This window comes from Aethalodelphis obliquidens, unplaced genomic scaffold (genome assembly GCF_003676395.1).
Source record: "Aethalodelphis obliquidens isolate GAN/ISIS:26980383/991018 unplaced genomic scaffold, ASM367639v1 scaffold74, whole genome shotgun sequence".
NCBI lineage: Eukaryota > Metazoa > Chordata > Mammalia > Artiodactyla > Delphinidae > Aethalodelphis > Aethalodelphis obliquidens.
The window spans coordinates 3009148-3081236 of NW_020838018.1; the positions used below are offsets into that span (position 1 = coordinate 3009148).

The following is a 72089-nucleotide window of genomic DNA, read 5'->3' on the forward strand; positions in this document are numbered from 1 at the left end:
AGTGAACTGAAGTGTGCAGTTAAAGAAAAGTCGAAGTGACTCTGAGAGGAATCTGCAGAGTTTTAATTTGTAATGATGAGCATGTACTACTTTTATAAACTTACTACATTTTTAATAAACAGGGAATCAATAAGAGTAAATTCTGCAAATGTAACCTATATGCTCATTTATTCATGTGTAGTTGTTTAACGATGAGTTTAACAAGCCCTATCGGGTACACATTTGGTGTCATGGTACCGGGTTCAATGTTAAGTTACATATTAAAGGGAGACAGGCCTTCTGCATCCAGGTGCCATCCATACATATTATTCTAGTCTATATTATGTAATTGTCTTTGGTTTGAATAGGTTGTATTTCCAAAGGTTTTACCTCATAGACACCAATAAAGTGAAATGGCTCTGGGTGCTGGATACTTGATTCCAGAATGTCAAAACTATTCACAAGTTCTCATTTGTTATCAAGGAATCTTTTCTCAGCAATACATCCATCCTTTTTCATTTCACTGTCTTTCTGGTTGACAGTCAAGATGGTTTTCTGCACTTTCCAAAATCAGTGGTTCAAGCATATAACTAAAGTGAGTTCCTACAGGATGATAGAAGTTGTTAAATATAAAAGATATTCAATGGTCAAATGCATCTGAGTACCACTTAAGTGAAATTCACCAGTGGCTCTACAGGAGGGCCTCTATGAGCAGGGTGCTGAGAAGCAGAAAGAACCTCTCCAGGAGCATGCATACCATATCTTCAGACTTCTCATCTACAGAAGCCCTTTCTCTTACAGAATTGATCTAATGCTCCATGGAACTAAAAAGGGGAAATGCAACTGTAGTCAACACAGTGATATATGCGAAAGATTGCCTCAATATATATTTTTCATATTCATAGAATTTTTTTGTTTTCCTAGTCTAAGTGGTAACTATCTCCTGTGACATGCTGCTCTCTTCAGGGTTTTGTAAAGGCATGGAAACAGCCCCATGAAACAACAAAGCCAAAGCACAGATGGGAAAGGATAGACGAAGCCCTTGAGATTGATGCCCCTGCTTGGTCCAGCACCCACATATTCCTGACAGATGCATATGTGTACATTTCAGAAGGAAGGTAGAACATCAGTAGTGCCCCATCACTCTCAGACCTTAAATGTCTACAAAGGCCCAGGACTGCTCTACACTAATCCATGATCTAAGGAGTTACTTGCTAATACTGAAACCAACAAATTTCTTGTTCTTGTGCTAAATACTTTTCAGACAAAGACACTTTCCCATTATTGTGCTAAATAATAGTGGGACCAGAGAAAGATAACATAACTATTTGTTCCAGGAAATACTTGCTTGAAAGATAAGACTGTGAACCAACTATTAAAATAGCTTATTATCAAAACTGACATATAACCAATACTTTCTTCTCAATCTTCCCTCTCTATGCACACCAACCCCAGGCATAAATTCTGCCCAACCCAACCAGTTCCCTCATGGAAAGACTGCTGCAAAATCAGCCATTTGCATCCTTAAAACCCTGTGAACCTCTTCCCCTGACTTTCCATTCTGAGACACTATGACTACCAAGGTGGTGTTCTCCCATACTCAGTAAATCTAGAAAAAATTAGCTTTAATTGATCAACACGAATTTGGGGACTAATTTTTTCTGGGCAATTGACAGCTAACATTTAAGGACCATGAACCTCTAAGAGATCCCTACCCTTAATGCAACATCACACAAATATGTGAGTACTCGCTTTGATTTAATGGGTTGATGTATTAAAATGGTCTTGAAATTGGCCATTAACATGATATAAGAAAGGCTTCATGTCCTATATTCCCTACGTTTGTCAAGGTCCTCCCAAGACATGGAGGTGTTAGCCTCCAACTGATCAATATTTAGAAAGGGTTGAGCCTTTCTAGTACACTGGGCTCTAGATGAACACTTAAAGACTGACCATGAACTGCCTACCCCAGCCCAACTACCCCTTTGCAGGTCCTTTGCACTGTCTTCCTCATATCAGCTACAGGATAAGTGACGATGTGCAGGAAACCCAGAAAACCACTCAGCTTCCTCAGTATTAGCAGAATGCTCTCCTTAGTAGAAGGCTCAATCAGGGAATTAGTTCTTATAACAGCATATTCACTAAGGATAAACAAAAAACTATTTCTAGTAGTCAATTAAAATATGAGTGTTTGCAAGTGTGTGTGGGTTTCTGTGAAACTACACACACAGGGGGCAGGTGTCAATAATCTCAGCTCATGAAAGTTTCCTGAAGTTACCAAATTAGAGAAATGATGGTTTAATAATCACTGAAATGATACAGTAATGGTGATTACAGCAAGAACATGTCTTTCTTGGACCAGTGTGTAATTTGCTTTATTGAAACTGTAAGTCAGTGGCTCTCTCTCACATAATTCAACAGAAATATATGCACTTGGAAAACCTTCTAATAATGAAGGAGAGACAGATTTAAGATGACATCATTTATTGATGGTCTTCTACAGGCCAAGAAACTTTCAAATATTATTTAAGTTCTCTAAACCAGTGTTTCTCAAATTTTAATGTTCCTGAAAGTCTTGTTAAAATGCTGATTCTGATTCAGTAGGACTGGGGTAAGTTCCAGGAGTTTTCTTGTGGGAATGGACCTATTTCATGTGTCTTAATTCTTACAGGAATTACATGAATCTATGCATGTCTTCAAATTCATAGAACTGTATATCAAAAAGTGAGTCTCTTTTACTGTATGATACTTTAAAAAATAAAATTTAAAGTCATATATGTATATATGCCTACTGATGTGAGACCCTGAGAAATTCATAACATCACTATGTAGAACTCCTTCTGAAATATTTATCCTCAATCTGGCCATGAGAAAACAATCCATTGTTCCAAATTGAGAGCCATTCTACAAACAATTGGCCCAGATTCTGCAAGATTATCAATATCATGAGAGGGAAAAACAAAAAGCCTGGAAACCTGTCAGATTTAAAAGAGTAAATACAGAGAGACAACAACTAGATGTGATGTGGAACCCTTGATTGGGTCTTGCATTAGGAGAAAAAAATCACAATAATAAGTGATATTATTGGTATAACTGGAGAAATTCAAGTATGAACTCTTTTAGATAAAAGTATTACATCAATATTAAAGAAGCTGACTGTGACAATTCTACTGTTTACATAAAAGAATGTTCTTGTTCTTCACTTCATGCTGAAATGTTCTGGGGAAATGTGACATGATGTCTACAACTCATGTTCAAATGAGTCAGCCAAACACATGCACATATAGAAGGAATTTAAACATGGCAGATGTTAATCCAGGTGAAGGACATATGGTTGTGCCTCATACTATTCTTGCAACTAATCAGAAGTTTAAAATTTTCAAAATAATTTTGGTGTATTAATTTCCTATGAGTGCTATAAGAAATTACCACAAACTTAGTGGTTTAAGGCAGCACACATTTATTATCAAGAGGTCAGAAGTTTGAGATGGTATTATGGGCTAAAATCAAGGCATTGGCAAGTCTGGTTCCTTCTGGAGGCTTTAGAGGAGAATCTGGTCCATGCCTTCCATAACCTCCTGCATTTCTTCACTCTTGGCTCTTTCCTCCATCTTCAAAGTGCATTACTGCAGCCTCTGCTAACATCACCCCATCTCCATTCTGCTTGTGGCCCTCCTGTCACTCTCTTATAAGGACCTTGTGATTTCACTGGGCTCAACTGAATAATCCAGGATCATCTCCTTGCTCAAGATCCTTAACTATCACATCTGCAAATTCCCTTTTACAGTGTTAAGTATCATAGTCACAGGTTCTGGGGATTAGGATGTGGACATTGAAGGGAACATTATTCAGCCCACCATAGTTGGAAAGTGAGTTTTCCAACCCTTGTGAAAATTTTTTTAAAGAAAATATTTTGAACAGAATAAAAATCACAGTACAACTTATCAAAATGTGTGGGATACAGCAAGAGCAGTACTTAGAAGAAAATGTATATCATTAAATACTTACATTAGAAAAGAAACAGATCAACAACAGATCACTTAACCTCTTGAACTTTCATAATTATTTGAATCATAGGTGTACTTATTTTAAAGTACACTTAGCACTGGCAGGAGCTGTTTTCACTCTGTATTGAACCTGAGTCTATTGGAGTTTGTGGAACCCCAAGAGATCCATGAACAGTGATTGGCTGGCATTAGATAACTACTAAATTTTCTATCTTAAGTTTGTAATGTTGTATACAGATGATGTGTGCGTTCTAAAAATTAGCCTTTTTACAGTTTAAAAGACTGTTGAATACAACACCAAATTAGTGGCAGTAATTGAGTTATTTAGTTACACATTGCTTTTGCTTTAACTTATTTTTAAATCATTATAAATTTGTAGGAAGTTGAAAAAACAATGTTCGGGATGCCCTGCACACATTTCATAAGCCTTCCCCATATCTCACAGCTATGGTACATATCAAAACCAGGATATTGACATTGGTACCATCCATAGAACTTATTCATATTTCATGAGTTACGCATGCACTCGTGTGTGTAGCTCTATGCAGTGTTATCACATGTGTAGATTCATGTGGCCACCACCACAATCAAGATACTCAACTGAACCATCAGCACAAGACTCCCTTATGCTACTCCTTTGTAGCCACCCCAACTCTCCCTTATTTCTAACATCTGACAAACACCAATCTGTTCTCCATCTCTATTAGATTATTTCATGAATGCTATAAAAAAGGAGTTACCCAGTATGTATCTTTTTGAGCTTGGCTCTCTTGGTTTTCTTCACTCAGTATAATTTCCTTGAGACCTACCCAAGCTGTTGAGTACATCAATAATCGTCTAATTTGATTGATGAGGAGTATGCCCTAGCATAGATGGACCACAGTTTGTTAAGCCACTCACCATTGAAGGACATTTGGGTAAATTCCTGTTTTGAGCTATTACAAATAAAGCTGCTACGAACCTTCCTGTACAAATTTCTGCATAAAAATAAATTTTCTTCTCTCTGGGAGAAATGCCCAAGAGTGCAATTGCTGGTTCACTGGGCAAATTCATTTCATATTTTTTCTATGTTAAAAAACATGCTCTTCATAAAGTGCTGGAACCAACTCTTCACAAAGTAACCTCTGTATAGTCATATAAACCCAAAGAGATGTGAACAAAGATGTTTTGGTTTAGCATGCATGTTGGCACCTGTGCTTGAAGAACAGGGGTTATCACCTGTGCCCACAGTCTCTCCTGAGAGGGTTCTTGCCTTACTTCTAACAAGATCTCTTATTGAAGGGGAGATTGGAAAGAATGCAAAGAGAGAAAAGACTTTCCTCCTTCTGAAATAAGGAGTATTGTGAATGCCCTTTCAGAAACAAGGCTTAAGAGCCCATTGGACCTGTGCAGCTTGGCATGAATAAAATCTCCTTGGATTTTGTGTGCCTGGCTAGCCTTTTCTCCTGCAGATGACCATATGCCTGCAGAGGCCCTGCTACTCAAGTGGATCCTGGCTCCAAGAACAGGACCAATCTGGGGGTGGGGAATGAGGAGGTGGGGAGAGGCCCTGCTCTTGGAACATGAAAAATAATGAACTTCTTTTCCTATTAAAAATGCTTACAACCCAAATTGGCAAAAGACCTAAATAGACATTTCTCCAAAGAAGACACACAGATGGCCAACAGGCTCATGAAAAGCTGCTCCACATTGCTAATTATTAGAGAAATGCAAATCAAAGCTGTAATGAGGTATCACCTCACACTGGTCAGAATGGCTATCATCAAAAATTCTACAAATAATAAATGCTGGAGAGGGTGTGGAGAAAAAGGAACCCTCCTACACTGTTAGTGGGAATGTAAACTGGTACAGTCACTGTAGAAAACAGTATGGAGATTCCTTAAAAAACTAAAAATAGAGTTACCATATGATCCTGCAATCCCACTCCAGGGCATATATCCAGAGAAAACTCTAATATGAAAAGATACATGCACCTCAGTGTTCATAGAAGCACTACTTATAATTGTTAACACATGGAAACAACATAAATGTCCATCACAGATGAATGGATAAAGAAGACACGGTACATGCAGAGTGAAAGAAGCCTTCTATAAAGAGTACATGCTTTGTGATTCCATGATATGAAATTCTAGGAGAGGCAGATCTAAGTGACAGCATAAAAATATAACACTGGTTACCTCTGATGGGCGTTGAGGGCAGGGAATGACTGGGAAGGGGCATAAGGGAGATTTCTGGTGATCCTGTTCTGTATCTGGATAGAAGTTTGGATTACACACTTGTATGTATATGTCAAAACTCAGCCAATATATCACTTAAGATTCATACTTTTTGTTATATGTAAATTTTACATTAAAAGAAAAAAGAACCTTAGAAAATTACTGAACTCTAGCTAATGACATGCATACTGAAATATTTAGGGAGAAATGTAACAAAGTCTTCAACTTACTTTGGTCTCCAAACAATAAATACAACAGATGATGAATGTATAAATAGGGTAGCTAGATGGGAAAGTATGTTATAAAACAAGTTCAATAAAATATAAATTGTAGAATCTAAAAAAAAAAGAAGACGTGGTATATATATATATATATATGTATGTATATATGTATATATACATACATGTATATATACATACAATGGAATACTACTCAGCCATAAAAAAGAGTGGAATAATGTCATTTGCAGCAGCATGGATGGACCTAGAGATTATCATACTAAGTAAGTCAGAGATAGACAAATATATGATATCATTTATATGTGGAATCTAAAAATATAATACAAATGAATTTATTTATAAAACAGAAACAGACTCACAGACATAGAAAACAAACTTATGGTTACCCAAGGGGAAAGTGGGGGGCGCATAAATTAGGAGTATGGGATTAACAGATACACACTGCTATATATGAAATAAACAACAAGGATTTAAAATATAAAAGAACAAAAATAAATTTTAAAAAATCTTATATGGTATCCACCTTTTTAAGCTGGTCCTCATCAGGGCTCATGAGGGAACTGTGTTTGCAAGTGATGTTGTCCAGACCTGCAGGGCTCTTTTCAGTCTCCTGTCCCTGTGTAGGCCTCAGGGCCACAGTCACCTTCCCCACACAACCTCCAACTGTCCTCTCCAATCACAGGAGCCCAGACCCACACCTCTTTTTTCCCTTTGTAATGCTTACATCATCTGCACTAACCCTTGGGTTTCTCCACCCAAACTGGGTATAGAATGGGACAGAAGCCATTGGCTGTCTGTTTCTTAGATATATCCATAGGATTTGGTAAAGATTCAAGGCTCACAAACAACCCCTCTTCATTTTCTTGAGGTTCCTATTTTTCCAGCATGTTGCTGTTCCTCTTTTTTTAATTTACTGCGAACTTTTCAGACATAGACGTTCATGCTGAGTGATGTAAAGGAAAAGTCTACTTCCTGTAAAGCCGAAAGGTGATTTTCACTTGCCACTGAAACTTCCTAACTACTAAAGCTTGAGTTTTATTTTCAGCTTTGCAGCCATGCACTACAGATTACAATCTAAATTTATGACCATTTGTTTTTATTGCACGTATCACATCATTACCAAACCAAGTTCACTTTGCCTGATGGGAAGCAAGCAAAACGCTGAGATGTCTAGGTTTGCAGCAAAGAGAAGGTTTACTTGCAAGGCATCCAAGCGAGGAGACAGGAGAACAAGTCTCCAAACTGCCTCCCCTGACACAAGGGGCTCAGGGTATTTATGGGATAATGAATAAAAAAGCAAGGTGGTCTGAGGCATGGGGAGCATGGGGAATGGTTATTGGAAAAAGGTGCAAATAACTATCGTTCTGCACAGGCGTAACTAAGCTACAGGCCTCTGCATATTCAAAAGGGTCACTGAGCTAGCAGACAGTCGCGCATGCCCAGTTGAAGGGTCAGTGTTCCTACCAGCCTCAACCAGCTCAGCTCAAACTAGACACAGCTGGAAACAACTAAGCAAACATCATATCGTTTAGATTACATGCAGCTCAGAGGACATGCAAGTCTTAAAATGACCTTGAAGAAAGGTGAATTGGATTTGACTAATTACCCATGGTTTCATCATTTCTCAAGGAACTAATCAATTTCTATCGCAGACAATGTCAATGACATTCCACAGGAACTATTGGGTTGGCCAAAAAGTTCGTTCAGGTTTTCTGTGACATTTTATGGAAAAACCCGAACGAACATTTTGGCCAACCCAATATAATGAATATAGAATTTTATCAGAAGTTGATGGTGATATCAGTTCATCCTGTTGTTTTCTAAGGTGGGCAGATTATTTTGGTACTTTGGTGCATCTATTTATTTGTCCTTTCAGTGTAGGTAGAACTTAAGTATATGAAGCATGTGAGCATGATTACCACGGTTCAATGTGCCTTGGGGGCTTATAGAGAAAAACACTATATACAAATGTAATGTGTCAACAGTACAATTCTCTCTTTTAAATAAAAATTTCCATTTCCCTGTAGTTTATAACTGATCAGTTTCCAGTTTCCATTTTTTGCTTCTTTTTGTCGTGGGGAGAAGAAGAGGCAGAAATACAAGTATTGTCAGATTTTGCCAAGGTTTCCATGGCTGCCAATGACATTCATGTTTTTCTCTTGATAGTGCATAATAAAGTATGTATTATGTAAATAATTTCAAATGCCATCTAAAATTATGTTTCCGTGCAGAATTAGACAACTTGGAGGCTAAGTATGTCTCTTTTCCTTCAAATGCTCTAGAATCCCTCTTTTGAAAAATGATCCCACCTTCCTCCAACTAATTGTCATGGAAACAACTTCCAATATCTAGAATTCACTCTCAACTGGTAGTAAGAGTCCTTGGATGCTGCTCCAGCATTGGCTGCTCACTAGAGGCTCATTAAAACCACCTACCTCACCTTTCCCACCTTAGCTGGTACTTTTATTTACAGGGAATTAAAGTACCTTTCCTCAATCCTCATAGGGGTATTCCTACCTCCAAAATCTTGCTCAGCAGGACAGCCTTCAGCAAGCTTCTCTGATGCGACTGTGACCTTTGTCTAAATGCACGAAATTGAACAAAATAACTAGTCAGTATAGACCAAAATGGTAGCTGAGATTGGCTAGGCAGACACTATCCTTCCCACATGGCACATGATCTCATTTCCAACCATCAGTATAGATGGTTGTAACCTCCTTCATAAGTGCATATTATCAATAAAAGCTGTAAATCTACCAACAGAAGGAGCAATGCTAGTCACTCAAGGTAGTTTCACTGCTTTTTAGAGGAAACCCTCAACCCAGCCAGAATGCTGGATTAGAGGGCAATCATTAGTGCTATTTGCCAGTCATTTCCTTCCTCATTTGCTTCTTCCCTCTCAGAATATGAAAAAGCCATATTTCTTAGTTCCCTTAAGGTTGGGTCAAAACAGATGACTAACTCTGGTCAATAAATTGTGAACAGAAATAATGTGTGTCACTTTTATTCCAGAGCTCCTGATTGCCTGTCTCAAACCCTCCAGAGCTCTCTTTCCTTGTGTCACAGAATTCACAGCATTTAACTTATGCTGCATTAACATCCTAGATCCTGTCAGAAGAAATGTCCAAGCTAAGGAAAAGAAGACATATAGGAGGATAAGAAATAAACCTTTGTTAAAATTAAAAAAAAAAAAAAAGAATGGGAAAAAAAAAGAAATAAACCTTTGTTGCTTTAAGGCACTGAGATTCTGGGACTATTTGTTATCACCATGCAACAGAGCCTATCCTAACTAATACAGTTGGGAAGTTCAGTTTTTCACAACTAATTTCAAACTTATTTCCAGAGTTATTTGTGGACACTAGGCAATGAGATGATTTAGTAAAACAAGCAGAGGAGGGACTAGAAGAGGAAATTCATCCAAGTCACATTCAACAGTGAGAGCAATTCTAAATTGTAAGTAAAGGAGGTGGACTAGTCAGGGCCTAGAACAGCAATGTCTTAGGGCCTGGGGCACTCATGGATCTGGTAACCCTCCACTAGGAGCACTTCCTGGGGGATAAGGGGGAATGTCCTATCAGGATCATAGAGGGAAGGATGCAATTTGACAGAAAAAAAAAAAAAAAGGAAAGAAAGAAAGAAAAAGAAAATGCAAGTCATTCTGAAATACCACCCACTGCATTTCCCCTGCCTTCCTCCACTGTTTTTAGTGGACACTCCCAACCAAGATAGAATGCTGGGATAGTGTGTGGTCATTAGTTTCTTAAGAAACTGCATCAAAAAATTCTGATGTTAAATTACATAGCAAAATCATAAAAATGTTCTTCTATCAAGAGACTGGTAAACTCATCTCTGCCTCACTTAGCTCCAGGTTTTCCAGTGTGCCAAACTCTCGCTAGTCCTTGCTGTTAATGAGAGAACTGACTTTTCCTTTCCCCAACCCATTTACTGCAAGGCTCTGAACAGCTTTCATACAAGGCCAAAAGCGTGGAGACACCTAATTAAGCTGTTTTATTCTCTTAAAAATATGAGACATTTACATGCTGAAAGAACCCAATTTTCCCCTTCACCCACTTCACCCCCATTCTTAGTAGATAATAGGACTTCCTTGAGATTCTAATCAAACCTTTATAAGCAGAAGTTTTGCTTTTTCTGGTTTTCGTATTCTTAGGAAGTTTTTTATTTCAGGAATTACCTAGAGGCAAAATTTGATGGGAACTGCAGAGAGGAAAATAGAAGGAGTTAATTGTTGCCACCGCAGGCAACAATAGGAGGATCACCTGAGATGACATCCTGCCTTGAAACCCCACTTTTATCTATGATACCCTCAATACCAAGGGAAACTAACTTTATTTATCATTGGTGGGAAAGAAATGGAAGCCAAATGGCATCTGGGGCACTATGAAATAATCATTTCTGCAATGACTTGAGAAACATGATGAGACCTGAGCCAGCACTTAGCACACTCTGCCGCAGGCATCCACACTGCAGAATCAGAGCCACGGGTGCCTCACGCATCTGAGAGCAGCCACTGAGGATAAAACCTGTTCTCCATTAAATCAATTATGCTAATTTGACTTTAAGTGATTGCAAAAATTGATAGTTTTGTTTGAAATTGCTTGGAAATTTTGTTTTTGTTTAAAGATGCATAAAAGCCAAAAGCTTAAGAAGTTCAACCAAGTTCTGTATTTTACATATTAAGTAACAATTAAAATACAAATAGTGTAGATCACTACCCAGAGGTTCACCAACCTCTTTCTTTTCAAAGTTATCCATTCATTATTCAAGTTAGAGAAGCGCTGTTTTGCAGTGAATAATTGAGACTTTGGGTAACTGCTGAGGATAAGAGCATAATGTGGTGAAGTTCAGAGACCCTTTTGTGTGTGTGCATTGTGTGTGTGTGTGTGTGTGTGTGTGTGTGTGTGTTGGGGGGAGTTGGGGGGGTGTCCTGAATTTTTTGGAAAAGACATTTTGACAAGGACAGCAACAAAGTCAAGCTAGGAATGAGGTTGTTTTTTATGATTCAGTCGCCTTTAGTTACCCCAACTGTTCAAGGTTTCTGACAGACAAATACAGTTGTGCAGGGTGACAGTGTAAATAACAAAGGGACCAGGCAGGTATGCCCTCTCTCCTTTTCTACCAAAATACCAACTTCATTGTAGGTAGCCTGGTCTACCAGTAGTACTCTCACTTCCTTTGTGGAGGGGTGGCCATGGAAGATAATGCTGGCAATGAAATACAAGCGCAGGTTGTGAGGTAGGGATTCCAAAAATCTCCTTTAAATGGGGCCTGCCTCTGCATGCTCGCTTCCCCTTTGCCTTTCCTCTTGCTTGCTGCATGGAATGTTGCACAGTTACAGGTGCTGAAGCAGCTATCTTTCAAGTAACAAAGATGGAGGTGCCTGGAGAAATTGGAGGACCCCTGCGATACATCCCTTCAAGCTTGCTGATTACCAAGAGGAAGATCTTGTTCAAGCTATTGTCACTGGAGTTTCCTGTATATACAACTGAGCACAGGCCTTCAGAAGAAGGACACTCCAGCCCATCACAGCCCTCTGCTGATACTGTGTGGGGAGGGTAGCAACCTATCACAGAGACCCTGACCTGCAGTAAGGTGGCCACTGGTGTCAGTTGGCCTGGCAGCTGGAGGAGGAGGTCCCAAGACAACATGAGAGGCCACTGGAGTTTACATCAGGAAAAGGAAGTGAAACCCTCCCCCGAGCAAAACTTCTTCTCAAAGAACTCAAAGGGAACAGGATCTTGAAGGGAAGGATAAAACTGGTTCTTCCAGATTACCTATATTTAGCACTTCCTGAAAGCATCTATTTTGAGTTGTGTGTGAATGAAAGCAACAGAGGATTTTAAAAGAGGAGAGAGAGATAGTGTGGAAGGAAGCAGTGTAAATTTAACCCAGAAGAAAAGTAATTCAGGGCGCCACATATTTTGTTTCGATTCTAGTTGATTCATGGAAAACATGGTCTTACAATTATAAAAAGAAAGAGGAAGACAAAGGAAAGTAGTATTCAAGATTGAATGTAGGATTCAAGATAAGGGGATTCAAGATAAGGAGTGAGACACTATCTCATGTGCCCTGCCTGGGAGCAGCTCTCCCTGATTGAGGCAATCATTGCTGTGACATTTTGAGTGTTTACTATGTGATGACATTGTGCCAAATCTTTTGCCTCTGGGGTTTTATTCAATCCTAAAAGATATCCTAAAAGATATTGCTCCCAGTTACAGCTGAGGAAATGAGGGTATCCTTTTGCCCCCAATCACAGGGCAGAGCAGAGCTTACCCAGCCCTCCAGAGCTAGGCTTTGGCATTGTTATTTTCTTTTTATCAAGGTTTATTTTAAAAATTTCAAAAACTGTTGTAAAGCTAACTCAGGTGAAAAAACAAGTACAACATGTCAATGAAAGATTAAAAAATAAGTATAATGAGTGTGTATTGTGATAAGTCTAGTAGACTGCATACTAAGGAATGAGCTAAAAAAAACAGGGACACATGCTAATGTATGTATGTTTAGATATTAGGAACATTATTAAAATGTGAATTATTCAATAATTAGCAGCAAAAAACTGTTTAATTTCTGAATTGGAGAAAGAGTCTTACCCCAAACCATATTTCCTCTCTCGTCTTCTCTCCCCAACCCCTGAAATTCAAAAAGTAGAAAGAGTTTCTGTCAATTATTTAAGAAAGGTTGATTTTTAAAATATTATTAGGGTTCTTATAATCATTAGGAAAACAAATGACCACACAGAGAAAAAATGGTTAGAGGGTGGTATCAGGCAGTTCTCCAAAGTAATATGAATGGTCAAAAAAATTTTGAAAATGTATCAGCATTTCTTGCAAATTAAAGTCAGACCTAATTTTTGCATATCAAATTGACTATTTTTATTATTATTATAATACATAGGATTGGTGAAACTGCTGGTAAAATGCATTTATACCTTGATGTTGGAGTATAAATATACATATTTTTGGAGGTCATAAAGTGCCAAGTCTCATAAAACAAAATTAAATGTACAAACCTTAACCCTATCATTTTCTTTCTTTTTTAAAAAAATAAATTATTGGAGTATAGTTGAATTACAATGTTGTGTTAGTTTCAGGTGTACAGCAAAGTGAATCTGTTATACATCTATCCACTTACATATATCCACTCTTTTTTAGTTTCTTTTCCCATATAGGCCATTAGAGAGTACTGAGTAGAGCTCCCTGTGCTATACAGTAGGTCCTTATTAGTTATCTATTTTATATATAGTAGTGTGTATGTGTCAATCCCAATCTCCCAATTTATTCCCCCCCATCCCCTGGTAACCATAAGTTTGTTTTCTATATCTGTGACTCTACTTCTGTTTTGTAACTAAGTTCATCTGTACCTTTTTTTTTTAGATTCCACATGCAAGCAATATTAAGTGATATTTGTCTTTATGTGACTTACTTCATTCAGTATGACAATCTCTAGGTCCATCCATGCTGCTGCAAATGGCATTATTTATGGCTGAGTAATATTCCATTGTATATATGTACCACACCTTCTTTATCCATTCCTCTGTTGATGGACATTTAGGTTGCTTCCATGTCCTGGCTATTGTAAATAGTGCTGCAATGAATATTGGGGTGCATGTATATTTTCAAATTATGTTTTTTTCTGGATATATGCCCAAGAGCGGGATTGCTGGATCATATGGTAGCTCTATTTTTAGGTTTGTAAGGAAGCTCCATACTGTTCTCCATAGTGGCTGTACCAAATTACATTCCCACCAACAGTGTAGGAGTGTTCCCTTTTCTCCACACCCTTTCTAGCATTTATTGTTTGTAGATTTTTTGATGATGCCCGTTTTGACCGGTGTGGGTGATGCCTCATTGCAGGTTTTTTTTTTGCAGTACGCTGGCCTCTCACTGTTGTGGTCTCTCCCGTTGCGGAGCACAGGCTCCGGACACGCAGGCTCAGCGGCCATGGCTCACGGGCCTAGCCGCTCCGCGGCATGTGGGATCTTCCCGGACCGGGAAACGAACCCCTGTCCCCTGCATTGGCAGGCGGACTCTCAACCACTGCGCCACCAGGGAAGCCCCTCATTGTAGTTTTGATTTGCATTTCTCTGATAATTAGTGATGTTGAGCTCCTTTTCATGTGTTTGTTGGCAATCTGTATGTCTTCTTTGGAGAAATGTCTGTTTAGGTCTTCTGCCCATTTTTTGATTGGGTTGCTTGTTCTTTGATATTAAGCTGCATTGTTATTTTCTATCTACACTAACTACAGCAGAAACAGCCCAACTCTAAAGACTCTGCAAAGTTTCTTGTTTTAAATGTGATTGCAAAAGTCTCAGTTAAGAGTCTTCAATTAATTGAGTGTTCCGGGAAATTTAATTTCCTGTCTTAATTGAGCACTAACCAGAAAAACTTTTCCAAATGTTTTTCCAAAGTATACAAGACACACTTTCCTGACTTAGTAAACCTGATTTAAATTTTCTTCTATAATTAAGTCTCTGACAGTGCCTTGGGCTGACTGTTCTCACCATCCAATAGCACACAGACAGCTTGGTGTTGTATAGACATTTTTAGGTTTTTCTCCAATCTTCTACTAATTAAGGCTGAAAAGGACATCTCTGAGCAGAAGATTATTTCTTCTATATTTCAAATTAGTTTCAGATGTGCCTAAAATGAAATATTAGGTCACTGGGTTATAACATATTTCAGAGTTTTTTTTAATGCTTCCAAAAATATTTCCAAAATGCTGAACCAGTTTTCACCATAGTGTTGCCAGCCCTCAGTATTATAATTTTAAAAAAATCTTAGAATGTAGCTGTTTGTGATAAATATAACAATAAACTGGTAACTGATGAGCTGGGACCCCAGTGAAGAAGATTCTAGTCAAAGTAGGATGAAGATGGGTAGCAAGCAGGAGGGTAAGAAAACACTCAGAGAACAAAGTCTCAGAGGGCAAAAGAAGTAAAACACTTTCATACATTGAAAGCAACAGTGTCCTGGTAAATGTTTAACAACCAGCTCTTCAGGAGAGGAAGGGGAGGGAAGGAGAAAGGAGGAGAGGTAAGGAAAGGAAAGCCCTAATCTGCAGAAATTGTTAGGATGTACATGTTTCTGTTGTGGCTGATCTCAACTCACTTAACTCAGAGTTAGGAAAAAATGGGCCCAGTTGACTGTTGTGATGCAGTAGGAGCTGGCACCAGCACACCCCTGACTACCGGGACCAAGGGGACTATTGGAAGGGGTAGTAAGGATGAGGATCCTTGGGTGTGGATGTATCACCACATCCTCCACACCGTGCCCTGTGAGACTTGCCATCCAACAGTTCTGGACACTTATAGGGACCTCTACACAGAGAGCTGGGGGCTGGATGCCCTGTGTGGTCAAAAAAACTCATATCCCTTGACCATGGCACAACTGAACCCCACATGAAATTTCCTATGCTTGAGAAGAGGTGTCCTCTAGGAACCATCATGTCCCCTAATCTTTTCATGAGGTCTTTTTCAATCTGACCAGATAAGGGATGCCTTGAACCATGCATCAGACTTCATAGCTTAGTCAGTATCTCTCTCTCTCTTTTTAAAAACATTTATTTATTTATTTATTTATTTGGCTGTCTTAGCTGTGGCACGTGGGATCTTCATTGCTGCGTGTGGGATCTTTAGTTGTAGCATGTGGAATCTAGTTCCCTGACGAGGGATCAAACCCAGGCTCCCTGCAGTCTTAACTGCTGGACCACTAAGGAAGTCCCCATAGTCAATATCTCTTATTGCTCACCTATTTCTACCAAATTAGAAAAACCTAACAACCTAACAACGATTTTGGTTAGGGAGCAAGTAACACTCAAAAGCCAGAAGTTAAAAGTTTCAATGGAGAGATCATAGCAAATGGATTCTTAATATAGTCACATTTGGCTTTAGAAAGAGCTTCTTCATTGTTTGTTTGTTTTCTAGCATTTGGATATGGTTTTAAAATATTCGTTGCTTTATTTCTCTAACAAAATTAGAAAAACATAAGATATTGGGAAAATGTTGATTTGAGCCATCTCATGAAATCTTGATATCCTATCCATGACAGAGATTGCCAGTGTATTTATCATGTCTTGTATTTTCTGTATTTCTGATGCTTTGACATCTGGGGCTTTATTGACCCTGGAAGGACTGTCCCTCCCAGGGTTAGCCAATTCCCAGAGACAATAAACAACTCACCTATAAGCACACCTTTTTTATGCAAGTCAACTGATGCAGAGCCCACATCCCAACCACCTACTTTCTGGGGCTTTCACACTCAGGTCCTTCCCTAATCACCCCAAATCCAGATAACAGACAACCAAAGACAGCCCTTTTGCCCCAGAGTCTGCTGAAATTTTTCAAACTAGCCAGTCCTAAACTTGTTCACCCTGTCTTGCTCAGCTCATTCCTTCCCACAGAAACCACTATAAAGGCTCTTGTCCACATTTTCCCTTCTCCCTCTGCCTCCTGGTACTTCCCTGTATGCTCCCCCACCCCACAGCATGGCATGCCATGCCCCTCTTCTTAAGATCTATGAGTATGACAAACTATCTTTTCAATGACAATTGTTTCCTAATCTGTTGGCCTAACCATACCTGAAAAATAAAACCTACATTTTAAAATAGCCAGTTGCCTCTCAATACCCATTTCCCCCCTCTTAATAGCAGATCCCCAACTTCTAGAAAAGCACACTGCCTCCCAGATAGAAAGACAGTCTTTCTGGAGTGTTCCTGGCCACTAGCAGTGGTTATATGAATAAGTTCTACTCAGCGAGGGGACAGAAGTGCTGTGGATTATGCATACTTACTTTTGTGTCCATCCTTTTACTATCAGCCTGCAGAGAGTTTGATGCCTGGAGCTCCAGGAGCCATAATGGGTCATTAGTATGTGTCCCACACCCCAGAGAAGGGGAAGCTGAATCATCTAATGAATCTAGATTCCTCATGATTTCATGAAGCCATTGGACTCCTTTCAGTGAGAAGGAAATATATATATATATTTTGTTTCAATAACTATCATTTGAAATTTTGCTGTTACATTCAGCCAAATAAGTACATATAATACATTCTCCTTAATGTAAAAATATCATAATATCTTGACCTGAAGTAAGAGTTCAAGCCTGTCAAGGTACTCAATGTGTCCCCAAAATATATCACTTGATCATGCTACTGACATTATCAGTATCAAAAAGAAAATAGTTTAACTCATCTTTAATGTCAAAAACTTGGTAAATGCCTTTTCTTTCAGCTGTCAACATACTCAGTGCTGAAAAGCAACATGTTATATGTCCTGGCCTCCCCACTTTTTCTAAACTTAGAAGACTGCCAAGGTGCTGGTGGCTGTGATTTGATCATATTCCCAATTTTCACTTCTTCTTTGAACCATAAATAAGGAATGGGAGGCAAATCATTAACCACGAATTGCTTTGGAGAATAAAGCAGTGCGTGATTTGGCACTCAGGTGAAACCTTTCCCTACCAGTTCTGACCACAGTGTACCTTCTGCAGAACATATTTCCTTCTACAAAATAATCACAAATTAAACAAATGACAACAACAGAACATCTTCTTTTATAGCATGAATTCTCTGTTGACCCCCGATGTGTCCCACTAGTACACTATGAACTGACTCAAGTATGGAACAGAATCAGCAAACACACTAACACATAGGTCACTGTCCTTCTACATGGTAGGCCATATATGGTAGGCCATTAGTATTACACAATATCTAACAATAAATAAAGGAATTTTAACAAAAAAACAGTTGTGCTTTCTCTCTGAGAACATCTGTAATAAATGTAGAGTCTGGTCTTAGAGGCCTCTCTGTGATAATATGACTTGTGTCTCTTTCTATGACAAAAATACAATTTGTGGCTTATTCATTTTCTTTATCAACAATTCATTAATTTCACATTTAAAAATATTATTTTGTATTTGTTCTGTAAAAAAAATAGATCATGATTGCCTTACTCATCATGGTAAAATTTTGATGAATTGATTAACTTTCTGAAAGGACAACGCATTGACCTGATGAGTCCAGACACATAATATCAAATTGTCAGATATTGTCCTCTTATTTCTTAAACACTTTTGTTTAAAGGGTGAGGCAGGAGATTCCTGTCTTAGAAAATGATCATGCCCACAGAATGACAGATTCACTATATTCACAGAGAGACTCCCAGTGCTTATGACATTATATGTTTAGTGTTTTGCTATTCTTTCATCTTGCCATTATGCTTCATTGAATCATGAGTTAGACATTAAAGAATGCAATTTAACAAACCAATAAAGTCCATGCAACAAGTATGAAAACACACTAGCAAAGGTGAAGTGCCTAATACCTGCCCAGAGAACATGGCAAATCCCATTGCCTCTGGAACAGCTGCTGAGAACACAACTATTAGGATCTCAATGGGATTCTGTGAAAGTCAATTTGTTTTATAGTTCACATTTGTAAATTGTATAGAATTAAACAAAAACTGTTTCACTGTCTTTCCCTTGAAAACTATGAAAATCCCTACAGGCTACTCAATTGACCACATTTTGAATCATACTGGCTTATGGGGCAAAAGCAAGACATCCTGGAATGCCTGAAGAGGCCTCCGATGCACCAACTTTTTTGCATAATTTATGTAAAAGAATTCATTTTTAGTTGACATTAGTCAACCTAAATTTGAGAATTTTTTTTAATAACCTGTCAAAGGAGAATAAATTAAAAAAACACAAAACTTGAGGGCTTCCCTGGTGGCGCAGTGGTTGAGAGTCCGCCTGCCGATGCAGGGGACACGGATTCGTGCCCCGATCCGGGAAGATCCCACATGCCGCGGAGTGGCTGGGCCTGTGAGCCATGGCCGCTGAGCCTGCGCGTCCGGAGCCTGTGCTCCGCAGCGGGAGAGGCCACAACAGTGAGAGGCCTGCGTACCGCAAAAAAAAAAAAAAAAAAAAAAACCTTTACAAGTGTGACTCTGGCATGTTCTAAGAATTTCATCCTTTATAGTACCATATTTATTTGTATTGTATAGGTTTTATTTATTCACTTGCTATTTTAAGAGGAAAAGTTTGATGAGAAGGAAATGCTAATCTTTGAGATCATAAACCAGGAATAATGTATTAGTCAAGACAGAGTGGGTTACACTTCTATAACAAACAACCCCCAGAATCCAATAACACAAAATAACAAAGGCCTATTTCTCCCTTGGGGTATGTATACACTGCAGGTTAGCAGAGGGCTTTGCTCCCATCTCACCCTTGTCCGCGCTCTGAGATGCAGGTCAATGGACCAACCCCTGTCTGGAACATCGCCACTCCTGTGCGAGAAGTGAAGCAGAGCTCAGAAGGGCCCCTTATTGAGGATTAAATGCTCCAGCCTAGAAATGACAGATATTTCTTCCATGCACACGCCTTGGCCAGAAATAGTCAGATCCAACCTGATGATAAGAGCACCAGGAAGTGCAATCCTACCCTTATCCATAGTGGGAGGATGGAAATGTTTGTAGAACTGCACAGAATCCCACCATGAGTGATCAGGTGGGGTTGGCTGCTCCTTCTAACAAGTGTTTACAGGGCATTCCTGGTCCAAAGTACGGTTCAGGTTGCCAAGAGAGTTCAGCAATGATTTCAGGTTAAATAGTATGGAACAAATCCGGACAGACTCAAAAATCAATTCAGAGTAACAAAACATGTCATAAGAACCAGAAAAGACAGGAAAAAATGAATCAAGAGGAATTCTGAATAGGGAGAGAATTCTTTTTTGATTTAAATGACTGGGGAAGTCTTCACAGAGGAGATTTTGGATAGAAGCCTTAATATAGGAAAAGATTTTAATATGCAAGGATGGGACCAGGAGACAGAAAGAAGGGATTTCTGAGCAGAACAAACAGCATGGTGAAAGTAATGAATTTTGACACACCCACTTTATAATTGTATGTTGTCAGTTTTACAGTGACAATGATATCTTAAAGTTCATTTCCTCACCCTCCATGGAGTGCCTGATACTTACCTTATGGTTGTCTTATTGGGGTATTGGGGATACTTATATCAATAGTATCTAACTCTGAAGGCTGTTTTATTATTATGGTTGACTGGGGGCTATTGAGCACTTGGAGAGGTACTTCCTGAAACTATGTGTCTTTGTTATTAGACGAACCACAAAGAACGTAATCTTGAATTTTGACAGGAGGGAAATAACCATTTCACATCTACTTCATATCCCTTGTTGCCCCTAATTAAGAAACTGCAGAAATTTCATTGTGAATTCATTATGAGTGGCTCTATCTCCACTTAGGAAAAAGTAATGGAATGGGAAAGCAAATGAGAGAAATACAGAAATGTGAAAATAGGAAAGCATGCGAGGTCATATCCCGTCTGCAGCAGGACAGCTGTGGGGCAGAGCCATTGCCTCAGGTCAAAGGAATGAGGTAGCCACTGAGTGTTGAATGTAAGAAGCACTGAGCACTGATCACATTCATGTTATTGGAATCAGGGCAATAGCAAATCAGCAGAGCTAAGGCATGATTGATAAGAGGGCCATGGGACTTTGGTATTTGCAGGCACTGAAGAAACATGAGGAGTTGTCAAGAATGGAGTGCATGGCATACTGGGATTGGGCTAGGTAAGAATGGGACATTGGTATTTACAGGCACTGAAGAAACATGAGGAGTTGTCAAGAATGGAGTGCATGGCATACTGGGATTGGGCTAGGTAAGGTAGGACACTCCAGACTGCTGCTGGAGTTCAGTCCCAAGGCCAGTGAGATCACCTCACAGTTAGAGCTGACCAAACTGCTATAGGTGGTGCGGTGGGTGGGCACTCTCTACCTGGATTATAATTTCCTCTCAATGCCAATCTTGGGAGATGCTACACATAGAAGAGGTTATGACCCTCACACCAATTTCACCAGTTTGATTCCTGGAAAATACTCATTGAAGGGGAACTTCTTAATTTAATAAGCATCTCCCCCACCCCAGGAAATTTATGAAGCTGACAGACCTTCTCAATTAAACCTGGCTAACAGTAGTGGTTCTTAATCTTTATCCCACATTCCAAAGCCAAAGCCACATTCCCGACCTACTAAATCATGATTTCTGAGGTAGGGCATGGATATTGATGGGGCTCAGGGCAGGCCGTGGCAAAATATGTCAAAGTGGCATATTGATTATTTTGAATTAAGGTTCCTTAGCAAATAGCCAGTGCAAGAAGGACACTCTGACCCTCATTTGTCCCCCTGAAAGCAGGAAATAAATCTCCAATGTGAAAGGTATGCTTCCCTGCACCAGGAAGTACAGAGAGACCTTTATCACCAGAAATAGGGAATTCAGGGCCCAGTGTGTAAACAAGCTCTGCTTAGATTCTTCACTAATTAGTACCCAAATCTAAGTTTCTTTGTCATGTCAGTTCTCAAAAAATGTAGTTTCTTTGTTTAAAAGGTATAAAAGCTGTCCGCTTTGGTCACTTCTCTGGGCCTCATATCCCTATGGAACCCCTATAAGTACATAATTAAATTTGCTTTTTCTCCTGTTAGTCTGCCTCGTGTCAACTTAATTATCAGACAAGCCAGAAGAACCTAGAAATGTCGAGGAAAGGTTCTCCTTCCCAACAATTGGTTTAGTTCGTAGGATCTTCACTGGCTGGAAACTGCTTTCTTTCAGGACTGGTGCAGATAAAGAGATTCTGGGAACCCTGACAAAACGCCACAGAATGTAAGAATTCTTATCTCATGAGTCTCCTGAATCTCTGTTTGCAAGGTCTGGTGGAAGTAAAAGTGGTGAGAGTCCTTTTTCTCTTTTTCTAAATGTATTTATTTATTTATTTACTTGTAATCTTTATTGGAGTATAGTTGCTTTACAATGTTGTGTTAGCTTCTACTGCACAGCAAAATGAATCAGATATATATATATATATATATATATATATATAGCCCCTCCCTTTGGGATTTTCCTCCTATTTAAGACACCACAGTGTATTAAGTAGTTCCCTGTGCTATACAGCATGTACCTCTCAGTTGTCTATTTTATACACAGTATCAATAGTGTATATGCGTCAATCTCAATCTCCCAATTTCTCCCACCCCACCCTTTTCTTTTTCTAAATTTAGATTAGCAGAAAGTATTTGTGGTGTTTGTTCCTTGGATTTAACAACTCTGGTGAAAATTTGGTAATGGGTACGCGTATTCATCCCTTTTTTTTCCCTAGAGATGGTCACTGCTTTCCCTTTTCTCTGTCGTGTTGTTCATCGTAAGGAGGAAAAAAAAATAGGGCAGAACGCTGGCATGGGCCCCATAAGGCTACTGTTCAAGCCGACCTCTGGTACGTTCAGGGATCTCATCAGACCCACATCTGTTTAGATAAATTTTGCTGGGGGTCTCCTAGGTAAAAACTAGATGAGGTTTTTCCTTTTATTTTATCTTATGTTCTGAGACCTTGGCTTTGTAACCAGTGAGAATATATTTTCTGGCCTCTGCCATTTGGGAGGTGCAGCTTACTGGGGTGCATCTAGTGGCCAGATGAATGAATAGACTGGAGTTCCAAGACACAAAGTCAAAAGCAGCACTCTCTTTATCTGGCTGTGCCAGATTTCAGGGCAGTTTGTCACAAAGGGTCACAGTCCATCAGGGGCCTTTGTTGTCTCAACTATCGTTGTTTTGTTAGTGCTGGAAAATACCATTCCATTAGCACCTGCTTGGTGTCATAGATTATTAGATTTGTAACTGGACACATCTCATGGTTTCCCTGTGAGACCTGAGACACCATTTTCACTGCACCATCCTTCCTTACCACCTGTGCAATTAAGGTTTTTGCTTTCTCAGGTTATCTTTGAGAATGAACTTGCTGAATCTTGTGAGGGCTGAACTCTTTTGTGAGATGCCTCCTGCATCCTTGGTTAAGCCATAAAAAGGCTTATTATTGGTTTGGGTCACTATTAAGATCCAGCGTGCCAATAGCCAGATGATAACCCTTTAAATTGAAAATCTAAATTGATATTTTTTACAATTGTCTTATTGGTGTCTGTGGACAGACCAAATTAAAAAGTGGATACAAAGAAATATAACAGCTAACCTTACAGACTCCCTAACAAGATGAAAGAACAGAAATTAAACTTAGAACAAATTGAAGTTCCCATCCGATATAAATTTCCCTTCTTAAAATATAGCCCCATCTCCTCAGCAAATTCCCTTAACTCCCAAAACTCCTTCACTTTTCACGGAAAAGCCTTAAACACCCAGCTGCTTATTTTAACTTCCCTTTCTCTACAAATTTTACAGAGAGAGCTCCAGCCTAATTTCTAGAACCAAAGTCTACAGGTTACTCATATTAGTGCTCTAACCAGGAAATAAATTAAGCAGCAGCACCCAGGATGGACAATAAGGTTTTGCCCTCCTGTCCTCCATTTTGCTGAGCCCTATAATCAGGCTTTCCAGCTTCAGGTCTTCCTATGCAACGTCCTTTGCAGATATATCCTAGACCCCCATCCCAAATAATTAATGTCCTCTAGACAGCAGAACATAAAAAACATAAAAATATTTTGATTTCCATCTTAGCTGGAAGTTTTCTCCCTGATATAAAAAGGCAAATTCAAAATAGTGTGATTGAGTGAGCAAATCAACCTCGTTTAAACATAATGAAAAAGCCTACCTGATTCTTTGAAGACAGCTTACAGAAATGCAAAAAAGTGTAAAATCAACAATATTCAATTTACTACTTGAGTCTTTAGAAAAACAAAAACATAATTCTGAAATATCTCAGAATCCACTCAGACATTTTCCTATTTACCACCAGACATTTGCAGATATTACAAAAATCAGGATACTGGATGTACAATTGGTCTGTACTTAACAAAAAGAAGATAAATTTTAAATAGTAATTACCCTAGACTTCTATAATAGTCAAATACACCCCAAACTCCTAAGAGAAAACTTGCATTCTTTCTGTCTTCTGAAGTTGTAAATTTTAACATGTCTGTAAACATCCTGGAAGGTAATTAAAAATCTGCCCAGACTGAAGAAAAAAAGTGGGGTGGTGGGGGGAGTTGCCTTTTTAAAATACATACTGTTGGAAAGACTGTCTTGTCCAAAATCTAGTGCTTGGCCTTCTTAAGATTACTTGTCAAAAACAAATACAAAGCTTAAAAGTCTTCCCCATAAAGAGTACAAAGCTTTAGCCATCTGCACATGTAAACTTAACTTATTCCAACTGTTATTTATAAACTAGTGAGTTTTATATTGTTATATGTAATTCATGACTGAAATTTTAAAATGAAAGCTATAAGATCTCTGTGTTTGTATGTCTACATATGTGTATTATAGATATGGTATTTTTCTACCTTCAGGTACAATTGCCAAATTTAATTTGTAAAAGAGCTCTATTTAATTGGCTTAAAATTAAGCACTTATCAATTAAGTATATTTAAATCTCATAAATATAACAGAAACTAACCCATATGTTTTTCAAATTTATGTGATCTACAATAATTTTTGGTAAATAAAATCTAGTTTAAGTTTGTTGGTTTAATTAATACAGGTATGTCTTTAGAGTTATCAACATTAAGTATAACACTTTTTTTCTACCTAGGTTTACTGAAACTCAAATAAGTTTATCTTATCTCTGTTATAAAATTTGTCATCAAGAAAAATAAGGTGATGGTTAATAACTTGGTTGTATTGTTAAATATTCAATCTTCAGGAGTAATCTAAGTATGATTATTTTTTAAAAATGAATTAAATAGATGTAAATAAGATAAGAATGTTTAGGTGAACTTTTTAAGTTAATTGCTTTACGATATATCCATTTAGTTTCCCAAATCTCTTTAACTTCCACCCTTAGAATTTTGCTAATTGAAATGATGGGGATTTATTAAATGTCTGATAATTTCCAGATAAGATCAAATGCTGAGACATTAATTGCTGAACAAGTCTATCTAATTTTGACTTCTTATTACAGAGTCTAAAGATACTTTAGTCTATTCATAAACATGACATATGCCACATTGAAAATTTGTGCTATGAGGAAATGTATGTTTCTAGAAATTATGGAATGTATTCATAAATTTGCCAGTCTAAAGACTGCTGGTATAATAGTTCACAATTGCTTACTTCATAGTTTTCACTAGAAATTAAAGTTTCTAAGGGTTAAGAATTCTAATTAACATATATGATTAAAGCTATTGGAAATAATAAGGGAAACAACTTTATAGCAAGGAAAGTAGGATGTGTTTTTGGTTAGAAAAGGTATGAGATATGAAGATGCATTTTTGTTGAGGGAAAATAAAAATAATTTTTTCTTAAAATAAAGCTGAATGTTAAAAAAAAACAACAAGGGATGAACTAAAATGGACATAGAAAGTTGTAGAAGGTTTATGAAAAAGGAATCTAAGAAAGAAAGTTTATGTGTGATCAATGAATTTGTTATAAAGTTTTTAAAAATAAGCTTTAATATCAATAATGTACTTAGGTAAAACTAAGCCTTAATTTTCCTTCATCTGCTAAAAGAAAAAGGTTTATTGGACTATTTGTCTGCTCTTGTGAAAGGTTTTTTTTTTTTTATCTTTAATGTAATCTGCCTAGAAAAACAAAGATTCTATGTTTTGCCTTTATCGGCTTTTTGATCATTTTAAAAAAATTGTATCTTTTCTATATTAAAATGCTAAAGCTTTGTACAACTATTTAACCTTCTGTATTTGCCTGTGAAGTCTTTGTTGTCATGGTTAAATGAATAAGTATTGTTTCACAATAAATTACGATCCTATTTGGCCAAGTGTTCTAAAATCTCTTGATATTTTTGGCAAACTTCCCCCAAAATCAAATTCTAAATGAAGTCTTTTTGACCAAAAACTAACTTTGAGAATTTCTAGAGGGCACCTGGAGCATCCCAAAGGATATATTCTCTCTACTTACAAAAGGAGAGAGATTAAACTAATTAGGTATATTTGATATGTTAAATTACATGGGAAACATTATCAAATAAGTGATAATAAACCTTCTGAGGTTATATTGTATGGGTAAATGTTATTAATGTAAGTGTTCTAGAAAATATATAAAATTCCTAAAAATCTGATATGTCCTAGTATAATGTTATTGTTTGTAATTCTAATTACTATTTTAAAATGTGTGTCACAAAAATAACCAAATTTCCTTGTCAATTACATTAATGAATTCTCATTTGATAATCATGGTCATTTTTAAGTCTTTTTGCTTTTTCAGGTATGTTTCATCTTCAGAGAAATTCATGGAAAGGACTCTTAACATATTCTAAAATACTGTCTCTGTTAACTTTCAGACTGTACCACTAAACTAGGTAAGAAGTTACAAAACACTAATAGAGAAACAGATGGCTTCATAAAACTACTAACTAAAGATCAAGATCAACAAGAATTAATTACATGGGACTGAATGAATAGGATGATTATAAATTTTACGACTTTTTTTTTTGAAACATTGTTAATTTTTGTTAATGTTTTGTTTTCCAGATATAAGGAAAACTTTCCTCTTAAACTATGACTTACAGAAGTTTGGTAAATTATTCCTTTGAAGCAGACATTTACCTTTTTCTCCCTACCTGATTCCTCCAGAATTTGAAAATTCAATGAGTATTCTTTATGGCAATATAGTTATTTGCATAAGTTCACTAAGAATCTGTTCTCTTTATAACAGGACACAATTGGAAGCACTGGCTATATTACCAAGGCTTTGACTGGGATGTCATGCCTTTGAGAGAAGCATGCATAAACTCAGATATGACTAAACAGGTTTAAGGAACTAAGGTTGACTTAATGGAGCCAATAAAGCCCCTTGAAAAAAGTCTGGTACCTTGCTTACAGGGTTCCCAGATAGCCTAACCAGGTAAAAAAGGTCACTTCTTGGCAAGTGCTGGAACCTCTGAACAGGTTGTGGACCTCAAAATCAAAGGAATTAACCCAAACCTTCAGATATTGCAGGGGAAATCTGATGACAAACAAGTCCTTAGCTTTGCCTCCTAGTCTTGCGAAGCATTTAAAAGTTCAATCTGGGATTCCTTATGAAAAATTCCAGCAAAGCAGAATAAAAGAGTCTATGTGGTCAATCACTATTCTTGCTGCACTTATATAAATAGCCAGGCCAAGTGTAATGAAACTAGACTCATTTTTCAAATAAGTTAATCTTAATTTGTTTCTCTTTGGTAAAAATGAGGGTGATGTTGAGAGAGAAAAATTATATCTCAGTAATATTCTTTTGTGGATATTAGATTCTGTTGCTGGAGAAGCGGGTGCCGGAGAATGGTCATGTCCCATCTCTCCTGCGAGTTGGGAGAGTTCCTGGAGCGGGTTGCCAAATGAGGAAAGAATTCAAGAGCGAGCCGTAGTAAAGTGGAAGCGAGTTTACTTAGAGAAGTTTTTATGGGCTGGGTAATTACATATGCTAATGAGGGGGAAGAACATTCTAACAATTTAGAAGATGGGGTGGGGATTCCCAGGAATTGGGCCACCTCCCAGTTTTTGGCCTTTTATGGTCAGCCTCAGAACTCTCATGGCACCTGTGGGTGTATCACTTAGCATGCAAATGTGTTACAGTGAGCATATAATGAGGCTTAAGGTCTACTGGAGATCCAGTCTTCTACCTCGTTGGTTCTTGGGCCTAGTTGGTTCTAACTAGTTTTGTACATAATTAAATTTTGTTTTTCTCCTGTTACTCTCATGTCAATGTAATTATTAGGACTGTTACTGAGTCCAAGCTCGCTCTGCTCGCCACACGACAGGCCAATAAATAGGGAGACGAAGAGTTGGGGCAAGGAATAGTGACTTATTCAGAAAGCCAGCAGACCGTGAAGATGGCGGACTAGGGTCCCCAAAAAACCATCTTATTGGGGCCTGGATGCCAGTTTTTTTTATAGAACAGAGACGGGGAGGAGGTGAGGGAGTAAAGTAAAAAGGCCATTTATCTTGCAAAATCGGAGGGGATGTGTTAATTTCTTCTTTTCTGCAGCCATTCACAGGTGGGCAGGGTCAGAATGTCTCTCTGTGGGCTGAACAAAGGCCTTTTAGTTTAACAGTCAGGCAGAGGGGCATGGTTCCCTGTGGCAGGCCATTATGTATGCTTACAGCTATAGACAGTGATTATAATAACAAAAGCAAAGAAAAGCAAAGGTTAAAGTAAAAGAAACATATCCAACAAGGAGTCAGAATTGGCTCTTCCCTGTTATAGGCCAGCCAGAAGAACCTAGAAGGGTAGAGGAAAATTTTTCCTCCCCAACAGCATCAATAAGTTTCAAAACTCCACATGATTCCAATGTGCAACAAAATTGGAGTATAAGTAGATTACAACCTTGCTACTCAAACCGTGGTCGGTGGGCCAGGAGCATCCATAGAACCTAGGAACCTGTTAGAAGTGCAGATTCTTAGGCCCCACCCCATCCTGCTGACTCAGACTCTGCTGAAGCACAGGTCTCAAGTGCTTTATTTGCACGTTAAAGCTTGATAAGCACTGGATGGGATGCCCTTTAATGGGGCCTAATGGGGCCTGCTGGTTGTTAATCATTTCTGTAAATGGAGAAATCCCTGAATAATGTAGTATTAATGATCTTGGGAGGGGGAGGAGGGGTGGAGTGTGCTGAGAGCCAGACTGGAGAAAGCTGTTAAAGAGGCTTAAAGAAACTGAAAGGTTCTGGCTGATTGCTGTATCTGCATAGATTAATTTTCACACTGCCACAGACCTTCGAAAGAGTCTTACATAGTCCGAGGGGGTTTATTTCCATTGAAGGCTCAAAATGTGACAAGACAGCTCCAAATGCTTTGTGCTTATGGTTAATTTAATTCTCATGGCCACTTATGCTGCGGATGCTAATGATTCCCATTTTGCAGAAGTACAGGGAGGTTAAGAACCTGCCCACGGTCATCTAGCTATTCAGTGGCTGAATGATGGTTTTGTTGTGTTGATAGTTGTTGTCTTTCAAAATCAAAAGTCAGGTTTATTTTATAGTTGGTGTTGAGAAGAAGGAGTAAGGACCAAGGGTGTCAAACAGAAATTGTGCCCTGGAACAGTGCTGGGGCTTTGTACATCAACTCCACTTAACAGCCTGGCTTTCCTGAGGAGGCCAGGAGATTTGGGGGAAACAGGATTAAAGAGGAGTTTTTCTCCACTTCACTACTCCTATTCTAAGCCAAGGAGGGACCCTGACCCTACTCCTTCCCTCTCACCTCACTCTGCCCGGAGCATCAGAGCATCATGTCAGCCCAGTGACAAACAGTGAGGAAATTTCCTTCGAACACCGCAGGGCAGCTGCGGTTGCTGACCCCAGACCTGCAGGGCCTGACAATCTCCTATGTGGTCAACAGGTGCAAGAAAGCAGCTGCAGAAGAACTAGGGCGAGACCACCACAGACCTGCTATGCCCTGTCAAGAAATACCACCACCTTCCAGCCGTGTGTCAGAACCGAAGCTTTATTTTAATATTCTTATTTTCAGAATATCACTGGCAACTAGAAACTTGTATGCAAGAATGATTTTTACAACTGTAAATAAAATAGATAATGGAATTGTAACAGTAAATACACCTTAAATATAAATATACACATTGCTATCCCACATGTATAAAAGTCATGCTCTGTAAATGTTCTGTCCACACACTGTCTTTGTGGGGCACTGAATTCCAGGATGGATCTTTGAGGGTTTACATGTGTCCCATTAGTTATGGACATTTCCAGAGAGCTTATGTAGGAGCAACACATTACAAATTTTGAAAAAAAAATTAAGTATCACAGAGCATTTTTGGGGGATATTTAATACTTCTATAAAGAGAGCATTTCTTAAATATTACAAATGGTGAAACAAATATACTAGCTTACAGATATGTACAATGTACTACTTTATACTTCAAAATGCAGGAAGATAAATTATATATATTTTATATATATATAATTTTAGATCTAATGAACAATTCAATATTGCTCTTGTGTTGGTCTTGCTGTATTGCATGCATGCCCAGGGCACGCCCATGGCTTGTCACCAGATGGAAGAGGGATTGGCAGGGACAGAACGGGACCCATGGAGCCCCAAGCTTATTCCCGGAGTGCCATCTTCAAAGCAATATTTTGAGTTTTGTAACTTACTGTGGCAAGGTCAAAATCTTCTGTGTCCATCTGCAATGCAGGACGTGTCCTCAAGAACCACAACTACTTATTCGGGAACTGGCCCACATAAATGCTAAAAACATCTGGTTCAGTGGGACTAACTCCTCGAGCCCTGAATGTCCATTGGGGAGCTCCGAAAATATTATTTTGAGATAATCATCTATATCCCCAGTGCAGTTCATAAAAAATGATCTCAGAATAAAGACCCATGATTGAAGCATCAATGGCCTTCCAGTAAACTCACAGGCAAAATACAAAGGAAGAAAATGTGTCCTGAATGAGATCAGATTTTCAATAATTACAAGCTTCTCATATTGATCAAGCTGTAAACACTTAAAAATGTAGACACTGCCTTGAGAGGGCTAAATGAATTTCTAACTTGGATTAGGAAGAATGGGGCAGTGACAGGGAACCCACACACTGGGAGCCTTACGGACATAACAGCCTGTGGCAGACATCACATTTTACCATTAGTTTAACCCACCCAAGATCTCTAAAGTTCATTTTGGCCCTGAAGTCCTGTTTCTTCTTCCACTTAACCCATATCCAGACTACAAATGGATGACATCTCTCTGAGAATAGAAATAGAAAAAAAAAAGGTAGGGACAAGTTGAAAAGCAAATGTTCTAGAAAACACACCAATGAGATCTCACTGTGAAGGCTGTGGAACAGCCACTTGGAACAGAAGGAGCCCATCAGAAGGTGTGTCCATTGGGACTTGGAGAGGGATTTGGTGGCACCCAGGCCACTTCTCTACCCTCCCTGTCCAAGTTCTGTTCTAGGAGGCCAGAGAGGTGGGCTGACCATGGAGCCAATGGTTCTCAGAGTACCTCCCACACACTAAATACATCACAAGGACGAGTTATTAGCAGAGGAGAGGGGATGAGATGAAGGCAAGAAAATTTAACCAGAAAAAGGTTAATTTAGGATCTGTTGAGAGCACAGAACTGCCCAATAGTTGCTGTAGCAGGAGGCACAGGAAAGACACAGCAAGTGCAGGAGAGAAGGGTATGCGCAAACGTCCGAACTTGACCATCCTGCCCCAGCTGGGCGCTGCTGCCCAGAAGCCGAGAATCTCCCCTTACATGATCCTGAGGGCATCACTCTCTCTGCCTGCCAGGCAGGCAACAGGAAGGTGTGCTGAAAGGGAAAATTCCAGAGGAGGCCCGAGTGGGATGCAGACTGGAACAAACAGGAGAACTTACAGGCTCTGTCAGTGGGAATTTTCAGGAAGCAGAGCCAAAGCAGCCTTGAGGACGGCAGAAGAATAAGCTGAGTGGGCTATGCCCGGCCTGTGACAGAGCCTGCCGGACCCATTTCCACCTAGCATGCAGGAACCAGCAGTGGCCGTAATTTGGTTTGAAGGATTGAGGATGCACACGAGATCATTAGGAGGAAAAGATAATCATTTCCAGAGTGAACCCTGCATTGAACAGCTCTTAGAAGACATTTCTAATGGAACATGCACGACAATCTATTACTTGAATGCATTTCCCAGGAATATACTCGTTATAGATAATCATCAAAAACACAGTGAACAACCTTTGTTTCAACGTATTTCATTAAGATGCAAAGTATGGCACAGACATGTCCGTGTCTGTTAGAAAATGGATGTGGCTTTTGGTCTTCGGATGACCTTTGTTGGCTGTTACCCAGTTGGATACAGATCGAGTTACTGAAAAGAAGAAAATCATGTTGGAGGACAAAAATGTCTAAAAAATAGCTACTTTAATTGCTTTTATTTAAAATCTGAGGGCTGGAAGAGTTATACCCCTCATGGGTCAAAGGAAGGAAACTTCACATTTCTAAAACTCTCACAATATAACACACAGGAGCGTTATTGCAATGTTTTAGTATTGTCCACAATATCCTTACGCAAACATTTTAAACGGAAATTGAAGAATTTCTGACAGAGCGGCACACTCTTAGTGAATTCATCATTGTATGTGAAAAGAAATACCCTAAAAGGCTAAAACGATACCTGCTAATAACTAGACTTAGTGAGGTGAGGACCTCCCCTCAGAGTGGCAAGGCTCACAGGTCAGCTGGGAACTGACAGTGAACATCCTCTGGCGGGTAGAGAGGCTGTGTTATTTTAATTCAGTAAAAGAACCATGGGACCGAACAACTTTGGCCTGGTCTTCTCACCTCTTCCCACCCCTCCCCTCCCCAAGGGTTGTCACTGGCTTCTGAGCAGAGGGGATGCCTGGTCTGGGGGTGGTGCTTGCAGTTCTGGGTTAACATGCTCTCATATGTATGCAGATAGTATTTCCCCCTATCGGCACACGCTGCTTCCGAGGGCACAAGCCCTCATGCCTCCTGATGGTGAACGATGCCTCCAGAAATGTCTGGCACCCCATCCGGTTCCCTGCGATGCTGAGCATGTTAGTTTTCATTTTAAGCATTTGTCAGATTCCCTGATTCTGGAGAGGGGGTGCTTATTGGTGGTAGTGTAAAATGCCCTCTGAGGACAACAGCGCACATCTCGGTCAAAATGCAATATTTAACACGTGGGCATCTGACATGCTACCCTGACGACTGTGGGTTTCACGTGGAGGGGGAGGGGAGGAGAGGGAGACACACAATTGCTGCTCCCACGGGAGGGAGTTCACATGATCACGCACTTGCCCTTGAGCTTTTCTTTCCTCTTCTGCTGCTTGCTCTTTTTCCCATCGATCTGGAGGCTCACGGTCCTGCGCTTCTCCAGGTTGAGCAGCTCCTGGAAGAGCTCCTTCACATTGTGGTTGAGCTTAGCCGAGGTCTCCATGAAGGCGCACTTCCACTTGCGGGCCAGCACCTCGGCCTCACTGCTCTCCACCTCGCGGTTCGGGCTCTCGTCACACTTGTTCCCCACAAGCATGATGGGGATGCTCTCCACATCCCCTTTGATCTCACAGATTTGTTCATAGATGGGTTTGAGCTCCTCTAAGGACTGCCGGCTGGTGATAGAGTAGACCAGAATGAAGGCATGCCCTTTGGAGATGGACAGCCGCTGCATGGCAGGGAACTGGTGGCTGCCTGTGGTGTCCGTGATCTGCAGGGTGCAGATGCTCTTGTCACAGCTGATGACCTGCCGGTAGGTGTCTTCCACAGTGGGGATGTAGCTCTCCCGGAATGTACCTTTCACAAACCGCAAGACCAGAGAGCTCTTGCCAACACCACCTGCGCCGAACACGGCCACCCGGTAATCGTTGCTCTGCTCTGGCATGTTGCTTGAGGGCTCCAACGAGCAACTAGGAAGCACCTAGCAAAGGAACCAGATGTTGTTTGAAAGAATTAGTAAAAGAAAAATCTAGGAAAAGGTTGCTTTACCCTCTCTTGATAGCTTAAAACAAAATCGAAATGGTACAGTTTGCTTTCACTTTCCCAACACAAGAACAATTCAAATTTCATTTTATAATTCTGTAATTCTAAATCCAATAATTATAGCTAATCCCCAGTTTTCAACAGGGCTATTGATCTACTGAGTGGCTAACTGGAGCCAGTCTATTCCTCCTTATTGGACCATGGTTCTGAGCAGCTTTGCTCTCACATCACCCTGTGCTCAGGGAAAAGATGCCAAGTCAGCCCAAGGGAAGCAGAATCCAGGAAAGGTAATGGGGAGATGGAAATTAACCAAGCCCCAACATACACACACACACACACACACACACACACACACACACACACACACACACACACTCACAATCACAATCACAGCAGATCTTTACTATTTAACCTGAAGTACTGTGAACACCCAATATACTGGTCATAATATGTAATTTTTTAAAAGTACAAGGAGGGGGTTAAAGGCGAGGAGAATGCAATTTTTACTCAGTGTTTATGTTAACTCATGAAATCCTCACCAGCCTGCAGAACTGGTGTCATTATCCCTGTTGTGAAATGAGGAAACACAGAAGGAATAGGGGAATGTAATGTCCCCGACTTCACACAGCCAGCGAGAGGTGAGGCAGGGATGCAAACTGCAGTATCTCTGTCCCACAGGTTGCTGGACAGAGAGCTGGTCACAGGGGCCTGGGCACTACTCAGGCCATGGTGTGGACTCTCATTTAGCAGTAGAAGTTGACAGTTAACTAAGAAGCTTGGAGGGTCCTTTTATTAATCAAATTTAAAATGATTATGGGTGCTCTATTTTTAAGAATTATAAGAAGTCAAGTGTTACTAAGACAGTGATATAAACCACTATTAATGGTCATTAAAATGGAGTAGAATGGGGTTTCCCTTCATCACAAACATCACCCGTTTCCTGACATACAGATTATCAAACATCTTTCATCCCGTTCCTTCTTTGGTAAGAAAGGACATATGACATGCAAAAAAGTAGACAGTCAAGAAAACAGCCAACATTTTTAAAACAAAGTAGACACGTAATACGGTAATGCGAAGCATGGAACCCATTTTCTCCAGGCAACATTGTGCTGACTATCACTTTTCTAATCTTAGAGTAACCAAGGGACAGTAATAAAAGGCATTGCTCAAAGTCATTCTCAGAGACCAGTAAAAATTAAATATAATTAGCCATGGAAGGAAATGGTATGTGCAGCTAATGTCTACTGGCAGACAGATCAGATCAAAGCCCAGGACTGTGGCATCTCATCTCCTGATTTTTTTCTGAGTTCACCATGTACATCTGACTGCAAATCTGCTCAATTAAATACTCAGCTGTTCTGTGTGCACTTGGTATCCCTAACCTTGCAAAAAAACGAAGAAGCATCTATATGTATATACATATATATGTATGTATGTATAACTGATTCTCTTTGCTGGACACCTGAAACTAACACAACATTGTAAATTAACTATACTTTGATGTTTTAAATGGTTACAATTTTTTTAAAAAAAGAACAAACTGGACCCAAAGGAAGAAAAATGAAAGATTAGATAACAGTGGAAAGTAATAAAGAATAGAAAACCAACAGAAAAAATTAATAGAACCAAAATCTGTTTTTTTGAAAATATCAACAAAATTAATTTTTGCACTAGACTGAACAAACAAAACAGTGAAAAGACTCAAATTATTAAAATCAGGAATGAAAGAGGAAACATTACTGATCTTGCAGAAATGAAGATTACAAGGGCATGACCAACTGTAAGCCAACAAGTTAGATTCCTCAGATGAAACAGATGGAAACTACTCAAGTAGACACAAGAAGAAATCTAAAATATGAATAGAACTTTAATTGAATAGTAATCAAAAAACTATCTAAAAAGAAAATGCCCAGGTCCAGATGGCTTCACTGGTGAACTCCAACGAACATTTAAAGAAGAATTAATACCAATTCTTCACAGTCTTCCCAAAAACTTAATAGGAGGAAACACTGCTTAATCTTTCTGAATCCAATATTACCCTGATACCAATACCAGACAAAGATGTCATGAGAAAACTACAGACCCGTTTCTCTTATGAATATAGATATAAAAATCAACAAAATACTAACAAATTGAATCCATCAATATACAGAAAGATTATACATCATAACCAAGTAGAATTTATGCCAGCAATGCAAAGTTGGTTTCATATCTATACATATATATATATATATATATATATATACATATATATATATATAAAACATGTATATAACGTAACACACCATATCAATAAAGGACAAAAACCATGATACCTCAGTAGATACAAAAAATTGACAAAATTCAGCACTCCATTATGTTAAAACAAAAACACTTAAGCCAGCAATGAAAGGGAACTTCCTCAACCAGATAATGAGCATATAATGAAAAATACCAAACTAACACAATACTTAATGGTAAAAGATTGAATGCTTTCTCCCTAGGATCAGGAAAAAGAGTTTCCACTCTTACAGCTTCTATTCAACATTTTGCTGGAGGTTTTAACCAGGAGAATTAGGCAAGCAAATGAAATAAAACCATCCAGATTGGAAAAGAATGAAACAAAACTATATTGCAGGTGGCATGACTTTGTAGATAGAATATCCTAGGGACTCCACTAAAAACTATTAGAACTAATAAAATAGTTCAACAAGTTTTCAGAATATAATACCCATTTAAAAATTAATTGTATTTCTACACACTTGAAATGAACAATCTAAAATTAAGAAACTAATTCCATTTACAATGTCATGAAAAAGAATAAGATACTTAGGAATAACCTTAACAAAGAAGTACAAAATGTATACTCTGAAAGTTACAAAATATTGTTGAAAGAAATTGAAGACCTACATTAGTGGAAAGACATCCATGTTTATGTATCAGAGGACTTAATTTTGTTAAGATAGCAATAGTCCCTGAATCACCTACACATTCAGTGCAATCCCTAAGAAAATCCCAACTGACTACTTTACAGAAATTAACAAGCTGATCCCAATATTCACAGGAAAATTCAAGAGACCCAGAATAGTCAAACCAATGTTGACTGAAAGAAAAAAAGAACAAAGTTGGAGAACACATACTTCATGATTTCAAACTCACTACAAAGCTACAATAATCAAGACAGTGTGAGATTGGCACAGGATAGACAAATATATGAATGAAAATCTTCAGAGTTGAGAAATAAACTCTGACTTTTACAGTCAACTTATTTTTGAGAAGGATGTCAGAAAATTCAATAGAGAAAGAATAGTCTTTTCAACAAATGATGCTGGACAACTGATATTCACATACAAAGGAATGAAATTGGATCCCTCCCTTATACCATATACAAAAATTAACTCAAAATGGATCAAAGACCTAAATGTAAGACCAAAAACTATAAAACTCTTAAAAGAAAATATAGGCATAAATTTGTGATCTTTGATTTGGCAATGGTTTCTTAGATGTGATATCAAAAGCATGGACAAGATTAAAAATAGGTAAATTTGATTTCAAGAAAGTAATAGGCAACCCAGAGAAAGGGAGAAAATTTCTACAAATCATATATCTTACAAGTGATTAATTCCAGAACATATAATAAACTCCTGTCATTCAATAACAGCAAGGAAAACCCCAAAACTAAAAATGAACAAAGCACTTGAATAGACATTTCTCTAAAGAAGCTATACCAATGGACAATAAGCACTTGAAAAGATACTCAACATTACTGTTACTAATTATTAGGGAAATGCAAATCAAACCACAATGAAATACCACTTCACTGCCACTTGGAAGACTTTAACAAAATCACAAATTAAAAAAAAACAAAAACAGAAAATAACAAATGTTAGCAATGTTGTAGAGAAATTGGAACCCCTGTGCATTGCTGGTTTCAATGTAAAGTGGTATAGCTGCTTTGGAAAACATTCTATCACTTCCTCAAAAGCTTAAACAGAATTACCATAAGGCCCAGTGTTTTCCATAATTCTATACCCATGGGAAATGAAAACATAACCACACAAAAAATTGTATGTGAATATTCATAGCAACATTATTCATAATAGCCAAAAAGTGGAAAAAACCCAAATGTTCACCAACTAATGAAGGGATAAGTAAAATGTGGTAGATCCATACAATGAAATATTATTCAAGAATAAATAGATATGAAGTACTGATACACACTACAGCATGGTTGAGCCTTGAAAATATGATGCTAAATGAAAGAAGCCAGTAACAAAAGACCACACATATTGTATGATTCCATTCATATGAGACATGCAGAATTGCAGATTTATAGACAGAGAAAGGATATTTGTGATCGCCTAGGGTTGGGGTGACATGGGCATTGGGGAGAAATGGGAAGTGACTGGACAGAGTTTCCTTTTGAGTGATGAAACATTCTAAAACTGACTGTGGTAATGACTGCATGACCCTGTGAATATACCAAAAACTACTAAAGCGTCTACTTTAATTGGGTGAATTATATCTCAATAAAGCTGTAGTTTTAAAAAAAGACATTGTATAGGGCAGCATTCCACTGTATGTGATAACATTGTCTACTGATTCTGAAACTGATTCGATGGGAGAAATAATGTGCTAAACGTTAACAGGCTCAGCTTTATTCCTAATAGCCAGATGATGGAAACAACACACATCTTCACAGTAGAAATGATAAGCAAAGAATGGAATATTCATACTATAAAAAGAAATACACTGAATTAACTTATTCATGCCATAAGAAAAAGCAACACAAAGAACAATACAAAGAATAATACATGCAACAACCTGGTTGAATCTGACAGTTGAGATGTGCTAGGCAGCCTGCTGGGTGCTAGAAATGTGCATATTTTCACATGGGTGGTGGTTACAAAGGTGTTAACACTACACTGTTATAAGGTGGTTATACAGATTATTCTGAATGATTTTATTCTTTTAAAATTATCATGGAAATAAAATCACAATTTTTTTTTAAAAACTGGGAAATCTAATAGGATTCATTCTCAGACCCCAGTTAAAGGAATACTATTGTTAGAGTTCAAGTATGATAGACCTAGAAAGTAAGGCTTTGATTTTGGAGACTAGGAAGTTGTTCAAAGATAGGGATATTGAATAACATTCCCCAAACTGAGAAGGAACTTCGAGACTGAAAAATGAAGCAGGCAACTCAATATACGAAGTTTATTGAAGTGAACTTACATACAGATTGGATCAGGCAGACAGCAATCCAGAAGCATTCACAGCTGCACTCCACCCTGCTGAGAGGGGTACAGGGGAATTTAAAGGGGCCAAAGTGAAATATAGAATCTGACTACCAAGTGAGAAGCACGTCTGTACCTGTCAGGAACCGGGAATTTTTCCTCCCCAGCGGGGGTCTCATGAACATCTGTGCCAGCAAAGGCACTCTTCCAGTTTTCATATCAGATGAAGGCAAGGGTAGAAGTTGATAGGAAATTTATCTGGCTTGGATGTATTCTTTGTGAGTTAGGCAAAAGCTCAGTCATGCAGAGAAGAGAAGGGGTAGGATTGCAGAACTAAGATGGAGCTGACAAAATGGAGTCAGTGTGGCTCAGCCGCACAGAAGTAAAGGAAGATTGGCAAAGTTTCAGTTAAGTGGTGTTGGGGAGTACAAGTCATTCTGCATTGGGTATGAGAGTGACGAGATGAGACAGCTACAAAGACAAGAAGTGTAGATTTCTCTTTAAGGAAATTTGGAGATTAAGGAAAGGAGAAGGGACAATTGGCAAAGGTTAAGGTAAGGGTTAGATGGGTGGGAAAGAGTATCTGTCTGGGTCTGCTGATGGATATCTGATGGAGCAAATGTGGAGAAAAACAGGAGCCCCTGGGATTCAGGATGCACACACAGAAGGTTGGTCTTCAGGGAGAGAAGGAAGGGTAGGTGATGGCAGAGGAAGTCCCAATTAAACCTTCCCAGACCAACCCTGCTGTTCAGCTTAAAAACTTTAAAAACAAATAAATTTAAAAATAATGATATAATGCATGTACTTGGTTAAAGAAAAGAATAAACAAAATTGTAAAATACTCTTTTATCCACACCCAGACCCCTTCCTTCGGCAGCCCTAGTCTCTCTTTCCAGAGATATCCACTGTTAAAAAGAATGGAAACTCAGTTGTTTCCTGGTGTTCACGCTTAAATTTTAAATAATGCACTCATTGCTTGAATAATAGATCTTAATGTCTTGACTTACTGACTTTGGAACATCTCTCTCTATGAAATTAGCACTATTACCTTCCTCCATTGCCTAATTTTGTTAGGTATACTCTGTTTTTAAAGTACATACCAGTATTTGTGTTTTCCAGATATAATATTTGCAATTAGTTTCAAAATTTAAATTGTCTTCTGTGGTTCTTCTACAGGTTGTTTCTAAACCCTATCAATAAACAGCATTAAAAGGACTTTGTAAAGATTTTTCATTGCAGAAGTAGACAGGACTGGACCCACTGAGAGGGAAAGGTTATTTTCATTAAACTTTGCTGATTGCATAATTTTCTGTGTCAGCAACACTGGAGTCTTACTTTTTCTAGCTTTTGTGTTTGTTTTTTGCTTAAGTAATACAACTTTTGTATTTCAATTTATCACCTTCCTCGGACTCATTTTACGCTTTGGTATAAACATTACTGATAACTTCTTTTAGATGATGTTAAAATTTCTGAGCTCATGCCCTCACTTGATTGATAGAATTCTGCAGTCAAACTAAGGTCAAATTCTTTTTTCTTCAGATTTTAAAAATTATTTAATTTTATCATCCATGGTTACTGACATGAAATCCAAAGCCAGTACGATATTCTTTCCTTTGTAGCAAAGTTGTATTTTTCCCTTCTCTGGCAGGGTTAGGATATTCTCTTTATTCTGGGAGTCATGACATTTCACTAGGATATATCTAGAACTGCTTTTTAACTATGGTGGGTTTTTTGTGGGGGCGGGGGGGTGAAGTAGATGGTTAAAAACATAACCCTTTCTGCAGCTTGGGAAATTTTTCTTTTTCTTTTTAAAATTACATCATCCCAAGCCCTATATCTTTTTCCTCTTTCTGAAACTTGTATTACAGGATGGACCAAGTATACCTGTTCTTGATTTCTCAAAATCTTTTCCTTATGTTGTCAATAAACTTTCTTGTACTCTGATATTTTTCTTTTTTAGAGAAGCACTTTGTTATCTCAGGAAAGGTGATACGATGCAGAATTTCAATAAGAATGCTAATTGAGATTTGTTGCTGCTATTCTTATCTGAGATACCTCTAGTTCCATTTCTTCATTGTGTTCCTTCTCTTTCATATGGTTGGCTTCACCATATGTCTGTTGGTCTCTTGTAGCCCACTGATTTAAAGAAGAATCTTATTGGCTGGGAAAGGCAGCTAGAGTGCGTTCTCTTGATGCACAGATCTGTTCACCAACAGCCTAGTCCCTATATAGGAAGGTTGTCTGGAATGACTTTACATATACCCTGCTACTTTCCTTTTCTTGAACTTGTCTGGACTAAACTGTCTCTACAGTCCCTTACACTTCTAAAAAGCATATACATAAACAGACAAATGAAGGAAAGTATCAAGGAAAGGCAGTAAACTATCCATCCCAAAATATCATAAAATATAAAAATGTGTGTCTTATAATAAAGATTCAAAATGAGACATTTTAAATACTGAAAATCAGGTTAGAGATGCAATATTTTGATTTATAAGAAGAATATATTTGGTCATTCAGACGACCAAAATGTATTTCTCATATATATATTTGGTCTTTGTCTATGGTTCCTGGCTCACAGCTCCCAAAACTCTTCGAATTTCATGAGTGGTAAGAGCAGCAGGAGCATCTTTTGTTAAAATATTTGGCCTCTTGTCCTTAGCTCCTAAAAACACTTCAGAACCATAAAGGTGTAATATGAGTGTTTTGTTATTCATAACAAGCCCCTTTCCATCACCTGGGTTGAGGTTAATCAGGTGACTTTGGGAAAGTACTTAAAGACTAGGGTTTGGTTGCCAGGATAACTAACCAACTTTCAGCCCCACCTCCCACCTCCTGGGAGGAGAAGGGGAGGAGAGAGCCTGGAGGTTGAATCAGTAGCCAATGGCCAATGATTTAATCAATCATACCTGTGTAATGAAGCCTCCACAAAATCTCAAAAGGACAGGATTAGGGGATCTTCCAGGTTGGTGAACACATGGAGCCATGGGGAGAATGGTGCACCTAGAGAGGGCATGGAAGCTCTGTGCCCTTTCCCCATACCGTCCCTATACACCTCTTTCATCTGGCTGTTCCTGAGTTGTATCCTTTTATCATAAACCAGTAACCTAGTCAGTAAAATGTTTTCCTGAGTTCTGTGAGCCACTTTAGGAGATTAATCAAACCTAAGGAGGGGCTAGCAGGAACCTCTGATTTACAGCTAGTTGGTAACAACCTGGACTTGGCAAGTGGCATCTGAAGCAGGGAACAGTCTTGTAGGTGAGCCCTCAACCTTTGGAGGCTGATGCTATATCTGGGTGATAGTGTCAGAATTCAGTCAAATGGAAGGACATCCAGCTGGTGTCTGAAGAATCGTTGGATGTGTGGGGAAACCTCCTCCACATTGTAATTGGGTGCAGAATTAGCAGAGGCTTATCCTAGGCCCACCTAGGATTGTAGGGAAAATGGACCTTGATTTCCTGAGTCACAAAAGTTGCCTATTCAAGTATCCTTTGGAAGACATATTAAATTCACGTGCATGAGATTAAAAATAAAAAAAGAAGAACAAAGAAGCAGCAGCAGCTCAGGTAAAACCACCATCTTTATCTGCATTATACCCTGAATTAAGCCTGCTTCAAAAACCAAATAATTGAAACAACGAGGTGCTACTGTATAGCACAGGGTCTTATATCCAATCTCCTGGGATAAATCATAATGGAAAAGAATAGTAAAAAAAAGAATATATGTGTATAACTGAGTCACTTTGCTGTACAGCAGAGATTGGCACAACATTGTAAATCAGCTATATACTTCAATTAAAAAAAATCAATGACAAATGCAGGAAAAAAAAAAAAAAAAAACAACAGTTGAAACCAGAGAAAAATCATAGATTACAAGAATTCAGCTGTCAGCCTTTGGAAAAGCCGGACAATTTAGTATACTATCCTGCCAAAAAGTCCCATTAACAGTCTGAGATCAAGGGTACCTTCATTTCCTGAAGTTTATACAGGCTATAACTGCTCAGTTTTTACCTTGGTTTTCCACAATGCTTTCTCCTCAGGTAGATTTGTCTTCATTACAACATTTAAACTTTATTACCTTTAAGCAAATTCCATATTTAAAGTTGGTACTTGAGAGCCTATATTTAAAACTACTACTAACAAAAGGCAAATGGGTCATTTAAGTAAAAATAAGGACTATTGCTGATACTACAGCATAAATAAGTATAACAAAAAGAAATTAACAATTTTTAACAGAACTTACATTCTCTAGGTAAGAGAGTGTACTTTGACATATTTTTAGAATCTTAAATTTAATTAAGGATCCATTTCACTACCTTAGCTGAACATAAAAAATGAGAGATTTATTAGTGAGAAATGCCTGCCTGATCATAAAGAAGAGTTAAATATCCATGGCTCATCCTTCTCCAGAGAAGCAGAATCCTTTTTTCAGGAATCTTGTTTCATAGTGTTATGGAGACACCCACCCTAGCAATATTAGCAGAGGTGCTAAAGCAGGTGACACATCTGCACCCAGATAATGGAGCCCCCATCCCATACATGGGGGGAATCCTTAGGCACTCATCACAAGACTCCTAATATCTGCAACAATGAAATAGAGAACTTGTAACATTTCTTGGAATGGAAGGGGGTAGAATAAATTTTTCTTTAAGAGTTTCATTACTGAGAGGCAAATAAGCCCACAGCTTAGGCACAGAAATACAGCTCACTGATGTTTGTCTAAAACTATTCCACTTGGGGAAAATATGACGGCCAAGAAGCCCAAACAGCCCAATAAAATGCACTTAGTGACATTTTTCAGACTGCCAAGAGCCTATGTTTGGGCCATTTTCTGCTTATTTCTTTTCTATGTGGGTAAGAGAGTCAAAAGGTAAACTATGTGGATTAAAAAGAGTATTGTCCTAGTTAAAGGATCAGTTACCGAGTTTGACCCTGAATGCCCAATGCAGCATGATAACCATGGGGGGAAATAAACACCAAAAGATGAAGACAACTGGAGGATGCGAACTCTGCCAGCAAGGAGAAGAAATTGCTCAAAGCCAGGGGTGATGGCTTAAGGTGCTGCTGTGTGCAGCCTGGGGCCCTTCCTTCACTGTCAACCTATTGGAACATGATTCTATACGTGTACTTGGTTAGGTAGATTTCTAGTTTTAGCCAAATGAAAGTTTACAAAATTGTCAAGTGGATGAAAAAGATTCCTTCACACAATCATGAACTAGTTTATTACTCATGCTTTTGGCGTTATATCTAAGAATCCATTGCCATCATGAAGATGTACCTCTACATTTTCTTCTAAGAGTTTTATGGTTTTAGTTTTTATATTTAGGCCATTGATCCATTTTGAGTTAATTTTTGAATATGGTGTGAGGGGATCCAATTCATTCATTTACCTGTGAACATCCAGTGTTCCAGCACTATTTGTTAACGAGACAATTCTTTCCCCATTGAATGGTCTTGATCCCCTTATCAAAACTCAATTAACCGTAAATGTAAATTAGGCTTATTTCTGGACTCTTAAATTTATTCCATTGGTCTCTATGTCTATTCCTGTGCCAGTCCCACACAATTTTGTCTACAGTATCTTTACAATAAGTTTTGAAATCTGTAAGTATGAAGCCTGAGCTTTGTTCTTTTTTAAGATTGTTTTGGCTATTTGACGCCCCTTGCGATTTGTTATGAATTGATAAATTGGACTTGATCAAAATTAGAAACTTTTGTGCAACAAAGGACAGTGTCAGGAAAGTTAAAAGAGAACCTGCATAATGGGATAAAGTGTATCATATACCTGATAAGAATCTCATATCCAGAATATATAGAGAACACTTACAACTGAATAGTAAAAAGAAAAACCAATTAAAAAATGGATAAAGAACTTGAATATTCTCCAAAGAAAATATACAAATGGCCAATAAGCACATGAAAAGATGCTTAGCATCACTAGGTATCAGGGAAAAGCAGATCAAAACCACAATTAGATATCACCTCACACCCACCAGAATGGTTACTATCAAAAATCAAAACAAAACACAAACAGAAAATAACAATGTTAGGGAAGATGTGGAGAAATTCGAATCCTTGTGCAATTCGACTAGGAATCTAAACCAGTGCATCCACTGTGGGAAAACTTCAACAAAGAATTACCATATGATCCAGCAATCCTCTTGTGGGTATATACTCAAAATAGTTAAAACAGATATATAATTGCTATATAGATATACAACTGAAACAAGTGAAGAGATATTTACATATCCATGCTCCTGGCAGCATTATTCACAACAGCCAAAGCAACCTAAACGTCCATCAACAGATGAATAAACAAAATACAGTATATACACACAAATGAATATTATTCAGCCTAAAAGGGAAGAAAATTCTGACACATGCTACGACATGGATGAACCATGAGAACATTATGCTAAGTGAAATAAGCCAGTCACAGAAGAACAAATAACATATGATTCCACTTACATGAAATACCCCTAGAGTAGTCAAGGTCATAGAGACTGAAAGTAGAATGGTGGTTTACCAGGGGCTGGGGGGAGGGGAGAATGGGGATTAATTGTTTAATGGGTGCAGAGTTTCAGTTTTGCAAGATGAAAAGTTCTGGAGATGGATGGTGGTACGACAATGTGAATGTACTCGATGCCCCTGAATCGTACAATTGAAATGGTAAATTTTATGTATGTATATTTTACTACGATAAAAATACATGGCCGTAAGTAAAATATTTTTAGCAAAAACAAAACTATGTATTAAAAACCACGCTCATAACGTGAGCACAATTAGCAGCACTGGCAGAGCAGACAGTCCTTCTCCTGTGTCATCCACATTACACAGTAATAGCAATAAGGATCTAATCCAATCCGACCAGGCTAAAAAAGTCTAATTTCTTGAGAAGACCAATTAAATTTTGCACCTACTTCCAGGCCCTAATTTTATACTGATCAATGGTACTGTGACACATCACTCTTAGCCACTGCGTCTAAAACTAAGCCCACAGGACTGCATTGCCCAGTACTGTAGCCACTTGAAACTCAGCTAGACTGAATTGAGATGTCCCGCACTGGGTTTTGAACACTTAGTATAAAAAAGAATGTTAAATATCTCATTCATAAGTTTGATATTGATTACAGGTTGAAATGATATTTCATATATATTGGGTAAAATAAAACATATGATTTAAATTAACTTCAGTTGTGTATTATTTTAGATGTGATTACTAGAAAATACACAATTACATATGTGGCTCACATTGTTTATCTAGTGGGTTGCACCACTGTAGAACAAAATCTCTACCCTTTTTTAGCAAAGTTTAACACATTATACTTAATCCGGTATGTTACAAAATTTAACTAAACTTGATTTTTTTTTTTTTTTTTTTTTTTGCCGTATGCGGGCCTCTCACTGCTGTGGCCTCTCCCGTTGCGGAGCACAGGCTCCGGCGCAGGCCCAGTGGCCATGGCTCACGGGCCCAGCCGCTCCGCGGCATGTGGGATCTTCCCGGACCGGGGCACGAGCCCGTGTCCCCTACATCGGCAGGCGGACTCTCAACCACTGCGCCACCAGGGAAGCCCTAAACTTGATTTTTTTAAATGCTTAGAATCTTATTATTAATATTGAAAGGCAAAATGCCACAAGTCATTGGAAAAAGTTATTTTTCTGCCATAGTAAAATATATAAAATAATACACCAAAATGCATGATGACAAACTAAAATGCATGCCTTTCTCAGAGTCCTGTATGAAGATAATTAGAAAACAATGCTGAAGGTGTAAAGAACCAATATTAGAAGTTTCCACAGGGGAGATATTTACTAAACAGAGCAAAGCAGAAATATTTCAAACACACTTCAGCACATCTATTATTTGTTGGAATGATTCTCTTTCAATAATAAAATACTTATTCTTCTCTCGGTATCTATTTATTTGATTTTTCTCTCTTGGTATTTATTTGTGTTTTCTCTCTCCCTCTCCCTCCAATATCAGTGCCATTAAGGCAGGGACCCCATGGACTTCACCTGCCAGCACATTATTTTATCCAACCCAAGCTGGACACATCAGAAACACTTTAGCGCATGTTGATTATCTGCTGTTGAAATACATTTTTGTGAGCTGACCAAGGAAAATTGTACCAGAAAAGATCAATGAACTCTTTAAAGTAACAAAATCAAGTTTTGAAAAATCTACGTAAGAGTAACCACTCATAGGTTGGCAATGTCAAGTGAAATAAAAAATTACACGAGGATATGTGGTGACATTATATAGACAGAACCAGAGGTAAATGAATTTATTGCATTGTTCATCAGTCAGTTCTTGCAGCAAAGAAGCTGAAGCCAAAAGCAGGCAGGAGCTTCTGGATATCATGCATTTGGATATTTTATTTTTTAATATATAGAAATAAGACCTTTACGATGTAGTAGATTCCTTACAATACTTTATAAGAAGATGAGGAACCACCATGAGAATATTTTCTACTACATGATGGTTCACTAGTCATCTTGCCGCAATAAGTGTTGCAGAACTAAAAGGCAAGTCATGTTTTTCTATTACACAAAAAGCAATTGTTCTACATTCATAACCATTTTCTGGGTGGCAGGTGGCTGTTAGTAGTATGCCACACAGCAGGTATTTTCCAAAAATAAGTACCCTTCTCCATCCCTGTAATAGAAAGATGACATTTCAAAACATGAGGGAGGGATCAGTACCTGCTTTGGAAAAACAACTGTCCTATGGAGAGAGCATTTTGAAAAGAGATGTAATGGTGGAGGCATTTTTATACATGATTTTACCGAAAGCAATGCAAGTGTTTCCCTTAAAAGCTCTCTTATCTGCACAATTAAAAACTTGAAAATCATTATTTTATCATCTTAGAAGTCTTTCAAATGAAGGGTTTCCATGGGTGTGAGTGCATTTGATCAAAATACATCAACGCAGTATCTTTCAGTTACATTTTGAGGAGGTACAGTGGCCATCAGAGGTGGCCAGAAGCCAGAGAAGGGCTCCCTGGCAAGCTGCTATTAGAGCAAAGATTTGAGATCAGTGATGGTATGAATTCTGAATACCTGGGAGGGGAAAGAACAGCAGGTGTAAACACAGATGCTAGCATGACATGTTCTAGGAACAGGGAGGATTCTAGAATGGAGGGAGGGAGGAAGGTAGATGAGACCAGCAAGGTAATGGGCAGGGGATGGGGGGTGGTGTAGAGGCAGCTTTTACTGTGAGAAGGACAGGAGGCCATGGAGGGCTTTGAGCAGAGAATTGATAGGTCTGACTCACGCTGTGCCAAGGATTCCTTGAGGACTCTGAGGGGCAGGAGACAGTAAGGAGGTCCAGCCGGGGCGAGGGTGGTGGCAGGGGAGGTGGGTCAGTGTCATCACTCCTATTTAACAAGCCAGTAAGACTACCTCACACCTCCATCCTTGCTACCTCCCCCCACTCCCCACTATGATCACCCTCTCATCGGTGTCATCGGGTTTCACGTCTTTAGCTGTCATCCACATGCCAACAATGTCCAACTGCATACCCATGGGCAGGCTTCTCTCTTAAACTGCAGAGTCATATGTCTCTCTCCCTCCCAAACATCTCTACTTTGTTGCCTTGGGGACATCCCAAATATAATATGTGCAGAACTGAAACCCCTACATCACCCTAAACTGCTTACAATTTTCTTCATCTCAATCAGTACACACATTCTTTCTCCAGCTGTCCAGGCCAAAACCCTTGGAGCCCTCCTGAACCCCTCTTGTTCTCTTGTATGTCATGTCCATCCCATCAGCAAAGTGTGTCAGCAGTATCTTCAAAACATGCCCAGACTTAGCCACAAATCATCATCCCCACTGCCCTCACACTCTCGAAGCAACCGTCACCTCTTACTTGGATCACTGCCGCAGCCTCCTAAGTGGTCATTGCTTCAGGCCTTGAGCCACTCCAATCAGCTCCCCACCCAGACACCAGATTACATCGTTCCTGTGATTAAAACCCACTGGCTGCCCTGTCTCCCTGAGAGTAACAGGTGAAGGTTCTGCCCCCACCCGTATCCTCACTTCCTACTATTTTGCCTCCCCAGCTCACTTCATTCCAGCCACATCTGTCTCCTTGTTGCTACTTGGACATGCCTGCCATGCTCCTGCCTCAGGGCCTTTGCACTGGCTGTTCCCTCTACCTGGAGCACTCTTCCCCCATTACCTCCCACACACCTATGTTCACATGTCACTTTCTCAGTGAGAATTTCCCTGACCACCTCATCTGAATTTATAGTTCTAGCCTCAACCCTGGCAGTCTTTAGCCTCTTCCTGCTTTATTTTTTTCCATAGCACATATCCCTTTCTGACACACTTTGCAATTTGCCTTTTTAAAACTGTGTTTATTTCCACTACATTATATGCTCCATGAGGGGTTTTATCTGTTTCATTCACTGCTGTCTCCCCAGTGCTTGAACACTGCCTGGCCCATAAAAAGTGCACAATAAGAATACGTTCAGTGTGTGAATGAATCTGCGCTTTACTTCTAATGAACAAACTGGGAAGGCCAGGCCAAGCAATGTGCCTCAGGCGAAAGCAACGTGAGCAGAGACCTTGGGCTTCATCTCTACCTGGCATGCACCTGCGGTAGTTACCCCTGCTTTGGTGGTGGGCTGGACGGGACCTCAGACGTGGCTTCCAGGCTACAATGACAGAGGACTAGTGTGGACCATACCACTATATCAATGGCAGGGCAGTTCTGCCACTGGAGAGGTCTCGTCCACGGCCCTCTGCTACAGGAGTGTATTAAAAAAGCTGGACAAAGACCATGTGAGGGCCCTGTGGAGACAGAGCCCTCCAAACACTCTAAGGAGGGTGGCATGAACATCACTGTCAGCAAGAGGAAAGTGATATGAGGTGAAGCTAGTAGAAGGGAGGCGTGGCCAAGATCATATGGGCTTTCAGGGGGCAACCCACAGCCATTGAAGGGGTCTGGCTTTACCATATAAAGAGGACAAGAAGTCTATTATAATAATTGGGCCCATTGGGATTGACATACACACACTACTATACATTAAATAGATAATTAATAAGAACCTGCTGTATAGTACAGGGAACTCTACTCAGTACTCTGTAATGGCCTATATGGGAAAAGAATCTAAAAAAAAAAAAGAGTGGATATATGTATCTGTATAACTGATTCACTTTGCTGTACACCTGAAACTAACACAACATTGTAAATCAACTATACTCCAATAAAATTTTTTTAAAGTGGATGAATAAAATAAAATAAAAAGGGCCCAAAACAGACAGTTTAAACTAGCAGGAAAGACAGAAAACAGTTAAAGTGACATCAACAGCAATGAGTGATGGCTGGTGGAGGAAAGAGTTAAGACGTGGAGTAAGAGAGAATGAAGTGTCAAGGAAAACTCCTAAGGATTCCATCTGGTGGCACTGGAGAGCTGGGATAAGATCAAAGGCCAGGTCTGAGGGGAAAATCATGAGCTTGATTTTCAGCAGACAGAGCACCAAGTGTCTTTGGGACAGTCAAGGGCTCACATCAAGTGGGCAAATGGAAATGCATTCAGGGCAACTCTAGCATCGGGGGTTGGAATGCACAGGTGGGAGTCATCTGTGCTGAGGTAGGGATTGATGCCAAGTCTATGGATCACATGGCTTGTAGGAACAGAGAAAAAAACAACAGGACTTAGAGACAGCCTCAGGAGCCTCCAAACTGTACTGTTTGAAAAGGCAGTGGATCTGCAAAGAATTAAAAGAAGGAGTGAACAAATAGTAGAAACAAAAGCAACTGCACTGAAGGGCATTTTGTGGAAGCCAATGAAAGGGAGGACTTCAAAAAAGAAGAGGGCTTGACCATGTAAACTGGTAGGAAGACGTAAAGTACAGTGAGAACACAAAAGCACCTGCTGGTTGAGAAGCAATGAAGGTCACTGGTGACACTAGCAAGAGATGCTCCAAAAGCACCCTGGGCGGAAGCTAGATTGCCATAGGTTGAGGAGTGATCATGAGATGCAGACATTGATACAGGCAGCTTGGAAATATTTCCTGAGACTGGTTGTGAATTGGTGGCTGAGTGGTACCCAGTTTTGATTAAATATAGAGACATGAACATGTTTAAATGTTAATGGGAAGGTAACAATATATTAGCAAGATAAAGTGTAAGTTCTGGGAGAGGCTCAAGGAGAAGTTGAGCACGGATGCTGCAGAATCAGATTGCTGTGGTCAGAGAGAAGATTCTCTCTGGAAGTGGGAGAGCCTCCAGCACTGATGAGATCCCCTGTGACTGTGGGTGTGGAGCTTAAGAGGGGTGGAGGGAAAATACTGAAGTCACTTGGATGACATTTGAACATAAGGTGAGTGAGAAGACTAAACCAGAGGGCAATGCCCTTGGTGAGTGTAGAATATCCAGGAGTTCCAAAGCTGATGGAATGAGAAAAGGCAAGGGCATACAGTCGGGAATTGGGAACCATTAATCAGTGAATACATACTTGTGTCTGTTCTCTGGTTACTAGGCAGGTCAGCAAAATTCGCTGTAAAAGGCTATAGCTCCTGATGTGTCTAGAATCCAATGACAGACAGCATAACACAGGCCGTAGAACCACCCGCCCCTAGCACCACCAGTCCTTAGCAGGCTTCAAGGCCAGGACCCCTGAAGTCATTACACAGATAAATAGCTCAAGACCAGAATGACAAAACTATCAAGCAGGGATATTCTTGCATACTCAAAACTGTGAGTTCAGTTACAGAGTCAGGACTGCCTGAGGGGAGATGAGCTCAGTCAAAGACCAGAGGAAAAGAGTGCTCGTGAAGGAGGGAACATGGATTTAACCAGATACAAAATAGGGAGTCCTGTAGGTCTGGCTTAAAGACAAAGATGTAAAGAAAAAAGTCAATATTTTTAGATGAATTGGAGAGTGTACATACTAGGTAAATTAGGAAAAGCTAAAACTAAAGGCCAGAATTCCATCCAGAAGTAAAGTGTAACTATGAGACAATGGGCTTCATGCCAGGTTGTAATAGCAACCACCAACACAGCCCAGGAGTCCTGACCATCTAGCCAGTGTTGAGAGGTCCCAGACAAGCTTGATCTTTAAAACGTCTCTGATTTGGGTATCAGCAGCCCCATTTCACAGATAAGGGAAGTGAGAACTTAGGTGGTTAAAGTAACAGTGCACTGATGCACAGCTAGTAAGTGGCAGAACCTGCATTCAACTCAGGTTTAGCAAACCCAGTAAGACATTCAGGCCAATTCAAATTAGAAACAACTGAACAAGGAGCTCTGGATTATGAAATGTTGGAGGAAGATTTTTTACACTAACGTAATATTGCCAAGCAATTTTCAGAACATCTCGTATTTATTTTAAAAAATGTAACAATGATGTTAGGCAGGGAATAATGGATGACTGTGATGTTTTCTGATTCATCAAAAAGGTTAGAGATGCCTTATAAAAGGTCCACATCAAAAGCTGAACTCTGAGCAACGATACCAGGTGGCTAATATAACACCCGCTTGTAGGAAAACATGGGTTATACTTACGTCATGGATATTTGAATCAGTATTTTAGCATAGTCCCAATGCCAGGGGCAAAAGTGTCCTGATAAGGCTGACCAGTGAAGGGCCAGGCCACATGAGACTGTAGTCAGAGTAGGAATTCTGATTTTGCTGGTCTTCACAGGTCTTAGGAAAAGGCAATGAGATGATACAAAAATGTTTATGACTCACATGCCTTTCAATGCTGAGTTAAAGACTCACAGTTCCTAATTAGTACAAGCCCTGCAATTAAGGTTTGGGTCACACTGGTCATCTCAGGGTTGTAGACCAAGATCCCTGGGCCCCAAACCTGGCTTGTGTTTCCATAATGGAAACAGAACAGCTTCAATGGAACCTGGAATTGTCCTAAAGGACAGAGAGAAAATTCTCAGAATGTCCATGTAAGAATGAAAATAGTATAAAATGATAATCAGTGTAAAAAAAAACCCTATATGTCATGTTTGGAAATGAAATTATATATATATGATATATATATATATAGTGACATTATATATATAATGACATATATATATATATGACATATATATATGTCATTTCCAATGCATTAACTTGATCAGGCTTGTTTTTTCACATTAACTCACAGTGGCATCTTATACAACATGATCTCTGTTTCAATCACCAGAAATAGTCAAGAGCACAAATCAAATGGGAAAGGAGGGTTTGTACTGAAACATTTAGTATGTGTTACGAGTTTAGTGGTATCAGGTGTTAACAAAATGGTATCTAGGCAAAGAGGGATAGATATCAACTGACAGCTCATTAGTGGCAGAAGCACGCACACACAAATGTAAGTGTGGTACCCAGTGTTCATGCAGATCCGTATTAGTACATACGGAGCCATATTGTGCTTTTTACCAGCTGCATAGAACTCCTGAGATGGTCCATCATTTATCAACCAGTTTCTCACTGACTGCTTTCTTTGCTCAACAAACATATAATTATCTCATCACGTTTTTGAGTCTACATGTAGACTAACCTCCTATAAATGGAACTACTGGATCAAAGTGTATGTGCATTTTAAATTTGGTAGAGATTGCCAGTTGCTCTCCAAAATTACCACCAATTTGCCCCTAATGGTGTGTGACAGTGCTAGTTCCTCGCACCTGGCATAGCCCAGTGGGCCTGTATTATCAATTCTTGGATCCTCCCCAATGTAATAAGAAGGCTGTTTCTCATGACTGTTTAAATTGTATTTATTTAATTTGTGTGAGACTGAGCATTTCTTCATATGTTAAAAGTAATTTGTATCTTTGAGACCTGCATGATCCTGTGCTCTGCTCAGTTTCCTATTAGTTTGCAATGATCGTATCTGTCCTATTTCAAGGCGGCCATTCTCAAGCTGTGCTCAGCAGACCAGCATTGTCCCCCTCACCTGGGACTATGCTCCAACTGCCATCGCCCCACTGAATCAGAGTCTCTTGGGTTGAACCCAGCAATCTCAGGTTTAACCACCCCATCAGGTGATTTGAATGCTCAAAATCTGAGACCTACTCTATTAAGGAAATTAGACCTCACCTTAAATAAGTTGAAAATGTTTATTCCCAGCTGCCATTTGTCCTTCGATGGTGTTTCTTTTTCCTGGACAGAAATTTTAAATTTCTGAGAAGCCAAATTTAACAAGCTTTTCCTCTTTAGAATCCCAGTTTGGTATCATCCTTAGAAAATTCTTCCCTACTCTGAGATCATTAAACATTCTCTATATCTACATTTTCATTCTTTATGTTTAAATAGTTGCTCCAACAATCTGATTCATTTCTGCATCTTGAAATTGATGGTATATTTAGAGGAATTTAAATTAACATTTAAAAGAAGGGCAGAACAAAGAAGAGGTGCCCAGAGTGCCATCTGTAAATCTACTTTGAATAATCAAAAATATATAAACATGTGGTTGTCATGATATTCTGGAAAATTTAGATTCTTTTCAAAATCTAGGTCACCCAGTCATTTCTATCATTCAACATTTCCAGGATCTTTTTTCCTTGCATAGAGCTTACACAGGCCTTACACAGATGTACACTTACATACACCTCACAAAAACAGTAAGGTCAGTTTTACATTTTGCAATGCCCTCCCACTACTCTGTGGTCAAGAACCCAATGAAGCCCAAAGGGGCCTCAAAAGAGAAGCACAATTCTTCTTTAAGTGTAGGGGACTATTCCACAAACACTTTTCTTTAAATCTCAGGGGACTATTTCAATGATATAACCCACTGCTCTTATGGGTGTATATGTAAGTGGCAGGGTGAGAGGGGTGGCAGCTGGGTGGTGGTGTTGGGGAGATGAGTTCAAGTTTATACCAAAAGGAAAATGCCTTCGAGCTGGATTTTTAATGTAACAGAGACCTGAGAGAACTCCTGACTTTGCTCTGGATGCAGAGTCCTGGATACTGATCATTTTTCCTCTTTGCTCAGCATCATCTGAAGATAAACTCCAAAGTCAGAAGTCACAGAGGTGCTCCAATAAAACACCTCTGAATGTAAAGAGGACATAAGTTACCCCTGCAAAGCCTTCTCTGTCTAAATGCTGATGAATATCTGTACTCTTCTGGAGCCCAACTTCGGAAGTTAGGGGGTGTGGGGGGAAGAGGGATGAGGGAGAGAGAAAGACACACAGAGAGACAGACAGAGACACACAGAGAAAGACACAAATTACTATAGGGAGGCCTAATGGAGTGTTCCTCTGTTCTCTTATTTCCTCAGAAAAACATCACTTTCCAGACATTAATTAGTTTTAGAAAAACATTGCATAAACTCCTTTCATACACAAAAAAATCTCTCTTTAAATGTCCTGTTATGATTTCCGGGGCAGAAAGCCATGCGATGGAAATGGTACCCAGCACTCATTGATCACACAAGCTATCCAGAGACTGGGTGAAGAAACTGACATCTTTTCATTAAGGTATTCATTTCTGTGTTTCAGGAAGTCAGTACTCATGGATCAGTCAATTATAAAGCATTACCTTTCACCAAACTTTGTTTAATGGTGTTGAAACAGATAGATACGAACAAAGATATGCATGCTAGTGAAGGATAATATTAAAAGATCTAAATACTAGCTCACTAGTTATCTATTTGATTTTACAGTGGGTTTGCTGCCACTTGTCCAGTAAAGTAATTTAAATATGAAAATTGAATGATCTCCAATGAGGCATGGGACCTCAGGGACTGGACCAAAGCAAACTTGGTGCAAAATGGAAATGCCCACCACTAAGTCTGCTCCCTTTTTTTCTGCTACAGTAGATCTCTAGGCTGCCTGCAGGTTGAATTCACATCTACTGGTTATTTTTCATAAAACCAGGGGAAGTATTTGACCCAACCCTCTTGTTTTACTGATAAAGTAGTAAAAATAGGTTCAAGACTGCACAAGTACTTAATCGCAGGGCAGGGTAGGACACAGGTCTTATAGCAATTTGAGATCATTTATATATTTATTTTTGATAGTGTGTAACCAGTTTAATTTAATATTTCAGCTTTTAAATTGTTTTGTCAAAAGGTTAACGTTCTATAGTTGTGCTGGTCAATATAACAGCCTCTAGCAACATGGGCTATTGACCTCTGGAAACATGGCTAATCTGAATTGAGATGCTCTGTAAGTGTAACACTTAACATAAAAAATGTAAAATATTAGTATTTTGTATTGACTACATCTTTAAATGTTCATTTTTTTATATACTGGGTTAAAGAAAATATATTATTAAAATTAATTTCACCTGCTTATATTTACTTTTCTATTGTGACTACTAAGACACGTTAAATTATGCATGTGGCTCAAACACTTTATTTCTTTTGGACGGTACTGATTTATGGGAAAAAACTGCACTAAGGAGAGAGCTACAGCAATCTTCCTTTCCTGAATTTGCTAGTGACAAGAGCAAAGGAGGAGAGGATGAGACGGCATTTGTTCCGAGTACTTTAAAAAGTACTTACCTGGTCAAGGAAGCCAGACTTGCAAGCCACATAATAAAAATAAAAACTAAAACATAATTTGAAATCAAATAATTTTTATGTTAATCCTTAAATGTGCATGCATGTGTCAATTTTACCTGTAAAAGAATGTTAGCAATTGTGACAACATGACAATCACCACCTCCCCTTTTAAGAGCAGCTATTTTCCTAGAAAAATCAGAACCAAAACCAGTGTCCTAGAAATCAGCTCTGCCTTTAAAAAGACATCTGTCCATTATAAACATCCATACCAAGTAGGTAAATAAATGATTAATAGCTGGATGATAAACAGATGATAGACAGACAAGACAGACAGATAGACTCGATTCACCATATAAGCGGGAATGGGGCACCATGGTCATCTGAACTGAATGTTACAGGTCAGCGCTGAGCCCATTTTAACTTAAAACAGCTGGCAGGCAACCTCCTCACCCAGACAGGCAAATGTTCCTCTTTGTTACAAAGAAATTCTCTACTGCAAAAATTGACTTCCTTTATCTTGGGGGAAAATAATGATTTTGTCTCAATTAATGTTATTTTCCAATATACTAATATATATCAACTATGGCCACAAAATTAGAAAAATGAACATATGTTTATTATCACAGCTACACTCTTGAAAAAAGAACCCTGTTATTTTTCAAAGGTTTTAGTTTTTCAATAAGATATGCAGGTATTAGATTAGAGACAGTATTTACTCCTGAAATAATACATTTCTAATAAAGTCAGGTGTGGTTTCTAGGAGATGTACAGCATAAAATGAATAAAGTCTTCTCTGTTCTCATGGTGAGATGGCACTGCTGATTGCTGAGAATGCTAGCTTGCTAGACACAAGCTGAAAAGGGACTTCCACAACTTGGAATTCAATTCAGGTGTTTTCTGAGTCTCTTCTTTGGAACAACTCTATTAAAGATGTAACAAGAAAAGATTCTGGAGGTTTCTGCAATAACCGTGCACATATATTTGCCATCTTGCAGAGATAACTGAGCAGCAATACTGTGCGATGGTGGAGACAATCACCACTCTCTCCCCTTCCTTCCTGTGTTCACCAGGCACCATGGTCCCTATTACCAAATTAAATGCCATGTGTTAAATGGGATGAAAATGCTTCCCTGCTTTGTGTCTTCTGTTTCTATAAAATGAACTATGGATTTTCATTTACCTCAGCCCATAGGATCTCCTGCATTTCCAGAGATAGAATTCTTGACAATTTGCAATTTCAGGCAACAACCAAAAAAATAGTATTCCCCCACAAATTTGTTAAATTTATTCTAATTTTATCCTCCTCTTTTCTCTCCCTCCCACTCCACCTCTTCGAATCCAAATGCCACTGGAAAAGAAGCACATTTGGACTGATTTGGAATGTAAAATTCTCCAGCCTTTTACTGTTACCTAGAAAATCTTCCTTAAAAAGAATATATATATTTTTTAAGTTTTTAGTTCAAAGCAAAAAAGGTCTCCTATGCTAAGACTGGCTTCTCACACGTTAGGGGGTCATTCAAAAAACAACGTGGGCAAATATGTAGAATAAATTCCTAAGGAAGGCAAGCTGTGTCACTGCACAGCGGGAAGAAACAATTCCACCACAACGGTGTATTTCACCATTCAATGAATGTAACATGATTCACAGAGCTTCTAGTTTTAAAAGTCTCCCAAACCCCCATAGAACGTGAATAGGAGTTTTAAAGGAGGAAAACAGCATTTTTCAGGACGGAAGACTCAGGCAGGTTCCCACATGGTGAGAAGCCAGCAATGCTTTGCAGGCGACCCCGGGAGCTGTCAGCAGTCATTGTCATCTTAATGGGAACCACAATCTTACAACTAAAGATGGGATGCGGCGCCTTTCCCATCTTCTGTTCTTACAACAACGAAACAGGAGAAAAACACTTGTAACGTCACGAAACACATTCTTTAAAAGGAGAATTAAAATATTTAGCCAAGTCTCAGCCAAGTCTCAGCCAAGCCCGCGAAGGGCTCCGGTCTAGTAGGAAAACACGCTGAAAGAAAACAGCAGCCCCTAACGTGCCTCGCATTTCACTCACTTTGGACCACATCTTTTCAGGACTTTCCTAAATCCATTAAATCAACTTCCACATTAATAGAAACACCTGCACCGTAGAATTTTCTAAAACACGAACTCCTGCTTTGGAAGGAATCCCAAATAATGTGCACGATGCAGATTTCTTTTTAAGGACATGTTTTAGAAAAGTGTACCAACATGCTCACCCTCCCTGACAAGGATACAGAAATGCAGCTTTTTCCCCCCTCGCCAACCCCAATCTTTATATTGCTGACTCGCCCTCCCAGATAGCGTCCCTTCTCAGGGGCTGGCAAACAAGGATGCCAAAGCCGTCGGTGCCCCAGTGAAGAAGCAGCGAAGCCACAGCAAAGGAAGAGAAATCGGTTACCTGAGGATGAACACAACTCTGCTCTGGGCTTCTTCCGAGCTCGCCTCGCATAGGACAGGGCAGCGCAGGCTGTGAGGATGCGGGCTCCTCCCGCAGGCAGGCGGGGCGCTCCCTCGCGCCGCCGTGACGATGCTGTCAGCTGCTCGCCCGCCCGTGCGCCCCGCGCCCCCGCGCACCTGCGCCGCCCAGCCCGGGCGGGCTCGGGGTGGTCACAGCCGCCCCACAGTCCTCCAGCTCCCTCTCCTTCTTCCCCCTTCAATCTCGGACTTCTCAGCTGTGCCAGCTGCTGCAGCGGCAGATGCTCCTGCTTAAATGGCGTCTGCTCGCCTCCAAAGAGCTTTTAGGTGCCACCTACTGCGTGCTCCTGGAATAGATGGTCAAGACTGGAATTCTCAGCGAATTCAATGAGTTAAAATAATTTCATTGAAAGTGCACCAGATTCTTTTGTTTTAGTTGTTCACATTACCAGCTATAATTACTACTAAACGCATAAGGCTCTCTTTCAGTGTCCAGCTACTAAATTAAAAACCTCATTTATAAGGCAGATGAAATCGGGCCATGATGAACAGCCAACCACACATTGCAGATTAATACATTCTAATTTAATAGGCTCCTGTAACAATCTGGGGCTAAAACTGCTTTTACACTGAGTAGTTTCACATCAGTATTTCAGGGAAATAACCAGGTATATTTTCTGACACTGATAAAACATGTCAAAGAAGCATTGACCAAAAACAGGTAAATCAGCAAGAATTAGGTTCATGGCTAACAATTCTGTGCCAACACTTAAAGAAAATGCTTTCCTATAACACTGATCCATATTTAAACTACACTTGAGGAAGATTTCTTCTCCCTATTATAACTCATTCTTTTTTTAATACCAAATTTTCTAAAAGAATTGGGCAATATTTTTTTGTTCTTTAAATTTGATTTTGCTTAAAGAATTGCATTTGTCAGTTCTAAGACTGTTTCCAATTTACAATTTCAGTTAGCATTGTCCTTTGATGTTCATTTCCAAAGTAAATTTCTGCCCTGCTATTCACAGGAAATATGTGTTGTTGTTGTTTTTAATCTTACTTTAGTATGTATGTAATCAAGAAAATTTATTTTGCTCACTCATTCACCCTAATTCTGACCTTGAAGCTATGGCCATTGGAATATGAATAAAAAACCATTTTTGTCATTTAAGGCTACCATCAGCAAATCTACTATTTTAATGATGCCTGAAAACAGGGTATCACTCTCTTCCCAGTTTTCTCTTCATTACAAAGGAGTGGATGGCCATTAGGAAAGCTGTCCCAAATGAGGTCTCAGAGACACAGACCCTCGGTGTCTGCCTCCATTTCTCCAATCTGAAAGAACCATCAAATCGAGGTGTTTCCCATGACAATCCCCAAACGTAGGTTATCAGGTTAAATGATAAAATGGAAGTTGAGGGCTGAATAGAGAAGGGTGAAAGATTTAAAGAGGTAAACATATTAAAGGTAAAAAGCAAATTCTGGCACCAAATTAGTAGGGAGCAAGAATATGGAGATGGTGAAGGAAGCCAGTTTGATTCTGCAAACTCCACACTGCAGTGGAATTCTGCATTTTGCCACATATAATCATTATTTGTTCTGAGAATATGAAGCAAGGGTCCCAGAGGGCACATTTAAACAAGGAACAAAATACTTCAAACGATGGCCCTGGTGTCTCTTGTCACCCTCCACAAGCCCTGACTTTTCATCAGCCAGAAGGAACAGATTGCTCCCAAGGCTACAGTCTCAGGATCTGATGTAATAAGATCCTCAGATTTCTAGGCTTGTTGGAGGCGGGATGCCAGTGTCTCTCAAACTCTATCTTGCATCAGAATCACCTGGGGGGAGGGAGCTTGCTAAACAGCCAGCTGGGCCACATCCCAGGTTTCTTGATTCAGCACAGCTGGGGCGGGTCCCAAAATGTGTGATTGTAACAAGTTCCCTGGTCACGCTGAGGCTGCTTGCAGCTGGGACCCACTGAGCTCAGCCACCCAGGTAATGAAGACACTGATAACAAGTGGTAATTTGCTCAGGTACGAGAAGCATAACATTCCTCTATTTTCTAAAGCACATTGAAACTGGCTCAGTCAACCCAGTGTCCCCCGTTCGGAGCAAGCCCCGTGCTTCTCCACAGACTCACACATGTGTCCCAGGACCTTTTGAGGGGTGGTTGTAAAAAAGAAGTTCCCCAGCTGCATTCTCACTTTGCCCTTCGACTTAAGACTCTACACGGGTACACTTAGCCTCTGTGCAAGTTAGAAAAAGGACCCTGCTCTAGGTGCACACAATCTCTCCCCACTCATCCCCAAGACAGCACATGGCTTAAGGGACAGAGGACCCTTTGTGCAGAGAACATGCCTGGGGCAGGTGTAGCCCACGCCAGGTCCCCAGCTGGGTGAGTGGGGCACCTGCTGAACCCCAGCACCACTCTCGCCCTCAGCTGGTGACCTTTGTACATCATGCAAACCTCACAACCAAGCACATCAACTCTGCTCCTCCTCCGGGGCAGCATAGTCCAGGTGAGGGCTGGCAGTTCCATTGAGGACCTGGGTCTACAGATCCACAGAGTGCCAGACACCATCAAGGGAGAGGTAGAGCCACATTCTAACAATGGGGTCACGAGCTGAGGGATAAGGCGCGACGCGCTCTAGTTTGCTGCTGAGCAAGCAAGCACATAATGAAAAGATATACCTTTGGGCTGTGCTCTTTATGTGTCTCGTTGTCTCACTTTCATCCTGTTTTCTCTAAAACAGTGGTTCTGGGCACCAGCAGTATCAGCATCATCTGGGACATTTTTAGAAATGGACATTTTAGCCCCACCCCAGATTTACTGTAAGAGAATCTCTGAAAGTGGTGCACAGCCATCTGCATTTTAGCAAACAATCCAGGTGATCAGGTAATTGTGATGATGCAGAGTAGAGTTTGAAACACATTGCACTAAAGTTTGTTTTTTAATTATATTTTTAACAAATGCTATGCCAACATATCTCCTTACAAATTGTTGAAAGGGTATCATCTGGATAGAATGTGCTCTGGAAGAAATATACCCCCTTCCCAGATGTTTCTTGTCCTTCAGATTTCCCCAGCACCATAGTACCTGGCTGTGCAGCCATCCCTTCTAAGTTTCTACCACGTAAGGGTGGGGTGCAGGACTCCACTGCCCAGAAGACCACCCCATTTCCCAGCAATCTTGTGAGCAGTCAGGATGTCCACCTCCGGAAGTGGCTCTCTTCTGCTCAAACTCCTACCTCTATCTTCTTCCCCATGGAGTCACTCCAGCCTAACCCCTGTATAGGCCAGATCCTCCAAAGTAAGATCTCAGCCCTGAAATGCAAAAAGGTTTTCACATCTATGTGGAGAAAAAAACCCCATGCCTGTGAACATAAGAGAAGAAGAAAATAAAATTTTCATTGATTTTTGTCCACAAGTTCCCTGGCCCCAAAACAAGACCTCTGAAGTTGGGTTGGCCCTTCAAAGATGTCCCACATTGAGAACCACCCCTGGATTAGTCATTGTATGTATGCTATTCTCCCTCTAGGCCCTTTTGAGGGCAAGTCCCAGGAAGGAAATCAGCTGACAGCCTTCAACAGCAACACTCCAGCTACTGGGGCAATGAGGCTTCAGTCCTGAGGGGTGATTGTGGTGGTGGGTGGCAGCACCCTCTTTAGAAGCCAAGGGTGACTTGTAGAGAATAGCATCAATTTGTTATGAATAAAGAATTTCAGAGGCAGATCTTTTTACAGAGAATAAAAGTTCTATATTATTCCATTAGTTTTCATTCTGCTTCTGTATTTTTAATCATCCTTTCAGTCTCTACAAATGTACCAGATGCTTTTAAGTCTAAGGTGTTTTTGTGTCTCTCCTTGCCTCCCTCCATACTATATTCAGCCCAAGAAGGACAAAGCACCATGCTTGCTATCTGTTATTAATCTTTTCAGCTTACCCCGGCTACACAGATACTAAAGCTGACATCTGTTTTCTGTAATCTCAGAGAGTTTCTCATCCCTGCCTTATCTAAGGTTGACCTAGTTCTCTTGGTCTACTAAAATATTAGTGAATACATACAGATGATTCTATCCATAAAATGCAACCCTGTGCACTGCTCTGCACATCCCCGGATCCAACCCATCAAACCCCTTGCCTTCCCTTCTCCCCTAACCTCCATTCTAACCAATGGAACACCTGTGCCTTATTCATCAAGTTCCTCTAAATCCTACACTGCTTTGTGGGAGAGTCTGCCACCCCTTTGCCCTAATTAAAAGCTGATTGTTCTCCAGTCCCCACTTTTCCTGTAGCATCTCAAACAGAGATTGTTTTTTCTCTCTGCTCCATTACCTCCTTGGTCTCAATGCATTGTATCTTCTGAGCCGTATCTCCCTGTCTGGCTGCAAAATACTGCCTGCTTTTACACTGTGACAACTTCTTCCATTCATCTTGCCATGCTTTGGGTCTGGTGGTCTTTCTCTCTACCTGGATCCAGTACCACCTAACAGATTCATCCCACAATCTGCTCTCTTCTTTCTATTATCTCCTTGTTTCCAGTGACATTTTCCCCCACCATACCCCAGCCATCACCACTGATGGCCACATCCTGCTCCCTGGCGTCATTATGTAAACATTACAGGACAATGGAACATTGGTTTCAAGCATCCGCCTTTCTAGCCACTCACACAGCCACTCCTCCTCCTTAGCAGGACAGTTTCTCCACTGTGCTCAGGATTACCTTCATTCTAAGCATTTGTCTCTTCCACGTCATCATTTCTCCCTTTTCTATCTGTAAAATATGTAGCAGAAACAAGTCTTCTGTCCCTCTCACTCTTGTCCCCTTTGAAGAATCAAAAAGACTGACGGTATCATTGGATGAGTCTGAGCTTCTAAGCTCTCCCCCCTCATCTATGCTTGGGATCTCCTGTCTGTTCCCCAAGCAGTGAGGAGGAGTGAAGCCTGGAGGAGAATCCCAGAGCTTTTAGAATCAAGCCCAACATTTATGTTGGCTCCCAAGGCTCTCATGATCCAGTGGCTTGCTGCTTCTCCAATTTCATTTCATGCCCTATGTCCTGCTGCTCTCAAGTGCCAGCCCAACTGGGCTTCTTTCAATTCCCCAAATGCACCAAGGCTTTCCTCCCATCAAGGCTGTTGCACATACTCTGCATCTCAGCTCTGTGAGCATATTTTGCCATGGTCATTCCACTACATTCTTTGCCTCAAATCTATTCCTAAATGCATTGCCTGGAGAGAGGCCTTTCTTGACTGCCCTGTTTAAACTTGCATCACCTCCTGCTGTGGGCTGAATTGTGCCACCCCCCCAAAAAAAATATGTGAAGTACTAATTACTAGTAACTCAATACGTGACTTTATTTGGAAAAGGTTTGTGGCCACAATAACTGGTTAAGTTAAAACGAGGTCATGCTAGAGTACAGTGGCCCTTACTTTAATATGGTTGGCATCCTTCTAAGAAGAAGAGAAGAGATACACAGGGAGAAAGAAGGCAGCTATCTGATGATGGAGGCAGAGATTGGAGTGATGTATCTACAAGTCAAGGAAAGCCAAGGATTACCAGAAAACACTACATGCTAGAAGAGGCAAGGAAAGATTCTCCCTGGGTTTCAGAGGGAATCTGGCCCTGAGAACAACTTAAAGCCTCTAGAACTGTAAAGTGTAGCTTCCAGTCTTCCAGCCTCCAGAACTGTGAGACAACAAATTTCTGTTTCTTTAAGTCCCTCAGTATGTGGTACTTTGTTGCAGCAACCCCAGCAAACTAATATACCACCCATCACCCAGTTCCTAGATTCTGCTTCCTTTAGAGTCTAGATCGTGATTAATTTACATCTTCTATTTGTTTATTTATTAGCTGTTTATACTTATTTATTTTGTCTTCCCCTTTTGACTGCAAGCTAAATGAATGTGGACACCATGAATGCCTCATTCATCACTGTCTCAGTATGTTGGGTTGAAGAAATTTGAGGGTGAAGTACATAAACTCCATGCACTCCCACCCAAGATCTAAACCAATTAAGAATATACAGGGGTCAAAAAACTTGAGCAAGGGCTTCCCTGGTGGCGCAGTGGTTGAGAGTCTGCCTGCCGATGCAGTGGATGCGGGTTCGTGCCCCGGTCCGGGAGGATCCCACATGCCACGGAGTGGCTGGGCCCGTGAGCCATGGCCGCTGAGCCTGCACGTCCGGAGCCTGTACTCCGCAACGGGAGAGGCCACAACAGTGAGAGGCCTGTGTACTGCAAAAAAAAAAAAAAAAAAAAAACTTGAGCAAGATGGCAAACTGGGAAGGTCCAAACCCTTGTTCTCCCATGGAAGCATCAAGTAAATGACAACAGACTGAGTGAAGTAAGTTTATGGGAGCTCTAAAAACCAGTCAAGAATATGCAGCAACAAAGTGAATGCCCAGTCAAGAAAGGCCACACTCAAAGCAGTAGGAAATTATGTGTTGGTTTTGCTCACCCTGATCCCAGTCTGGAGTCAGAGGCAGGAAGAGTGTGGTCCAGAGGAAGGCACCCAATTCCTAGTACCTCCCTTGGGTCAAAAGAAAAAAATGAACTTATCTGCAACATTCTAGCTTGTCTGGCAGCTGTCCAAAAGACAAAATTTCTGTCTTGCCTGACTCAGAAATCACATAGGAATGATGATGAAGGCGTTCAGAGTATGCCACCCCCAAATATACCACTTTGGCATATGAATTATTTTGAGCTGAAGGCAATAGAGAACCAGCAGACTCAGGAAAAGCTCTTTACTTCCCCCTTACCTGCCTAAGATAAAGTCTAAATTTCCCTATTTGTAAAGGAAATCTACTTTTATACAGGAAATTTCCATTAGAAAAGATATCTATACCAGAAAGAGAGCTATTTCCAGAGATAAATTTTTCCTGAGAGAATCTTATGTGCATCATAAAGCAACATTGATTTAACATACATTTTCTTTCCTTATCTTCCTAAAATGTGCTTTCCCCACACCTAGAAGTCCCAAACCCCTACTCTTTTCTTATCTCAGGATGGTATATAAACCTCCATCATCTGGCTGCCTCTTTGAGTCTCATATTTTTGTGAGACTCCTGTTCATACATAAATAATTAAAATTGTTCTTTCTCCTGTTAAACTGTCTCTGTCAATTTAACTTTTAGACACAGAACCTAAAAGAGCAGAAAGAGAAGTTTTTCTTCCTCTACAGTGGCAATATTTGTATATCAGGTGCCACAACACTTGAAAACTGCAGGGAGACCATAGATTACATAGAGGAACACAATAGAACATCTAATGCCATGGGAAAAAGCAAGGGTGAGACTCTTAGGCACATTAAGACATTTAAAAGCCGTCACGTATATGGGAAAATCAGGGAAAAAAGCACATGTACAGTCCCAGAGAAGATGCATGCCCCCCAAAGGCCTAAGAAGACGTTATGCCAGTATACCAGGCTAATTCGTGAAGGTCTTTCCCTGCACAGATCCAGTCTGCAAAGACTGAGAAAGTTGGCTGTGTTTTTGAATTGCCCAGTTTTCCTAAAAAGTTCACAAAGCATACAAAGAAATGGGTAAATGTGGCCCATTCAGAGGAATAAAATAAATCTCTGGAAATGGACACTAAAGAAATTAGCTAAAGTAGAACATGGACAAAGAACAAAAAGAAATCAGAAAAACATATGAACAAAATAAGAATATCAAAAAAGAGATCAAAATTACAATAAACAAACAGAAATTCTGAAGCCTAAAAATAGAATTATAGAATTGAAAAATTCATTAAAGAGCTTCAATATCTGAATCAAATAGACAAGAAAAAGAATTAGCAGACTTGAAGAGAGGTCATTTCACACATTTTATCATGTGTGAAGAATAAAAAGAAAAAAAGATTAAAGAAAAGTGAAAAGAGCCTAAGGGACTTATGGGGTACCACTAAGCAAATCAATACAGGTATTAGAGGAGTCCCAGAAGTAGAAGAGAAAGAAAGGACCATAGAGATTATTTGAAGTAATAATGACCAAAAATTCCCAAATTTGAGGAAACACATGTATATGCAAATACAAGAAGCATAACAAATTGTAAATAATATCAAACCAAAGATACTTACACTGAGACAAATTATAATAAAACTGTCAAAAGTCAAAGACAAAGAGAGATTCTTGAAAATAGCAAAAGAAAAGCAACTTGTCAATATGAAGGATCCTCAATAAGATAATCAGCAGATTTCTCAGCAGAAATCTTGTAGGCCAGAAGGCAGTGGGAAAATGCCAAAAGAAATGCAACTATCAACAAAGAAATTCTGTATCCATCAAAACTGTCTTTCAAAAATGAAGGAGAAATTAATACATTCCCAGATGAACAAATGCTGAGTGAATTTATTATCCCTTGACCAGCATGCAAGAAATCCTAAAGGCAGAACTTCAAGTTGAAATGAAATGATACTAGACAGTAACTCAAAGCCATATGAAAATATAAAGTTCTCCAGTAAAGATAAAGACATGGAAAAATATAAAAACCAGTATTATTGTAATGTTGGTTCTTAACTCCATTTTTTAGTCTTTTACAGGACTTAAAAGACAAAAGCACAAAAGCTAATAATAAATCTATGTTAATGGGTACAACATATAGATAGATAATTTATGACATTAAAAACATAAAGTAATGGGACAGAGCTATAAGGGAGGAGAGTTTTGTAGGTGACTGAAGTTAACTTGTTATAAATTTGAAATAGATTGTTATACTTTTAGGATGTTATATGTAATTCTCATGGTAATCACAAAGAAGATATTTATAAAATATGCACAAAATAAAATGAGGAGGAAATCAAAATGTGTTAATAAAAAAAATCATCTTAAAAAAGTGAAACACAGTAAGAAGTAATGAAGGACAAAAAGGTACAAGACACACTGGAAGCACATAAGAAAAGTTCTATCTTATCAATAATTACTTCAAATGTAAATGGATTAAACTCTGCAATCTAAAAATATAGATTGGCAAAACAGACAGAAAACAGGAGACAATTGTGTCTATAAAAGACTCACTTTAGAGAGAAGGTCACACATAGGTTAAATGTGAAAATATGGGGAAATTTTTTCCAAAAGAGAGCAGGGGTGGCTATACTAATATCAGACAGAATTAAAGTTTAAGTCAAAAACTTTTATGAGATAGAAAGGATATATAAGAAGGATACTATATAATGGCAAAAGGGTCAATTCACACTGAAGATAAGACAATTATAAACATATATGTGCCAAATATCAGAACTCTTAAATATATGAATCTAACATTGACAGAATTAAAGGGAGAAATGGACAGCTCCATAACAATAGTAGGAAATTTTGGTATTCCACTTTCCCTAATGGATAAAACAATGAGAGAGAAGATAATTAACAAAAGAGAGAGTGTGAACAGTACTATATACCAATTGGTCTTAAGGCACATATACAGAATATACCACTCAACTTCCACTCTAAGGTGCGCATGGAGCATTCTCCAGGATGGACCATATGTTGGGTCACAAAATAAGTCTCAATGGATGTAAAAGACTGATTGGAAACAAAGTATCTTTTCAGATAACAGTGGAATGAAATTAGAAATCAATAGAAGAAGGAAAACAGAAAAATCCACAAATATGTGGAAATTAAACAACACATTGTTTTTGTTTGTTTGTTTTGTGATATGCGGACCTCTTACTGTTGTGGCCTCTCCTGTTGCAGAGCACAGGCTCCAGACGCACAGGCTCAGCAGCCATGGCTCACGGGCACTGCAGCATGTGGGATCTTCCTGGACCGGGGCACAAACCCGTGTCCCCTGCATCAGCAGGTGGACTCTCAACCACTTTGACACCAGGAAAGCCCAAACAACACACCCTTAACAACCAGTGGATCAAAGAAAAAAATCACAAGGGAAATTAGAACTATGAGATGCAGTGAAAGCAAGGAAAGAGGGACGAGGGAAGCAAGCAAGAGGGAAATGTATAGCATAAATCCTTATATTAAAAAAGAAAGAAGGAAAATCTCTAATCAACAATCTAATTTTACAACTTAAGGAGATAGAAAAAAAATAAACTAAACACAAAGTTAGCAGAAGGAAGGAAATATAGTGAGTAGAGCAGACATAAACAAAATAGAGAATTTTTAAAAATAAAGAAAAATCAATAAAACAAGAGTTAGTTCTTTGAAAAGATCAACAAAATTGATAAAATTTTAGCTAGAATTTACTAAGGAAAAAAGAGAATAGACTTAAATAACTAAATTTAGAAATGAAAGAGGGGTGCATTACTACAGAATTTATAGAAATACAAAGGATTATAATAGAGTACAATGGACAAGCATCTGTCTCCAAATAGGGTAAGCAAGATAAATGGAAAAATTCATAGAAACACGTAATCTACAAAGATAGTCTTATGAAGAAATAGAAAATCTGAGTACACCTATAACTAGTAGGGAAATTGAATCATAATTAAAAACCTCATCCTCATAATTTTCAACAAAGAAAATCCTCAAATCAAATAGGTTTATGGGTGAATTCTACCAAACATTTAAGAAAAATTAACATCAATCAATGTAATCCACTATGTAAGCAGAATGAAGAAAAGAAAACCATACATTATTATCTAAATTGATGCAAACAAAAGCATTTAACAAAATTTACCACCCTTTTGCACCCAACTTTCGCAACAACAGTTTCCTTCTATTTCCTTCTTTACTCAGTGGTGATAGGCCAAGGTTTTCCTCTAATATCAAGAAAAGGATCCCAGCTTTTGTCATTCCTATTTGATATTACTGGATGTCCTACCTGGAGCAATCAGGCAAGAAAAAGAAATCAAATATAAATTTGAAAGGAAGAAGTAAAATTGTCTCTACTTACAGAAAATATGACCTTATATGTTAAAAAAAAAAAAAAGCCTTGTAGATTCCACGCAGAAAAAAAAAAACTTTGAGAATTAGTAAACTAATTCAATAAAGTTACAGGATACAAAATCAATATGCAAAATTCAGTTGCATTTTTATCCACTAACAATAAACAGTTTATAAAGGAAATTAACAAAACAATTCCATTTACAATAGCATCTGAAAGAATAAAATATTTATAAATAACATTAACCAAGGAGACAAAGACCTGTAGACTGAAAACTATAAAACACTGATCATAGAAATCAAAGAAGACACACAAATAAATGGAACAACATCATAGTTCATGGATTGGAAGACCATATTGTTAAGATGTCAACACTACCAAAAGGAATCTAAATATTCTATGTAATTCCTACCAAAATTACAATGTTTTTATAGAAATAGAAAAATCAATTCTAAAATTCAAATGGATCTCAAGGTACCCTGAATAGCCAAATCAATCTTGAAAAAGAACAAATGTGGAAGTCTCACACTTCTTAATTTCAAGACTTAGTACAAAGCTATAATAATCAAAACAGTGTGATACTGGCATAAATATAGACATAGAGAACAATGGAATAGAATAGAGAGCCCAAAATAAACCCTGCCATCTACGATCAAATGATATTAAACATGAATAACAAGACCACTTGATGAGTAAAGGCAGTCTTTTTAACAAATAGTGTTGGGAAAACTGTACATCCATATTGAAAATTGTGAAGTTTGACCCTTACCTTAATACAAAAATTAACTCAAAATGGACATAAAATCTAAACATAAGAGCTAAAAAGTATAAAACTCTTAGAAGAAAACATAGGGGGAAAGTGTCATGACATTGGATTTGCCAATGACGCCAATAGATATGACATTAAAAGCACAGGTAAAAAGAAAAAAATAGATAAATTGATTACATAAGAATTAAAAACTTCTGTGAATGAAAGAATACAATCAACAGTGTGAAAAAACAACTCATGTAATGGGGGAAAATATTTGCAAATAATATATCTGATAAGGAGTTAATATCCAGAAACTTAAAAAACTCCTACAACTCAACAACAACAAAAACAACCTGATTAAAAAATGGGCAAATAATCTGAATAACCATTTCTCCAAAGAAAATATGCAAATTGACAATATGCACATGAAAAAAATGTTCAACATCACTAACCATTAGTGAAATGCAAATCAAAACCACAATGAGATATCACCTTATGCCATTAAGATGGCTATTAACAGAAAATAAAAGTTTTGGGGAATATGTGGAGAACTGTTTGTGGGAATGTAAAACACATAGCAGCTACAAGGGGAAACTATTATGGATCCTTAAAAAATTAAAAATAGAATTACTATATGATCCCATAATTCCACTTCTGGATAAATATCAAAAATATTTGAAAGCAGGGGCTCATACAAATATTTGTACATCAATGTTCACAGTAGCATTATTCACAATAGCCAAAGGAGGAAATAGCAAAATGTCAATGATGAATGAATGGATAAACAAAATATGGTATACATATACAATGTAATATTACTCATTCTTAAAAAGAAAATAAGTTCTGACACATGTTACAGCATGGGTGAATCTTGAGGACATTACATTAAGTGGAATAAGCCAGACACAAAAGTACAATTATATGAAGTACCTGGGAATAGTCAAATTCATAGAAATGGGGAGTGATGCCATCAAGATGGTGTCATGGGACATTTCCAACTTCAATCCCCCTCACAAGAAGATCAACTAGCAACTGCCTATGGATAGGAACCTACTATGAAAATCCCAGAACTCAAGGGTGAGGCTGAAACACTCCTTAGAAAACAGAGGCCAAGATAAAACATATTAGAAAAGTTAAGAGGAGTGTCTACACTCTGTCTGCAACACCTCTTCCCCAGACTGGTACAGTGCTATGCTAAAATATCTCCCCTGGGCCTACAGTTTCTCCAGTGGGAAAAAAGAGAACCCAGTGTGGACATCCAGCTTCCCTAGCATTGCAGGAAGCTTCCCAGGAAGCCCACTTGGTTGTCACTTTATGAGAGTTATTGGGGAAATCTACTAAGCTTGACCACTGAGTATCATATAGAAATGGAGGAAGGGGCAGTGCTTACAGCAATTTACACTAAGGTATTGGCTTCTGCTTTCAGTGCCCCCTAATTAGAAATCTCATCCAGCAATTCTCTCCATCTACAGAGCCAAGCCAGTTGCCCTATCTTGCCAGGGAACTTAGCTGGTAGTTCTGCCTGATTTGGGTCCTCAGCCAATGGGATGTACTGG

At 39.1% G+C, this 72089-nt stretch overlaps 1 protein-coding gene across 1 annotated transcript; it reads right to left on the minus strand.

Annotated features, from left to right (window-relative positions):
• Nucleotides 1-29828: 29828 nt before the first annotated feature.
• DIRAS2 (DIRAS family GTPase 2) lies at nucleotides 29829-59100 on the minus strand. The gene is made up of 2 exons (XM_027092041.1): nucleotides 58940-59100; nucleotides 29829-33777 (listed from the first exon to the last, which is right to left on the minus strand). Exons 1-2 carry the CDS (start codon nucleotides 58988-58990, stop codon nucleotides 33142-33144), a joined length of 687 nt encoding a protein of 228 aa, XP_026947842.1. The 5' UTR covers nucleotides 58991-59100; the 3' UTR covers nucleotides 29829-33141.
• Between the last annotated feature and the right edge of the window lie 12989 nt (nucleotides 59101-72089).

Excerpts from the sequence above, each read along its gene's own strand:
- DIRAS2 (XM_027092041.1), bottom strand. The coding sequence starts at position 58,990 with ATGCGAGGCGAGCTCGGAAGAAGCCCAGAGCAGAGTTGTGTTCATCCT. Across the intron at positions 33,778-58,939 it reads AGAGTTGTGTTCATCCTCAG|GTGCTTCCTAGTTGCTCGTT; the intron begins GTAACCGATTTC and ends TTCCTTTGCTAG.